The following is a 60,948-nucleotide window of genomic DNA, read 5'->3' as shown; positions in this document are numbered from 1 at the left end:
CCACTTACCTTGCACAAGGTACCCAGTTTATCTGTGCTTGTTCCCTTATCTGTAAAATGGAGGTAATAAAATTATTGACCTATAAGGTTTTGGTAAATGTAAACTAGTACAGAACCTGATGCATAGAAAACACTCATTGTTGATTATTCTCTTAAAGACCTAATCATAAATACAGACAAAGCTTTATGCACAAAGATGTTCACTGCAGCCTTGCTTATAATGAAAACTTGGGACAATCTAAAACCCAAAATTAGGTGAATAATAGGCTGAATTGAATAATCACTGAAAGCTGATGGGGCCACTGAAAATTCTGGTTATAATAAATAACATGAAGAGATGCTTATTATACAAGTGAGGAAAAGTAGTACATAAAATTACACATATGGTCTGTTTGCAACTGTCTAAAACAAAACCCTGATCTTAAAAATAGAAAAAAAAATATTTAAAAGAAATACACAAAAATGCTGAAGCATAATTCCCATTAGGAGGAGTAGAATCTGTATAATATTTACTCTTCTTTTCTCTATTTTCCAAAGTGTTTTATATAGCTACATTATTTTTAGAGTAAAAATAGATGAAATAATATTAAAAATTATTTTCGAGTTTTTGCTTTTTGAGTGTAGTCTGCCTAAAGGCCCAAGAGTTGCAGAACTGAGAGCTTTGTTTCCATTTAATGATTTTGTTCAGAAAAGGGCTCGAGTAAAGTAGGGCAGGCAAAATCATTTTCCAAGCTTGTAAATTTTGCTAGTTTGTTCTATCGAAGCATAAATAAAAAAGCTTGAATTTTTCTTTATTTAAGACATGCTGTCAAATACCAATTTCTTACTTTTCCTGTGGCTGTTACAGAAGTTCCAGTTGACCTTTGGCAGGGAAGCCAATGAGGACAAGAAAGGTGAAAGAGTCAGGTTCTAGCCAGTCAGTAAGAGCCCTCCTCAGTGCACACAACTGATCAGATGACCTTGTTAAAAACCAAAGTCTGTCACGAAACACGTTTTTTTCTCAGTTTCTTTCTTCCACACCACCACCTTCCAAACTAACCCTCTCTCTCTCTCTCCTTTCATTCAACAAACTCTGCCCTTGCCTCCTACTAAAAGCCCAGTACTATGCTAGACTCAAGGCCCTGCCTTGAAAGAGTTCAGTCCCACAGGGGAGCACACAAGTAAACACAATCATGGTGCAATACGACAAGAAATAAGAACGAAGGAATAAGAACAGTGCTATAGCGTCAAAGAAGACGAAACCACAGATGAGGCATGGAATCCTGGTTAACGTACCAGTGGAGATGGTACCTGAGGGAGGCCTGAAAAGAGCAAACAGTTTATGAGCAGAAGAGTGGTTGGGTAAGGGCATTCCAAGTTGAGGTCCAAAAGCAGAGCTAAGTAAGGTCACAGCGTTGTGGGGGAAGGCTGTGAAAGTCCCTGTGGCTAGTGTTTTGCAGAGTTCAAGAGGGGAGACGGAGGATCAGCAGTTAGTGTGAAGAGTCCATGCTAAGGCATTTGGCATTCGTCTTGTAGGCTAGTAGTCAACAGAAGTTTTGGAGCAGGGGAGAGAGATGCTCAGGTTTTACTTTTCGGAGGATAATCCTGGTAGCTAGCAGTGTGAAGGATGAGCTCCTTGGGAGAATAACCAGAGGCAGAGATACACATGATGAAGTGGCTGCAGTACTCGGAAGACTGCAAACTAGGGTTTAACTAGTAGTCAGAATGGAGGTGAGGAACCAGATCAGGGGAAGTTGTCACTGAGGCAGAGGTGACAGCCCTGCTTGACTAGTTGAATGTGGGGGTAAAAGAAAAATCATAGATGGTTGGATGGAAGGCCATGACTTTACCATTAACTAAGATAAGAAATTTAGGAGAAATGGGCTTGGGAGGGGAATGAGGAAAGATAATAACTAAGTTTGGGACTGGTTGGGTACAAGGGACAGTTGGTTAGACGTGTGGCTCTTGGGCAATAGCTCTAGGCTGGAGCTATTGATGGGGAGGGTGACAACACAGTGTGAAGTGGATGCTTTAGAAATAGATGTGGCCACACTGGTGGTCTAGAGGTCAGAATTCTTGGGAATAATACTTCATGACACTCAGTCTTCAAAACTAGAATTGACAGAGGGTTGCCTGAGTTTTTGAGGCTCTAAACTGTGTGAATAGTGTTTTCTTTTTTGTGTCCATGCCTGCTGAATTTTCAGTTTACGTTTTTTGGGTTTGTTTCTTCTGCTGACTCGGCAAAAACAGCAGACTGGAGAGTGGGAGGTTTTGGACTGGATAGAACTGTGTTCCCTTTCCAGCTCCCTTTCTTAGAATGAATCAGTTAAATTCTCTTGAGCCTCAGGGTCCTGTCCTGTAGAAGAGGGAGATTAACATCTAACACTCACAGAGTCGTTAGGATTAGGAGATGGTGTCCATCAGGGGATACTAGGCCCCCAGCAACTTGGGAATATGAAAGCCTGTAATTTCAGTTCTGCAGAATATCGTAGAAGCTAAACCAAAGGTTTCTCTTGGTGAAGACATACCTACAGAATTTACACTTGTTAGAACCCATTTCGCATATTTTAAACAAAAAATGTGTTAAGCGTTTGAGCTGGCTCTGGCATTTCAATTATTAAAAAGCGGACTGGAAAGTTCTAAATGACAGGGCATAATTGTTTTTCTTCCTACTCCTTTCCAAAAAAAAAAAAAAAACAACGAGAAAAAAGTCTGGTGTGTGAATTACAAATGCTAGATGAGCTTGAGCTGTCAAAAATGCATTATTTTCAGTCATCTAATTTATAGAGACAGTGGGACAAGTCCAAGTAACAACTTTATTCTAGTTTACAGCACAATTTTTACATACACTTTAGTGGTTTTGACAGTGTTATTTTGAGCAGACTTTAAATGAATCCACAGAAAGTTAATATATTAAAAATGAAATATGCACAGTGAAACAACAGGCATCCAGATGTTGAGAATCATGCATACAGGTATGGTGCGGTTGGTGCTATCACAGAGTACCTTGCCTACTTAAGAATTCACTAGTAAATACCAGTTCTTCTGTGCCTCATTCCTATATAGCTCACCAAAATCAGGAAGTTCTAAATATATACACACAAAATAAGTCCACTTTTAAAGCCACATCGGTACAAAAATTCAATTAGAAAACCTAAATGTCATCAAATTAATAGACAAATCCACTGATCAAGCCAATAACTAGGAAAGAGGCAGTATCTGGCATCTGATCTAAAGGCAAGATCGTTTAATTTATTAAAACACCAACAGGAGAGATTAATCAGCAAAGCAATTCATGTGTTAATCTTAATATAAGACACTAAGAGGAAACCAAAAATAATATTAAATATCACTCACTGAGCCAGAATATAACCCATGAACTACAGGTACATGAGTTTCTATCTGTCATACAATGCTTTAAATACTTTTCTATGAAGAAAAAGAAAAAAACAAAACATATATATATATATATATATATATATATATATATATATATATATATATATATATATGGAGATGCAGAGGAAAGGTAGAAAAGTGAATTTATGCATTTAATTCCACAATTTAAAATGAACATCAAACTGATCATGGAAAGCTAAGTGACAATGCCTTAACCACCAGACACCAAACAGGAAATATAACTTCACTGCAATTCATAACACTGTTCAGTTCTCAGCAGATGGCCAGCAATACTATTGTAATATGGACGTGAACACTCATCCAGTGTTGAAAGAGACCCTGAAGAACACACGGCAAAGGCATAGAGGAAAAGCTGGGTCTTCTGAAAAAGTTAGTGATATCAAAATACTTTTCCATCACTGGTAAACCCCACTAGATCAAGTATATGACCCAAAGCAGCACTGAATTCAGAGTCAGAGGTTGGCAAAAAAGTTTGGAAAACTTCAGTTTTTAAAAATTGGCTATTTATCCACACTTAATAAAACTATTAGTAGAGGTATAACATTTGTTCCTTTGTGGAATGTTGAGTGCTTGGTGCAAAAATTCACATGAATGAAGAACCGCAGAGGTGCGCTTCAATGGATATTTTTTAAAAATTTACAAAAAACTAAAGTTTTTAGTTAAAAAATAACCATGTTATGCCAAGATGAAACATGGTAAAAATCAGTGTAAGTTCTGTCCATGATTCTTTACACAGCTAATGGGAAAGTGATAGAAACAATTTTTTTCTTAAAAAGGTAGCTTTGTTATTGCACTGACTTTGACAACCTGACCTAGAATTTAGAAAAATAATGTAGTAAAGTCTGTAAAATGAAAATACAAAATCCTGGTTTGTAAACATCAGTTGGCCAAATCTATCCAAAGTCCTTCATGATAGTGGAATGGAATGAATAATTAGTTCACTATCTTATGTATTTGCTGTGAGGGGGGAAAATTCCAGAACACAGCTTTTATGTATTCACAGTAATTATATTCAAAAGATATAAAGAAAGTCAGTGCAGTTGTCTGTTTTTTTTCTGTGCAATTTTCAGCTCTACTCTACTCCCAAGTGCCCTAATTGAAATAATACTGGTTTGGAGACCTCGTATGGATTGATCACAAATGTCGCATAAAGTCTGTAGGACTTCGGTAAAGATATTTCCAAATGGCGTAGTAATGCACTGCAGCTGCCGTGGCCACAAAGAGGTGCCAGATGGCATGGGCGAATGGAATGATGCCATCACTCTTGAAGAACACAACTCCCAAGCAATAAATTAAGCCCCCATAGGCAAGTTCGTGAAGTCCATCGGTGTTATTCTGTCAACAGAGTAAAAAATGAAAAGGTTTGGATGTTACTCTGATGTGATAGTCTACAGAGATAACTATAATTCCATTTAACTTCCTGAGAGTCTACACAATGAAGAAGCTTGGTGTGAACAGAATTCTACCTGTAAAACATGAACCAAGCATAAAAGAAATCCATCATCCATCCACCAGGATTGTACTTTGCACTGACAGTCTTGATTTGACCAAGCACACATTACAAAGCCCCACACTAAACAGCAGCACATACTGCTCACCTATAGTGTGTTTTAACCAGGCAGTAATCATAGCTGAGCATGGTAGTTCATTTCAATGAACAGCAATCCTCAATTTTCCTTTTCCCTTTTGAAAGCTTTCTTCTCTACTTAGGCACACCCAGTGGCACTCCATCTATAACTTAAATTTCACCAGGATTTTCACTTCCCTTTGTCCTCCTCAAACAATGTTCTACACTGATTGTTTCTTTGAGGGTTCCCCTGATTGTCTGAAAGTAAAGCTTCCTTGTGGCTAACATGAAAATCATAGCAGAAGTGATCTCTTAGATCGTAGATCATCTAGTACAAGAGATCTCCTAACTTTCTAGAGAGGTAGCCAGGCCTTTTAGTTTTTGCAGCCCAGGTTGTTTCTTAGCTTAATGAGAAGTCAACAGTCTTTGTATGTTTTAGGGCAAAAAGGATATTTTAGGCAGCCCCTTGGTTTTCTTATTTTTTTAAATTTTATTTTGAAATAAATTCAAGCTTACAGGGACAGTTGCAAAAACAATGCAAACCCCATACACACAACTCCAGCATACCCCGACCCCCCTCCCCCGATACCCCGATCCACCAACTTTAACATCCTGTCACACCACCATTTCTTTCTTTCCCTCTCTCCCTCCCTCTCTATCATCCATCTTCTATTGCTCTGTCCTCTGAACATGAGAGAGCAAGCTGCACACATCCTTGAAGAAACAATATAATTCACATATACATTTCCCATGAACAAGAACGTTCTTTTATGCAATCCCATTAAGTGCAGCTAAGAAGTTCAAGAAATTCAACATTGATACAAAGCTTACATTCTATATTTCTTTTTTTTTTTTCTTATGCTCCATCTGCGTCCCTTTGAGCCTCCTTTCCTCCATCCTCAGATCCCATCCAGGATCATCCTTGGTGTTTAACTGTCATCTATTTAGACTGTCTTTTTTTTTTTTTTTTCCCAATCTTGGAAACATATATACAGCCTAAATCTTCCCATTCCAACCCCTCCCTAGCATTCCATTAGTGGGATTAATCACATTTAGAATGTTGCAATGCTATCACCTACCCACCATCCATTACTAGAAATTTCCCTTCACCCCAAACAGAGACCCTACACTCATTTCTTAACTCCTCATTGCCCCTTCCCCCACTTCTCATAACCCATACTCTACTTTTCATCTCTATGGTCATATTCTCTGATACTTTCTTTGTGTTTACCATGGGGCTTAAATTTAACCTCTTAAATCTATAACAATCTTGTTTTTCTTTGATACCAACTTAACTTCAATAGGACACATAAACTATGTTCCTATACTCCTCCATTCCCCCATCTTTATGTAGTTCTTGTCAAAAATTACATATTTTATGTTGAGTCCAAAACCACTGATTTATCATTACAGTTTATCTTAGATCCTGTAGGAAGTAAACAGTGGAGTTACAAATTAAAAATACAATAGTATTGGTATTTATATTTACCATGTGATCTTTACTGGAAATCTTTATTTCTTCATGTAGTTTCAGTCAATTGTTTAGTGTCCCTTCCTTTCAGCCTGCTCTATTTCCTTTAGCATTTCTTATAGGACTGCTCTACTGGTGATGAAGTCCCTCAGCTTCTGATTATCTGGGAATGTTTTCATCTCCCCCTCATTTTTATCCTCCAGGTGTTTGTGAATTCTCCAAGTATCTGATGGTTATTGACTTCTATTTGTATTCCTTTGTGGTCAGAGAATGTGCTTTGAACAAATTCATTTTTTTTTTTCAAATTTATTGAGGCTTGTTTTATGTCCCAGCATACGGTCCATTCTGGAGAAAGATCCGTGATCACTAAAGAAGAATGTGTGCCCTGGTGACCTGGGATGTAATGTTCTATATAAATGTCTGTTAAATTTCTCTATCTCTCTCTCTCCTTTCTTGGTTTCTCTGTCAGTAGGGCTCCCTTCAGTATCTGAAGTAGGGCAGGTCTTTTATTAACAAAATCTCTCAGCATTTGTTTGTCTGTGAAAAATTTAAGTTCTCCCTCAAATTTGAAGGAGAGTTTTGCTGGATAAAGTATTCTTGGTTGGAAATTTTTCTCTCTCAGAATTTTAAATATGTCATGCCACTGCCTTCTCGCCTCCATGGTGGCCGCTGAGTAATCACTACTTAGTCTTACGTTGTTTCCTTTGTATGTGATAAATTGCTTTTCTCTTGCTGCTTTCAGAACTTGCTCCTTCTCTTCAGTATTTGACAGTCTGATCAGAATATGTCTCAGAGTGGGTTTATTTGAATTTATTCTATTTGGAGTTTTCTAGGCATTCATGCTTTGTGTATTTATATTGTGTAGAAGGTTTGGGAAGTTTTCCCCAACAATTTTTTTGAATACTCTTTCTAGACCTTTACCCTTCTCTTCCCTTTCTGGGACACCGATGAGTCTTAAATTTGGATGTTTTATTTTATCTATCATATCCCTGAGATCCGTTTCGATTTTTTCGATTTTTTTCCCCATTCTTTCTTTTGTTCTTTCATTTCCCATTCTGTGGTCCCCGAGGACGCTGAGTCGTTGTTCAGCTTCCTCTAATCTTGTATTATGAGTATCCAGCGTCTTTTTAATTTGGCCAACAGTTTCATTTATTTCCATAAGATCTTCTTTTATTTACTCTTGCACGTTCTTCTTTATGTTCTTCCAGGGTCTTCTTTATGTCCTTCATATCCTGTGCCATGCTCTTCTTCATGTCCTTTATATCCTGTGCCATGCTCTCGTTGTTTGTCTTTAGTGCTTTGATTAATTGAGCCAAGTACTGTGTCTCTTCTGATCTTTTGATTTGGGTGTTTGGGTTTGGGTTCTCTATATCATCTGGTTTTATCATATGCTTTAAGATTTTCTGTTGTTTTTGGCCTCTTGGCATTTGCTTTGCTTGACAGGGTTCTTTCAGGTTATAAAATATACCAATCTCTAATTTGTCAGATCCTACAGCTTGGTGGCGTACACTTTCTCCAACTAACCAGCAGATGGCGTCCACGAGTCACCTCTTCCCCTCAAGTCAGTTCTCCCCAACTTTGTCTTTGTGGTGTGTGGGGATCTGATTCTTGTGGGGTTCAATTGGTGCACTAAGTTTGGGTGTGTTGCTGGTGCTGTCTGCCCTGAATGCGGGGCGTGTGTCTGAGTGGTTAGGGAGGTAGGGCAGCTTTAATAATCAAACCTCCCAGGTGTTCCAGGAGATTTAAGGCTGTTGCAAGATTCTAAGCCTTCATTTCAGTCTTGCTGCAGATTGTCTCTGCCACGGACCCACAAGTCCTTGGCGTAGGGTCCCTGGGACTTCCAAGTGGGTCCCCCTTCTCAGCCGTGCTCTTCCAGGACCTCTGCTGAGGGAAGGTTGTGCCACGTCACAAGTGTGCGCTGGCCCTCCAGGGAAGCCCTGGGCTGCCGGGCCATGCAGGGACTCTCCCAGCTTGATGTAAAGATGGTTGAATGGGGCGTGTTAATTTCCCCCTTTTCGCACAGCTCCGCCTTCCCAGCTCCGGGACAATTAGCTGTGGGTGCACTAAAGACCACTGTCCACGGCCAATATTGTGGCGTGTGTGCGGTGCTGGAGGAAACAGTCCCCATCACAGTGGGTTTCTTGGCGCAGCTCTGGGCTATGGGTCCAGCCCCAGGCAGGAGTATCCCCAGCCTGCCGGGGAGATGGCTACAAGGGGCACGGTTTCTTTCTCCTTTTAGCTCCCCTTTGCCCCCCCTGGCCCCAAGACAATCAGCAACAGGTGTGGGAAGGGCTATCCTCCATGCCAGACACCGAAGCGTTGGTACAGCCCGCTCCTGCCGTGCTTCACTGCATGGTTCTCCCCGTTGTATCCGCAGCCGCTCTGGGTTTTTTTTTTTTTAAAAAAAGAACTAGTCCATCTCCAAATGCCAACCCACAGTTTCCCCACACCGCAGCATGGCTGCTGGACTTTCAGAATGCAGACTCCCGGTTTCACCAAATGCACGGTCCCTATGGATTTAGCAGACCTTGTCCAGCTGGTGCATTGCTGGAACTGGTGTTCTGGGTCACTTCCTGGTTTTTATCTAGTATTTTTCATGGAGTTTTTTTTTTTGCCCTGTCTCACCTAGCCGCCATCTTAGGTTCCTGTCAGTCCCTTGGTTTTCAAAGACCTAAGTCCATCTACAAGATTACACTGGCTTGTATGAATGAAAGGGGAAGAGAATAGAGGCAGCACTTAGGAAGCTGAGAAAGAAACAAGACCCCTATGAACTTGCTGGATTTGGGGGACTAGAAATAGAAAGGTTGCAGTTTTTGCAGGTTGGGTGGAGACCTCGCCAGATCACGGCAGGGCCTTGGAAAGGGAAGGGGTGTGTGGGTGTCCCAGAGGCCTAGGCAATGATGGCTGCAGCTTTGTGACCCTTGGAGCAGGTCTTTGTGGCCAAGTCCAGCAAAGAGCAAACGAAGGCTCTGATGCAGCCACTACTTCAAATGCATCACATGGGCCTAGGTTAAAAGCAACAGCAGCAGAAGACTACCATAAGGTGTGGAACAGATGTTAAGAATTGACCCTATTTTCCCAAGTTTGCATATGTTCCAGGGATCATATGTTCCAGGGATCTTGTATGAAAAGACAAGCAAGGAATTTGTCTTTTGACAGTTGACTACTGTTGGGCTTCTCATTAACCTCGGTAAGGTGGGACTTTAGCCAGCTTTATTCTAATTTTAAAAGTTAAAAAAAAAATACATTTATTACTTCCTAAAGGTTATAGAGCACTTGATTGATATCTGTTATAAAAAATTTTCTTTGTATGTGCATTAGGAGCATTTTCTAGGAGAGGGTTAAGGCTTTCATCAGATTCTCAAAGGGGCTTATAATTCCCAACAGTTAGTCACTCATCTAATACAACCTCTAATTTTTAAAATGAGGAGACTAAGGCCAGAGAAGTGACTTAGTAAGTTGCATGAGGTCACATGAAGGTCACTGCTGCAAAAGATACCGCTCTTCTTGATTTCTGTTCACTCAAGGATCACAGTCTGTATTGCCTATGTCCAGTGTCAAAAAAGCAGTTGCTTCATGTACTTTTTCCAGTTTTATGGAGAAGTAGGGTAAATCAGATACCCATTATTCTGTTATAAATGGAACCAAAGGTCTGACTCTTCATTCATACTGTTACCTTGTTAGTTCAGACAGTTAGTTAGAGGTACTTTTCTCTCTGTCTAGTTGTGCAGCTTTATCACATGAGATCTGTACTACCTGTACAACTATTCCCACCACGCATCTGTGCATATCCGCAGGTACACACATTCCATGTTCCAAACAATTAACTATTTTCAGTTCTTCAAAGATGCTAGAGCTTTCTCCCCTCCAGGGCCTCCTTCATGTTATCTTCTCCAAAACCCTTGCCTTACCCCCACCATTTCTGGGCTCTTACTTGTCTTTCAGCATTAGTTTAAATAAAATTTTTTCTGGTATATCCCACAGCAGTCTGTACTTTCCCCAAAGACATTATAAAACTTTATGATAGTTTCCTATTTAGTGTACACTGCATTTTCCTGCTTGACTCTAAATTCTATGAGAGCAAACTTAAGAATTATCTTTGTAGATTACCATAAACATCAGTCACTTGTTACTGTACTGTTGGTGAAAATGCCAATTATAGATATAGTTTAGTAAAATATTTCTTATTTCTTATGAAACCCAGAGGGTATCTTGGAGTTCTACTATAATGATTATAACCTATCTATATAGACTTTGCATATATTGTCCTAAATTGCCCTCTAATTGTATGGCCTTCAGGGCAGATTTTCTCCTATCAGTCATTCTCCCCTTCCCACTTCTTCCTCTGCCTTTAACAACCAAACTATGCATATTTTGATACTAAGTAATTATTAAAGCCATTATAAGTCTCATTTTTCCAAGAAAAGCATTTTGTTAGATTCTGGTAAAATGTATCTTCTAAAAAAAGCAATAAATCCATGAACTCCCAGACCTTTTACAAGTTTTTTTCATGACCAGATAAGAACCATGTATGGTGGAATTACATTCTTATAATATGCCTATGAGGTCAGGAATGAAATTATAAGTACAGTGCTTCTGACCATTGCAGGGTGGAAAGAGAGTTCAAACTAAACATTTGTGACCTCTTTAATCAATACAGTGGCAAGTGCCAAAAAAAAAAACGCAGTGTGTAAGGCACAAGAAACCAGTTGGATGGGACCCTGATGTTGTAATGGTATGTTTTTGTTTCTAACTGACAGATACACACAGACTTCTCAACAGTAATTCAGTTTGGAAGGAGTACAAAATATATACACGCAACTGCCTATTGGCAGTAATATTACACTTCCACCCATGAAACTCCCCAAAAGAAATTTTCAAGCCAATTAAAAAAAAATCACTTTCCTGGCAAAGAAAAATAATTTAAAGCAAGTGAAACAAAATGTTAAGAGTGAAGGGGTTTGAGAAATATCAGAGAGGAAGTTCCTTCCACCTCTTGACATTAGAATTCTATAATTTATATTTTTTGTCATAAGAAACTTCAAAATTTACCCTCATCCATGGATTCAGGGTTAAGACAGTAAGTGATTTAATCAGAAACGCCTACTCCTACCTTTATACTCACATATCTCTGGGAGAAGGATGGGGATGGGGGTGGAATGAACAGAAAAGGTCATCAAAGAGAGACAAATAAATACAGAAGATTACAATAAGGAAGGAAACATATCTAAATTATAGTTTTTCCAAACTGTAGACAGTACCTAGTACAAGTTGCTGGCACTTTGTTCTTTACATATTTTTTCTTTTGAGACACAAGTTAGGAAATGCTATAACTTCAGAAAGAGGGGCTATATATCTTATCTAAAGTTACATTAAGGGATTTAAAAAAATAAAGTAAATTGGCTAAATATTTCTTACCATTGATGTCACCACCAAAGCTGGAGAAAATCCCATTGTGAGATAGAAAAAGAGCTCAACCACCTTATACCTATAGGAATAAAAATGCAGTTCACTTAATTTATATATTTCTATAACAGAGACCATTTCCATATAAGTTTTTCCTTTCTTTTGGAAAAGAAATGTAAACTCTTAATTCAAATGAACCATATTTTCCCAGTAAGAGACCATTAGGCCTCTAACTAAAATATTGTAGATGAGTAACAATAGACTGGCATTTCTTTCAAGAATTGGAAAGCCATCAAACTCAACAGGAAAACGTTTTCAGCCCAAAATTGTTATTGCTGAATCCCACCCACCTTGCATTTTCCCCCTTTGAATCCTAGAGTCTTTGCCTTCATTACCATTCCAAATCAGACATTCAAGAAACTGAAGGTATAAAGATGGACCAGAATATAACTTGGGACCTAGTTTATCAATGGCAAAGAAATAACAGCTCTAGTGAACGAGGGGCATGTACTTTTGTTTGTCTCTTTTTTCCGTACCTGCACAAACTCCAATTTGAAAGGCTCATTACATTTAGGCTACAGAATGACTGATTGTATTGAAAGTCAACTTACATTTCCGCCTAATCAAACTAGATTATAAGCTCCTTAAAGGCAGAGACCAATTTTTATTTTTGAATGAATCTGCAGAGCTTAGAACAGTACCAGGCACATTTTAAGTATCCCCTAATGTCTGCAAACCAAGTGGTCAAGGGTGACTCCATGTTCCAAACAATTAACTGTTTTCAATTCTTCAAAGATGCTAGAGCTTTCTCCTCTCCAGGGCCTCCTTCATGTTATATTCTCCAAAACCCTTGCCTCACTCCCACCATTTCTGGGCTCCTACTTGTCTTCCAAACATGCCCTTTCTCAGGGAATTCTAGTTTGGAACACCTTCTAAGTTCCTGTCTAGGCAACTGTTATGCTCACATAGCTCTTTCTTGTGTTTTATATTCAAAGCCTACTGTTTAGTAATCAAACCAGGGAAATGGAGAAGAATGGGCTTACATGTTCAGTTTACACTAGAAGGCCTGAAATAGGAGAAAAGACAGCTGCCTTACTTTACTTTCTATTTTATCCAAGGATATAAATCAGGGGTTTGTGCCCCAAGATGGAAACTGTTCTCTTGGATTTATATAATACTGTACAGCACTACTCAAAATTGCTAATTATGGTCAAAAAGGTACCAAAGAAATTTGAAAGTCAGAGAGAAGTTAGTCCAAACTACCACTCTTCTGAAATGGGAACACAGTTTTAATATTTTGCAATAAACACAAATTTGGTTCAATTCTGAGAGCCATTTTGCCAACCACAATACATTGGATATCCAATAACAATGATTTCAGGAGTGTGAGTTTCTCAAATTCAGACATATGAGATAATGGAAAGAGCCATAGTATAGGAATTATGACACTTGGGTCCTAATTTCAGATGAGCCGCTAATTTGATGCATGCCCTGAATGTCATCATCAAACACAAAGGTCTTTTAAACTCCTCTAGGGTTAAAATGCTAAATTTTAGTAAGTTTTTCTTTTTATATTGCTCAATATGACTATGAGCTGTGATTAACGGGTTCAAATTGCACCTTAAAGTTAGGAAATTCAGAGTTTAAATGCTCTTCCAAACATGCCCTTTCTCAGGGAATTCTAGTTTGGAATACCTTCTAAGTTCCTGTCTAGGCAATTGTCATGCTGGGCACTTAATATCTATTATCTTCAGTCCTCACAGCAACCTTGAAAAATAGTTATTTTGCATGCAATAACTAACTCTCAGAGGTTAAAGCTAGTCAGTCAGAAATGAGGTCCAACTGGCCACACTGCCTCTCAACTACATCATAACACATGTGCCATTCATTTCCTTCCATAAGCAATCTGTCCACCAATAATAAATACCAAGTGTTTCTGAGGATTTACTAAAAATAATATATATTCTATTTATGTATTTCTACTATTTTGAACTCCAAGTAAAACGTAAATTGTGTTATAACACAGATAAAATTTAGGGAGTTAATTTTAAAAATAGCAAGAATAAAGTATTTTTTCTTACTTTTCATGGTAGAGAAATACATAAATGGTTCCTCCAGCTGCCATGAGCCAGATAAACCAACGCATATGGGATGCCAGGGGTCCAAGTTCACGGAGATTTAACCTAAAAATGTAAACATGACAACAAAGAATAGAAGTGATAAATGAAGGGAATGCACAGAACATGTACTTTCCTCTAGTCTTTGAAAACTGGGAGAGCAAGTACTAGGATAAGACTAGCAGGAAAAGGCACTCCATATGCAAGGCAGTATTTGGGCAATTTGCGTAAAATTAATAACTCAAATATAAAATTGTCAGCCGAACTTTAACTTTTAGAATTAGTTCCAACATGGTTTAAAAATAGAACCAGCTAAAAGCAGACATGTAGAAGTGAGTACCAGCACACCTGTGACACCAGCCTTTCCTTAGCAGGCAAACTGCCTTAAAGGCCACTTGTCTTATTTCCGACAATCTATCTGGGAGCAGATCGCTTAGAGAGCTTCAAGAGAATCCCGAGCAAAATCCTGAACTGGGATCACATACCAGCAGTAGACACCTAATACACCAGCCAAGTGTCTTCATTTTCAATCTCTCTGCCAAGAGAGAACTTAAGAATTATCCCAAACATGTGCTGGAAGACATTTTGTTCAAATTTACCCATCGACTGTTATGAAGCCTGAATCTGAAAATGCTGCAAAGTCATCAGTACTAATTATGGCATTTAAAATCTTTTAAATTTATTTACTTACTTTAAAATGAGGTGGGCTTCCCCACCTCGATGGTTGCTGATGTGCTCACAGACATAGGGGACTGGTGGTTTGATGGGCTGAGCCCTCTACCACAGGACTTGCCCTTGGGAAGATGGTTGCTGCAAAGGAGAGACTAGGCCTGCCTATAATTGTGCCTAAGAGCCTCCTCCCGAATGCCTCTTTGTTGCTCAGATGTGGCCCCCCCTCTCTAGCTAAGCCAACTTGGCAGGTGAAATCACTGCCCTCCCCTCTGTGTGGGATTTGACACCCAGGGGACTGAATACCCCTGGCAACGTGGAATATGACTCCCCGGGAGGAATCCAGACCTGGCATCATGGGATGGAGAACATCTTCTTGACAAAAGAGAGACGTGAAAGGAAATAAGTTTCAGTGGCTGAGAGATTCCAAAAGGAGCCGAGAGGTCATTCAGGTGGGCACTCTAACGCACAATATAGACAACCTTTTTTAGGTTCTAATGAATTGGGGTAGCTGGCGGTAGATACCTGAAACTATCAACTACAACCCTGAACTCATGAATCCTGAAGACAATTGTATAAAAATGTAGCTTATGAGGGGTGACAATGTGATTGGGAAAGCCATATGGACCACACTCCCCTTTGTCAGTGTATGGATCAATGAGTAGAAAAATGGGGGAAAAAAAAAAAAGGCACCCAGTGTTCTTTTACACTTTAATTTTTATTCTTATTATTTTTGTGTGTGTGGTAATGAAAATGTCCAAAAATTAATTTTGGTGATGAATGCACAATTATATAATGGTACTGTGAACAACTGAATGTACGCTTTGTATGACTGCATGGTATGTGAATGTATCTCAATAAAAATGAATTAAAAACAAAAACTTAAAAACAAATAAATTGAGGTATACGTCACAACAGTCTTTAACTGGTCTTGCTCCTGTATGAGGCAGACCTATAATTTAGTAACAGGTGTTAGGGTGATAGCTCTTATTTTTATTCCAACAGATAATTAGATTTCTTTTGAATGATTGATGCAGCGTTAGCCAGAATCTGGGAGCCTAAGGTTTCTAAAGATGGCATAATACGAACTTCTGAGTGTTTAAAACTGGACCATGTCCTAAAGGAGGAAAGCTAACAAAAGCAACAAAAGATTTTTTTTTAATATATCTCTACCAAAAGGGCAGCTGGATCAAGAAAATTTAGCAGAACACTAGGTATTTTAAATAGCTAAATAATTTGGCTAGTTCTCTTATTCATATAGTTAAAGAAATGAGAAATGCAATTGGTATATAGCAGTTTTTATGTCATGAAATGAATTGAAGGCAAACAGTATAAATTCCAATAGTGAGCTTGCTTTCCTCATACACATTTATAGCATTTCCACTGGAACAATTCAATGACCAAGTATTCCAAACAACAGCAAGATACGTAGACAAGAGTATGGAAGGCAAATGGTACATATTTCAAAAGTCAGTGTGCTACCTACACCCAAGTTCACAGTACTCCCTCTTGAACAATGTGATGTCCGGATATGCATTATGAACAGCAACAATATTCTCCCCTTCAAATCTGCAATTTGACCGAAGTAAATCAAATTGGGGGGAAAAATGCATGCATGAGTGTGTCTGTGTAGCATGCATGGGAGCTGGAGGGAGGGACAGGATGCGGAGAGAAAAGGAGGACTGAAGAATTCTAAACATGATAAAAACACTTCCAAAATATAAAGATTGTATCTTACCACGGAGCATAAGAAGCAGCAATGAAGAAATAGATAACGATTCTATCACACATGTGAAACCAATGCTCCACTGTCCTAGTGGAAAAATAAACAAAACAACTTAGATGAATTTTTCAGAAGATTTTCAGTCTAGAAGTATGGGCTATCACTCTACAATGTTGCAATTTCCATTCTTGTTCTAGTTTCTTGTGGCATTTATATCTTGGCCTTGGCCTTCAAAGTCACGCAGCTTTTTTGAATACACTGTCAGACAAATATGAGGTCACAAACAGAAACTTTATATATTTTTAAGATTTCAGATATAATAGGTACTCTCACCATGTAGGAGACACATGGACCGAACTCCACAATGGTCAGCAACTCTGAAGTAGTTACAAAAAAAACCAATCCTGTCTTTTCTGATGCTTTCCATTTTGTTTGGATACTATCAATGTAACAGAAAAAAAAATTCCTTGAAGGCAAAAAACCACCCCTCAATCTCGTAATAGTGCAGGGCACAAAGTTGCAATGCTCAGTCAACACTCCCTGAACTGAAGGTGCATTTTTCAAGTCCATCTCACTTAGAAGGCCTTTAAAGAAGATTTTACTTTAAATACCCTAGTATAGACAGTAAGTTGTAACAAAGGAAATTCAGAAACTAATTTAGGAACAGCAATAGCAAAAACAATAAAAAAATGGTGTGCTTGCTACAAGAGGGCAGCCACCTGGATTTCTAATCAAGTTCCTCCTTTCATAATTGAAAAGTCAGGAAGTGTACAAAGATCTTGGCTCACTGAGGTCTAGTCATGAAATGCACTAGACAGAATTTGCTCTTTACTGAAGTAACTTAAAAGTTTGAGTACATAGCAAGATGTGAGAATAACTAACAGCGCCGAATGGTGTGTGAATGAGGTGGAAAGGGGAAGCTCAGAGTCATATATGTCACCAGAAGGAAAGTTGGAGGTCAAAAGATGGGAATGTATAAAACTGAATCCTATGGTGGGCAATGTCCATGATCAACTGTACAAATACTAGAAATTGCTTCCATGAACCAGAACAGATGTATAACGATACAATTAGAAGTTAATAATAGAGGGGCATATAGGGAAGAACTATATACCTATTACAAAATATATACTACAGTTAGTAGTATTTCAACATTTTTTCATAAACAGTAACAAATGTACCATATCAATACTACGAGTCAACAATTGAGGGGGGTTGGTTAGGGATGGGGAGGATTAGAGTTTCCTTTTCTTTTTTTCTTTTTTCATCTTTCACTTTATTTCTTGTCTGGAGTAATGAAAAGTTTCTAAAAATTGAACAAAAATTAAGTGTGATGGATGCACAGCTGTATGAGGTTACCCAGGGGCAAGTGATTGTACACTTTGGATCTTTGGATAATTGTATGGTATCTGAACAATCTCAATAAAAATGAAAAAAAAAAAAAAGTTGAGTACATAGCATCACTTTGAATTCATTCTCGGCACCCAGGGGGTAATAGTTATGATTTGGTGGAGCACTAGCATTAGACCTTGCCTCACCACACACAGTGTCAACCAAAGTGGAAATGATGATGACTCAAGTTAGTCAAGAAGTGAAAAATGTATCTGTGAGGAAGAATGGTTTTTAAGTCTACTAGTCAGAAGCTATAGCTTAAGCCCAGGTAATAATTTAGGTTACAGGTCTAAAAAAAGCAAACATGAGATCAATGCTTTTCAAACTTGACTGACTGTTAGAATCACCCAGGGAGCTTAGAATACATATTCCTGGACACCAATCCAGAAAATTCTAATTTAGAAGGGCTAGAAGATGGAGTGGAGAGAAGAGGAGAATCTTTTTTTTTTCCAAATCTTTGGGTGATTCTGATTCCTAGCCAGGTTTGGGGGGCTTGCCTTTCTAAGTCTGCTTTCTAGATTGTTACGTGCTATGTTACAGCAAGTAAAGTCAGGCCTGTAATTTTATCCAAGATCTGCCACGCACCTCTCTGACCCTCACTTTCCTCACAGGTAAAATAGAAATAATATCTTTATCATAGAATATATATGAGCATTGAATGAGATAATGTAAGCCATGTGTTTAGCACAGAACCAAGCACAGAGTAGGTATTCAATAAATTGCTATTCCCCTCCTCTTCTTTATTTAAATTAGGGCTATTCTTGGATATTAAAAAAAAGTAATACGAGCCAAAAAAAAAAAAAACCTACATGTGGCTTATGATTCTAGTAGTGCTATTCCAAGGTTCAAGAGAGTCTAGTTTATCACACTGTCCTCTCTAATCCCTGGCAGGAAGGCCTTGAATACTGAAGTCGGCATCTACAATTCTTTATTGATTCAGAAATCTAGATGTCAAAGCCAAGTCAGTCAAGGTAACCACAAACGTCTGATTGTGCCAAGAAGATAATGAAGTGCTCTGCTTCCAGACTAGCTCTAGGCATCCTGAGGAGCCCGACAGGTACTTTTATGGCTCTTGTGTGAGTGTGTCCCAAAGTGCCCTCACGAGTGGTTTTATTTTAAGCCCAGGGAACTGTCACCTTATAGGAGAAAGCAACAGACTGAAAACTTTATGGAATATTAGGAGGGGTGTGATGAAAGGAACACAGGACTGGGAGCCAGAGGTCCTGGGATCAGCTTCTAATAGTATCACTGACTAGGGCGAGTCAGGCCACTTCTCTGAGCCTCAACTTCCTCAAGTGGAAATTAAGGGGTGTGATCTCTAATGATACTTCCAGCTCTAAATTTCTATGATTCTACTTGTAAGGAAATCAGTAATCATCTCATAAATCCCAAGCCCTGCTCTAAATGCAGCATATCTTTTTAATAGATTGAACAGTATGAGACATTTTTGGACATTCTGTAAAACCAAAAGGTATAGTCTAATGTTATTTTAAATCGCTTAGTCTACTGTGAATCTTCCTTTTCTGAGAAGAAATTTTGCCCTTTTGAGTTGTACAGAATCTATTTCATAAGCCACACATTCCCACCTAAACGAGGTGCTGCTCTGTTCCCTTTGTATTCTTCCAAATTAATCCTTCACTCAGAGGAGGAATGCTTTTACATCCTTTTATGCCCTTATGGGTAGGCTGAAGGCCACAGTATTGTTTAGACTGTGCCTGACAGCAAATAGTAGCAAAATGCTAATACTGAAAGCTGACCTTTGCAAAATAATAAACCTAAGCTGTACTATACTCCCTAGATCACAGAGTACGATAGTCCTTTGTAATTTTGAAAGTGTTTTTACCTGAATTATCTTATTCAGTTCTCATAACAACCTTGCAAGACAGGCATTATTATTCTCATTTTACTGATGAAGAAACTGAGGCTCCAATAAGGTCAAGTGACTTATCCAAGGTCCCAGCTCCAAGTTCAATGAACTTTTTCACTACCCCACAGCGTGCATGCACACACGTGCAGTCTCTCTTTCTCTCTCTCTGGCACCCTTAGTGTGCTTAATAGCATTAGCAAATAGCTCTCAGGATTTTAAGCTGTAATTCCTGGGAAACCAGTGAAGTTTTATTTGTGGTTACTGAGTAAAGGAGTAAAGACCTGCCTTCTTAGATGCATACAGAGGTCTTCAAACTCTGCTTAATCCAAAGAATATATCCTGAATAATGGGAGAGCATTATTGTCTACAAGACAGGAAGATGTCACCTCTGCTTCACTTGACCAAACAACCTGGCATGGGAGACTAGGAAACATATTGAGTCAGTTATTCTGATCTGCTGAAATAGCAATGCCATATTCTGTACCTTAAGTGGCTCTTTTTCCATGATACAATGTGAAATATGGTGGATATGATGAAGAGGGCACAGAGGCCCATTCCATAAATCCATGCTGTTATCTTTTCCCAGCAGTCATCAGACAGCCGATGGAGGAGGGCACTGCCCACAATGGCTGGAACAATGAGGAACTGAGAGAAGGTAGAGAAAATTAAATATCCTGGGTATTACTGAATTGATACCTTGGCTAAAAATACATAGGTTTAAGGGTCAATTTTAGAAACAGAATTTAAAACGAACATTTGTCTTTCCTGGGTAATCACAATGAGAACCAGATGAGGTTGTCAGTTGCTGCACTGGAAACAGGTACTGCTACTCAGTGCCCAGGAATTGTGCCAACCAATGGGGACACAAAGAAGTAGTAAAAGATGCAACATTACTCATCTATTGCAAAACAGATGCTCTTTATCCTAATTTCATCCTATTCTCTAATCTGATTTAAAGTAATTACTTAAAATATTCAAACGACAAGCATGTACCCAGATTTCCCAGGGAGGTTCTGAATTTTAAATATTATGTCCCATTGCCCCCATGAGCTACTGAAATTCAAGTATATCAGCAAAGGGCAACTGAATGAATCAAGTCAGTCAGTATTATGATATATACACCACAACAACAAATCAATTACCCTGGCATTGAGGGACTGAGAATGCCTTTTTGACCAAAAGGGGAAAAAGAAAGGCAACAAAATAAGGTTTCAATGGCTAAGAGATTTCAAATAGAGTCAAGAGTCTGTCCTGGAGGTTACTCCTATGCAAGCTTCAGCTAGATGTGCCAAAGGGCCACGTATGACAAGCCCAAATCAATAGTAGTTTCAAAAACCCTAAAGAATAACCTGCTTCCTATCTGAGGCTCTATAAAAAAGTTTCACTCACTAAGTTTATTTTTCAGAAACTTAAATCCTCCAGAGTGTTCCTATGCCAGATAAGTCCTAAAACCCAGAGGCAGCAGCCTCTTCAAAAACATCAACCAGTGACATCCCCTTTCCCATAATGTTGACACACCTTTCATCATGAACAAGTTAGGGTGGTCACTGCCTAGACATCCCTGGAGATCTGGAAAGTGACTAAACTAGAGGAAGGGGTAACAACAGACAAAACAGACTTTAACAAAGGATTAAGAATACTGAATCTTTATATAATCTTTTTTTTTTTTTTTTTTGGTTGCTAGGGTATTAGAATAGCTAGAAGGAAAGAACTAATTTTACTTTTAGTTCTATTAAATTCATTGAAAGTTTAGTTAAGAATAAAAAATGGATGCCCAGGCAGGCATAGCAGAAAATCAACTCAGGCAATGCTTTTGTAAAAATGAAGCCTGGGCTCTAAACATTTTGAGACTCTGGTACTGTGAAGTTCACTTTACATGAGCATGCCATTGAGACACAGACAGAGGTCTGTGCAAATCTTAAGAATTCCACTAAATCATTCCTATACCCAGAATCTAAGCCATGGGTTCCTGTGACACTGTCCACCACAAGAGATTACTGGGAATTTCATTGTTTAAAGCCTTCTATGGAATCCAGGGCAGGCCTGTCAGGTACGGATTTTTTCCCAAACAAAAAAAAAAAAAAAAAGTTTTTGCAAGGCTCAAGCATATTAATTACTTAAATAAAAATCTTTTTAGCACCTGAGGAAAAAGGACATTCATGATAATATTAGCAAAATATTTCAGTATATTATACCAAATAATATCTGAATTTTGTTATTGCAATACACAAAACAAATGCTTCATAAAGTCTGATTTGTGCTAAGTAATGAACAAATGACATCTGATTAGATTATAAGTAGTCCACCAAAAACTAGTTTATTTAGTTTATTTGGCTTCATGGTTCCTTTATAGAAAACACTGTGCCCCTTATGCTTTGAGGGAGGGGTTTAAAGAAATGAAAAGGCACAACTTGAATTCAAGCAAATTTTTATTCTAACAACATATGTATTTAACCTACAAACTGTACTAACACTGTCTAAAATAATTAAACTAGCCTCTCTAACACTCTTCACTAAAGGAGTAAATTGATCTCCTCCATTTCTTGTTTCCACACCATATAAATGCAAGTTGCAAGGGAATAATGAAACCACAGATAAAAGGAAATTTATAATGATGTAAGAAAATGCTTATAATATATTGACAGGAAAACTATGAAAATACATATATATTCACATACACCATGCTCACAAAAAAAGGAACGCACCAAAGTGTTGATAATTTATTTCTGGGTAGATTGTTTTTAATATATCTTTTGGTATTTCTAAATTTCTTATAATGAGCATGCTTTGCTTTTATAAACAAGAAAAAAATGAACTAAGAATTTAGGGACCAATTCAGCTTTTCTTCAACACTATGGAATAATATATGCTCTAAGAAGCAATGGCTACTGGGGCAGAGGAGCTATCTGTTTCAGGGGAATCACTTAGCTAAAAAATAACAAAAAACACCTCCTTCAACAAATTGGGAACTCTTCTTGCTGGGTGAACACAGTTGATTGTTTTGAAAAGGTGATTCATTTCACGGTTTTCATTAATAAGTTTCTTTAGTTTTCCTATAACTATGATACTTACTATTATTTTCTTTTAAAGAAGATATTGTCAGAGAAAGCAAGTCCAGAACAAGGCTGCCTGGAGGTTAGAGCACTCAAAGTGCTCTACTTGCGCACAGTTTCTGATGACAAGACCCAGCATTAACAGCCTGGTAGGTAAGGTCAGAAAGATGGGTAAATCCAACTAATCGTGTTAAGGTTACTAAAGATAATTATCCCTTCCTCCTACCAAAAACCCTTTGGGAGAGATGAAAATGGCAGAAAACTCGTACTCACTGCATGTGTGTAACAGTTAGCAGCATGTTCATAGCAAGTTGGTTTGTAGCGGCCATTGGCTGGGGCCCGATGGTTCATGAACCTGTAAAAACAAAAAAGGCATCATGTGAAAAGAGCTCAAAGAGTGTACAGAACAATGGGGAATCCTGCCAACGGCTGCTTGGTCTATTGTAGATGAAGAGGTGCTTGCTAGAAATGCCTAGCTACAGGAACAAAACCAAAACCACTAAAACAGGTGTAAACCAAGCCCATAGCAATGGTCCTAAAGCAAATGCCCTAGTTAATGGGATTAAGTATTCTTTCAGTCTATTCAAAAGAAAAACCTACCAACCAACCAAAAAACCCAGGAACTGTATCTACCTCCCTCAACTGGCACCCTCCACACTCAAAAACAAAACAAAACAAACAAACAAAAAAAGAAACAAGGAGGGAGGGCACAACTAAATCTTAACAGTAATCAAGGGGATGTCTAAACTTTACAAATGCTGGTCATTGTCATTGAGTGCAAAGAGCTCTAATACAACTGAAAGATGTCTATTTCATTTCTCAAAATGTATAAAGCTTTATCCATATAGATCTTTGAAACCTTTATCCCACCATTAACAGGCTTGTCCAGCCAGCTTCCCTATATTGCATTATCTATCCCGGCACCAGACAGCTTTAATAAATGATACCTGGCTACCTCTAGGCCACCTGAAACAGAAGATACATTTCCACTTGCATTCTTTCTGAATTAGAATGACTTCACTTAAAAAACCAAACACATGACTAATATCTGATACTTTAGCTATAAAATTCAGATATATATATACACGAATACATATGTAACTAAATATCCAAATCTGTTACACACATAGACACATAGTCATATTCCATACTTCCCTTTGGGCCGACTTGACAATCAGCAACACAGTGAAAAGCAAGAGTACCATAGAACCTGAAGAGAGGTATAGCATTCTTCCACTGAACTATGTGGGTGGCCATGCACCCACAACCCACTTCCTACACATTCAAGGTTTCATGAGGGTTTCTGGTTTGCTCTGGCTGTTGTCTGGAAGAAGGGAGATGCAAACTCAGGAGGAGAAAGAAACAGATGTCTGAAAATAAGAGGAGAGAAGCAGATGCAGAGAAACAAACAAAAGAGAAAGAGCCCTGACACATCCGAATGTTAGGGCCCAGGTGCCTTTAGGTGCTAGGAGTCTACGAGGTGTCAAGAGGCTCTTTCCAATAAACTGTCCTATTGCTCAAGCTTGTTTAAGGTGGGTTTTTGTTATTTGCCTCTAAGGAGCTCTGACTCATCACATCTTATTAATTCACACTAATGAAAAATGATAACAGGCTAAACCAAATGGCAGAGCTAGGTTGCCAAAAACTGGCTAATATCCACAGTTAAGCCACTCTAAACGGTGGCAAGTTTGTGAGCAAAAGACTAGCCTACAGTCTTTCTGAATTAAGAAGGGCCAGTCTTCCTTAGGTCATATAAGTAAAAATAAAATGGCAGTCCATGTTAAACCAATTCAGATAGTTCATGTGGAAAATCCACTGGGAAATGGATTTGGAAAAGTGAAGGCATTTCACTGGAACCACCAGTGGGTTAGCTTTCTAACTGGTGTGCAAAATATACACTTATTGAGTTAGAATTCACAGACGGTTTGGAAACTAAGGAAAATGTACAGTTAGCAGCTGCAGAATTTATCCCATCTAGTCTCTCGTGTAGATGAATAATTTGAAGCCTCATCTCTTATCCCGTGACAATCCTTTAAATAATTTTACTAATTTCCTAAGGGACAAGTGTTACTATACAGCTCTTATTAGTAAAAAGGAAAATAATTACACTCTTGGGAAGAATGCTTCAAAAGCATTCCAAGCATTCAAAGTTCTACAACATCATTACCCTGAGACATAACAACAAAACTACAAGCGGCATATTCTATTAAGAATTTTAAGGGTAAAGAGTAAGGTGCCAAGATGGTTGGCATTAGATTAAACTGACAGCGCTCTGTGTAGGTAGCAGTAAAAAGGGTTTGTCTATCCACCACCAGACTGCAGACTAAAATAGCAATTTATATCTGACAGCACAATCTAAAAATAGGCCATTACCCAGCAACAGTAGATTTTCACATTTTTCTCCTAACAGCAAAGAAGCTAGGTGGCCATGTACGTGACAGCTTAGTTCTAGCTCACCTGGAATAACTCTGGTTAAAAATAAAGTCAGAAATTGTATAGAAAATTATCTCATTCGTGGTGGGCCTTAAGGTAATCTCTCATAATGGACAGGGCAAGATTCGGGCAGTGAGGAAAGGTAAGAGTAACTATCATAGGAGTAATTCACTGTCTGAGTTTCAGTGGGATAGACAACACAAGCATTCTGCAGGAAAATTTATAATACAAATTTGCCACTCCTCTCTGACCTGGCAGGGTGCAATCAAGCCTCCTCTAAAGCCTCCTGAAGAAATCACTCCTTGACCTAAATGGAAAAGCAGATGTAAAATGCAAATGAACTCCCACACACCGAGTCTATTATTTTCCCCCAAGAAAGAAAGAAGAGAGAAGTTGTCAAGTGTTACAGAAAACAGCACCATTTATGGAAAACATCCCCATTTAATGCAGAGTAAGTAACCCTAATGGTTACCCAATGCTCCAGCAGAATATTCCAGCCTGCTTTAGGAGGTTGGCGGGTAGGGAAGGCAATTTAGTCCTGGGAAAAGGGACCACACTTAAAACGGCTATTAGTTAAGTTCACTCATCCTCTCACTTTCTCTTTCAGCCTCTCTTGCCTCCTCTTTGCTCAGTATTTTTGTGCTGCCCCTTTTCTCCCATGACAGAACCTCATAAACTATGGAGCAAGTGGAAAAATGGGAAGGGACCAGGGTAAACTCTTTAGCGTACTTTAAATGTGGCCCAAAGTACTGTACCCTCTGAAAGTCAATCTGCAACCCACCAGCTGATTTCAGATCAAATCCCAGAAGGTGTCCTCGATTCCTGTGAGTTCCTCACTCTCCAAAACAGGTACTATCAAAGCTACCTGCAAAATGTATTCCAAATTGGTCCACCGCTGTACAGTTCCACAGTTGCTACCTTTAATCAAGACATCGACATTTCTGATCTGCAAAAATGCAGTGTCTTAATTGGTCTCTCTGCTTGCCCTCATATAGACTCTCTTCTTTATACAGCAGTCACAGTTATCTATTAAAACCTGATCGTATCACCCACTCCTTACCAGGTTTAAAAACCTGCCTCGGGTTTCCCAAATTACTTGGGATACCACCCTGATTCCTGCATGGTGCACAAGCCCCGTGTGGTCTGGCCCTCAGGACTTCTCCAACCTCAAGGTGCCACCTTCCTCTCCCTACTGCTCCAGCCACACCACCTCTTTTCTGCTCTTCAAGCATACTGAGGTCTTGACTACCTCCCGGTGTCTTTATTTTCTGTTTATTTCCACCTAGAACATTCTTTTCCAGAATGCTCAGCTCTTCTCAGCCTTCAGGCTCAGCTCAAATGACACCTCCTTGGAGAGGTTTTCCTGGCCACCCCACCTAAAGTATCACTTCAGCCCTCAGTACCCCACTGGGCCCTTATCAAAATCAGTAATAATTTGTTTTTTTAAAAACTTTATTTTTTTCATCTTCTCCCACTAATGTGCATTCCAGGAGGGATCTCTTGTTCACCTCTCCATTTGTAATCCCAAGCATAGTACTTAGCTTATTGCTGGCACTTAATAAGTAATTGTTGAATGAATGATGAATAGAAAGCTAGACATTCCAGCTGCTGGGGAACCATTTTATCTTAACAGAGCAATATCTCATAGTCAATTAGTTTCACTTGGGATTCAGTGGGTTCTGAATGTAACAAAGAGAAACAGGTAGTCTGAGAGCCAAAAGAATCCTAAGCCTCATGAAAAGAAAATTCTTATGGGCCAAGACACTGGACATTCAAAGGGCCCCTTCAACATGACTTCATGATACAACTTAAACTGGCACCTGCCCACAGCATCCTACTGCCAGCATATTAGCTCCTTAGCATGATTATTTGTTCATGAAAAGTGCTGAGTGCCAGAAGTGGTGATAGTGGTGGTGGAGGTCCTGACTTAATCATTAAATAAGGGAGAAGGCATATATAAGATTGACGACCCCATGACAATGAGTCAGTGCTTTGAAAGCATGCAAAAAAGACAACAGGCAGGCCCTGAAAGAGATCCTAATGATTGAGAATAAGAGGCTTTCCCATATATTTAATTTTGAAGCTGACTGGTGGTCCCGAGATAGAGACTAACGAAAAGGGCATCGTTTTCCTTGGATTTTCTATTGCGAGACTGGAGAAATGAATAAGTACCAAGAAGAAGAAAAAGTAGACGCTCTGTAGATCTCGAACCTCTACCTTGTACACACAGATGCTATGGTGGGGACAGGGAGACAAGGAGAAAGGGGTGAGCTGGCAGCATGGATGGTGGAAAGAGAGACCTTTGGCCTGCCCCTTCTTAGCTGTGTAACTATGGACCAGTTCTCTTTAGTCTCTAACCCTGTCTGCTCTCCTATAAAATGGGTATAAAATGTGTCTCTCCTAGGATTACGTTTGAAGATGTGATGAGTAATATACAAGCACCCAGACAGTGCCTGGCACAGACAGGCACTCAATAAATGTTGGCAGCTACTATCACCAGCTGGAGATGGATGCTAAGAAGGGGGGACAATGACTGAGTGAGTTAATGTGTGTGTGTGAATGCTATGGGGAGACTCAAGTATGGAAGGAATAATGTAAGAAAGCTAAAATATGCTCTCTGTGTTTCAGTGGAAATTTTTGTATCCTAATCTTTAAGAAGGCATGCATGCGTAAACATCCCCACTTAGGAGGGCACGCTGTTTCTTTAATGTTCTTCTCCTCCTCAGCAGAAACGGTACAACTCTGGAAGTTAATCTAAAGCCGCAAGAATCACCAAGACTCCGTTATGCACAAACCAGCAAGGTGTTCAGAGCTTTCTTGTAGCTTAGGCATAGCTACAAACTATGGCCTGCTTTAATGTTTTTACTGCAAACACTCCTTAAGCCGAATACTGATAATTTGTCAAGGGAAGGAGCACATTCATTTAAAGAAAATGTGTTCCTCCCTCCAGTTTCTTTGTAATTTACCCATCTGTAACTATCCTGAGTACTCTGAAGGAGTATAATGAACACAGCTATGAAAGGTGCAGAATAATATTCTCAACGTTTTAAGGTGTGGAACACAAAAATCAGGAATTTGTTGGTACTTTTATTTGCAGTCTTTCTTCCCAAGTTCAAATTGATCCTTAGAAAAAAATCTTTCCAGTCTAGTTTATAATAGAGAAACAGGAAGTTTTGGGATCATGCAGTCTTCAAAGAAAATCAAGATAGGTCTAGATCAACAAGAAAAGAACTGTTAAACACCCATTGGATGGAATTTGTGGAGACATGAAGAAAATTACAAAGTCTGTGCCAAACCATAAGAAAATGCCTGCCTGTATCTGCGATTTTTAAGTGAATAAAGCTGTAAAGCTAAATTACATTACAACTGTGCTAATAAGCACTGGATAGATCAGCGTCCAATAAAAAGAAGATACTTCAATTAGCTGAGATGGTGGGATCAGAAACAAAGGTTTGTTTTTTTCCATTTCTTTTAACCCTGTTTTAATGATTGTGCATAAATAAAACAGGCTCTTTTTTTTTTCTTTCCCTTTTTAGAGAAGTCAAAGGGATAGAAAAAAAAAATACAAACAATCAAATAGGGAAGGGTAATTTCACAGAATATTGTCACTGTTCTCTGAAAACAGGAAGAGTACAGATGTGCAGAGAAGTAAAACCAGATCAAACAAACCACTTACAGGGCTGCATCGATCATGCCTGAATGAACCTCAAATTCTCCCCTAAAGCCCCTCCAGTTTTCATTAGGGCATCATGTTCTGAAGCAAAAACACCAAGGTTCTTTTTTGGCCTTAGAAGCACTGATAACAAAATTCCCCCTGGGGGAACAGTGCCAGGTATGCAACTCCCTGAGTGATGATCAATATTCAGAAGTCAATCTAAGTTTTCAAACCGATCTCCCTCTTGAAGACAGTCTACAGAACTCTTCCTATGCATTTTTTTTCTTTTTTTTTTTTTTAGCTCCTTCACACTTAGGGACTGGGAGAAATGAGAAGTATATTAGGTGAGCAGACAGGTAGAGAAGAATGGGGACTGGGAGTGAAAAAAAAGTGCAATTAAAAATTTTGAAATAAAAAGCAGTGCCTAAAACTCAACAATACTTTCTTGAAAGATTTAATGCATTTCTTTTCTTCTTTCAAATTCCCCTGTCACTTCACACTGAGCTAGCCTGCTGGTGAAGGTCTGGGAATGGGGATGGCTGCCTATTCAGACAAAGGGATGGCGATTTACCACAAACCCAGGAGAGGTGAACTTTCACCCACTTAAACGATTGGAAGAAACGGTCAGAGCTTCCTCCCGGGGCTATGGACCAGCCTACGTCCACTGCTAGGCAGCAGAGCCCGGAGGTCCCCGGGAGCAAGGCCTCCCGGTGCCTCCCAGGCTCGCGTTCCCACCAGCCCTCCAGTGAATGAGCAGCTGGCCAGCCTTCCGGTGGCGCTTCCTCGGTTCCTCCTCGTTTCCTAACACACAGGCGCCTCAACAGCAGGTCTCACCAGCCTAATGCTAGCTGGCTGCCCCTTCACAATGCTCAAAATAGCAAGGACCTGGGACCTGAAGCCTGCGAACCAACAAGGCCCGGCCGCAGCCAGCCAAGGCTAAGCAGGAGGAATGTGCCTCAGTTTCCCTGTTGCTAGGGCCATTCACAGGAAGCACCTAAAACGCCCAGCCCCCCTCCGCTTTACCGCAGCAGCTGCCCAGCCCTGGTTCCGCGCGCTCAGGGAGCCCCTCACCCTGGGGGAAAGAGGGTAGAGGCCAAAGCCCGGGTCGAAAAACCTGCGGGCGGAGCCTGCGGCCGAGGTTCCCATCCTCAGAGGGAGCAACAGCCCCATCTGGATGGGGGTCAGGAGGGCGAAGCCGGGTGAGCAATGGCATCCCAGAGAAGGAGGGCAGGGTGACGTCCACGGTCTGGAAATCCATCCGAGGTCTCCAGATTGCGAGGGGGCGCCCGGGTCAGGCACGAGACCTCGGTCCTCAAAGGAAGGAGATCGCCCAGGGAGAGCAGCGCGGAGAATCCCGCGGGATCTGGCCTCAGGCCAAGGCGTGGGATCAACCGGTGGATGGATCCACGTGAGGAGTCGGGACCCACGCGAGGGGAAGCAGGCTTTAGGGACCCACTCCCGGAACGGGTTGCGGGGCGGAAAGGGCATGCCATCCCTCTCACCGCTGGAATCGATTCTTGAACCGCATTGATCCTCCGCTCCTCCTCGGGGGCCGGGGAGCTCCGTCTCGTCAGCACCGGCGGCCGGGCGCGCGGCCCTCATGGGCTTGAGTTGCTACAGGGGCCGCCCGCGTGCCCAGCGGGGCCGCTCGGCGGGGCAGAGTGGGAATGGGCCAGACTGGGGGTCGGGACAGGTCCGGAGTCAGAACCGGCGGCTAGGGGCGGGAGGGGAGGCCGCTTAAACGGCCCCAGCGCCTCCCGCCTCCCCGGCTCCTCCGCCCCCGGGCGCCCGCGCCCCGCCCCGGAGCCGGCTCCACCCCCGCGCGCTCCGCCCGCCTGCGTGCTCCTGCGGCCGCCAGCGCGTCACCGCGCCGGGCAGCCAATCAGCGCCCCGAGCGGCGCGGCGGCCGCTCTGCCATTCATTCCTGCAGGGCTCGGACGGCGGGGCGGGGCCTCGCGGCGGAGGGCGCGGAATGAGGGCAGGGGGCGGGGAGGAGGGGCGTGCGCTTCAAGAAATGGTGGAGTTGGGACGTGGAAAGAGGAGATGGGGGAGAGGAAGAGAAATCGAAAAGGAATACATGGGCCAACGACCTTAAAAGCAGTTGTGAAGGAAATGGCAAACGAAGACCCCTGTCTTCTAGTTCTAGTCCTGACTCTGTGTCATTCATTCCTTCTTCATCATTTATTTCCCCATTCATTTATTCCTTCGTCCTTTTGAAAGCCACCTCTGGCTAGGGTATTGTGCGAGGATCCAGAGCAGATTAAAAAACCTTTCCCTGTCTGGTTTATAAGGAGATTGAGCTCACTAAGTCCTCGTTTATCTATGAGATTCAATGAGAACCAACAAGAGGGGAATCCTCCACGAGGATCCTTTTATGTTATCCTCTTAATTATTTTTTATTCAAACTGTGGAAAGCCTCCAAATAAACCAAACAGACTGAAGTCAGAGTCCTAAACTCAGGCGGCTTGCTGTTCAGAGGGCAGCGAATGAATGAGTGATTTAGTGAAGCTTTCCCTCACCATTCCTGGAATTTTCGCGTGCTACCCTCTAAGTATCCTGCCCACATTTATCCCCCCCCCCCATACCACAAACGTGATACTTTCAAGGGGACATTAGCATTTGAAAGATGGGGACTGCTTTCACCCAAAATTCTAGTTTTCTTTAACACCTTCCAAGTGCCAGGAACTAGGGTTATTGAATTAATCTTTCCAAGAACCATGTCACAAAGGCATTATCTTGCTCCTTTTACTCTAAGGGAGCTGAGGGATCTAGAAAATAAGTAGTTTGCCAAAGGCAAAACCATGATTCAAACCCAGATTCATCTAATTCTAAATCCCTAGCTCCTTTCAGTACAATAGACTGCCCTACTATGTTTTAAAGAGGTGCATTTATCTTAGAAAACTTTTTTTCCCCGCGGAAAGTCAGGAAACTGAGCATGGATTGAAAGTCTACTAATCTGCTATATCAAGATCCTGGGCTAAGTGAAGGGGTGTAAGAGGGGGATAGTTACTAAGGGAATAGTTAATAAAGACATGAAAAATAGCTATATGAAATAACATAAGAGTTTAAAAACAGTGAACCAAATCACATCCTATCAATGACTTAGGAATGCACAAAGTGGGGCTAATTAGGGGCTAATTAGAGGGTGTGAGAGAGAAGGAAGTCCGGAGATGGGCATGACTTGATACAGCCTTTCATAAGGGAGAATGTCTTGAACAGAGAAGAGAAATGGCTGGTAGGAGGGAAACTTGTGAGGGGTCACCTAGGTTTAGAAACAACCAAAGTGGATGATATTTACCCAAGGGAAAAAAAATTAGTGAAAATCATATTAGATCGGCTAGAATAAAACACTGTGACCTACAGTGGTCTCTTTCACAGAAAAATAGGAAGATTAATTGAGAGTGGCTTGTTTAAACAGTATGATCACAAATTTAAATCAGCCTCATTGTTGGTGAACTGTCCCCCCTTCAAAGTGAAAGCAAGCCTAAAAAAAATAAAAGCAAAACACAAGAAGCCACTTCGTATGAAACATGACAAGCACCTGCACATTTGAGTCTGTTTCTGAGGAGGCATCCCTAGTATATTTGCAGAAAACAGGTACTTGATTCAACTCAGTGATTAGTGTTGGGGGAAAAGAAGAAAGATTTTTTGCATTAGTAGGATATGACATTTTTGTTGAGTTCAGAGATACAGTTCTTTTTTCTGCAAAATTGCAGAAGTATGTTTGCATGGGCCCTGCCTGTGCCTAGAAGAAAGAATTTCCCAGAGAGAAGACAACAGTTGCACAGCAAACTCCTGGGGGAACACCTGCTCTGCTTGCTGAGGGAGACAGAGCTCCTGGATAGGATGCTGACCACGCGAGGAAGCACCTGGGACCTGTTCCTTGGGACTGTAATCATCCAGTCAGAAAGTAAGGGCAGCTCTCTCCAAGCTTTGCTTCCAGACTCTCAGGGAAGGTTGACTGAACCTCTGATCTCAGGCTGTTACTGGCTTACAATCTGTCTCTTTGTAAATATGAAAGGGTAAAGCAATTATTAAAATGTAAATGAACTCTACTAAAAGAAATAGAAGGGGATCTTAAAAGATGGAAAAATATTCCATGTTCATGGATAGGAAGGCTAAATGTCATTAAGATGTCAATTCTACCCAAACTCATCTACAGATTCAATGCAATCCCAATCAAAATTCCAACAGCCTACTTTGCAGACTTGGAAAAGCTAGTTATCAAATTTATTTGGAAAGGGAAGATGCCTCGAATTGCTAAAGACACTCTAAAAAAGAAAAATGAAGTGGGAGGACTTACACTCCCTGACTTTGAAGCTTATTATAAAGCCACAGTTGTCAAAACAGCATGGTACTGGCACAAAGATAGACATATAGATCAGTGGAATCGAATTGAAAATTCGGAGATAGACCCTCAGATCTATGGCCGACTGATCTTTGATAAGGCCCCCAAAGTCACTGAACTGAGTCATAATGGTCTTTTCAACAAATGGGGCTGGGAGAGTTGGATATCCATATCCAAAAGAATGAAAGAGGACCCCTACCTCACCCCCTACACAAAAATTAACTCAAAATGGACCAAAGATCTCAATATAAAAGAAAGTACCATAAAACTCCTAGAAGATAATGTAGGAAAACATCTTCAAGACCTTGTATTAGGCGGCCGCTTCCTAGACTTTACACCCAAAGCACAAGCAACAAAAGAAAAAATAGATAAATGGGAACTCCTCAAGCTTAGAAGTTTCTGCACCTCAAAGGAATTTCTCAAAAAGGTAAAGAGGCAGCCAACTCAATGGGAAAAAATTTTTGGAAACCATGTATCTGACAAAAGACTGATATCTTGCATATATAAAGAAATCCTACAACTCAATGACAATAGTACAGACAGGCCAATTATAAAATGGGCAAAAGATATGAAAAGACAGTTCTCTGAAGAGGAAATACAAATGGCCAAGAAACACATGAAAAAATGTTCAGCTTCACTAGCTATTAGAGAGATGCAAATTAAGACCACAATGAGATACCATCTAACACCGATTAGAATGGCTGCCATTAAACAAACAGGAAACTACAAATGCTGGAGGGGATGTGGAGAAATTGGAACTCTTATTCATTGTTGGTGGGACTGTATAATGGTTCAGCCACTCTGGAAGTCAGTCTGGCAGTTCCTTAGAAAACTAGATATAGAGCTTACCATTCGATCCAGCGATTGCACTTCTCGGTATATACCCGGAAGATCGGAAAGCAGTGACACGAACAGATATCTGCACGCCAATGTTCATAGCAGCATTATTCACAATTGCCAAGAGATGGAAACAACCCAAATGTCCTTCAACAGATGAGTGGATAAATAAAATGTGGTATATACACACGATGGAATACTACGCGGCAGTAAGAAGGAACGATCTCGTGAAACATATGACAACATGGATGAACCTTGAAGACATAATGCTGAGCGAAATAAGCCAGGCACAAAAAGAGAAATATTATATGCTACCACTAATGTGAACTTTGAAAAATGTAAAATAAATGGTTTATAATGTAGAATGTAGGGGAACTAGCAATAGAGAGCAATTAAGGAAGGGGGAACAATAATCCAAGAAGAACAGATAAGCTATTTAACGTTCTGGGGATGCCCAGGAATGACTATGGTCTGTTAATTTCTGATGGATATAGTAGGAGCAAGTTCACAGAAATGTTGCTATATTAGGTAACTTTCTTGGGGTAAAGTAGGAACAGGTTGGAAGTAAAGCAGTTATCTTAGGTTAGTTGTCTTTTTCTTACTCCCTTGTTGTGGTCTCTTTGAAATGTTCTTTTATTGTATGTTTTTTTTTTTTTTTTTTAATTTTTTTTCATACAGTTGATTTAAAAAAGAAAGGAAAGTTAAAAAAAAAAAAAAAGAAAAACAAGGAGAAAAATATGTAGTGCCCCCTTGAGGAGCCTGTGGAGAATGCAGAGGTATTGGCCTACCCCACCTCAATGGTTGCTAGCATGACCACAGACATAGGGGACTGGTGGTTTGATGGGTTGAGCCCTCTACCATAGGTTTTACCCTTGGGAAGATGGTTGCTGCAAAGAAGAGGCTAGGCCTCCCTATAATTGTGCCTAAGAGCCTCCTCCCGAATGCCTCTTTGTTGCTCAGATGTGGCCCTCTCTCTCTACCTAAGCCAACTTGAAAGGTGAAATCACTGCCCTCCCCCCTACGTGGGATCAGACACCCAGGGGAGTGAATCTCCCTGGCAACGTGGAATATGACTCCTGGGGAGGAATGTAGACCTGGCATCGTGGGACGGAGAACATCTTCTTGACCAAAAGGGGGATGTGAAAGGAAATGAAATAAGCTTCAGTGGCAGAGAGATTCCAAAATGAGCCGAGAGGTCACTCTGGTGGGCACTCTTACGCACACTTTAGACAACCCTTTTTAGGTTCTAAAGAATTGGGGTAGCTGGTGGTGGATACCTGAAACTATCAAACTACAACCCAGAACCCATGAATCTCGAAGACAGTTGTATAAAAATGTAGCTTATGAGGGGTGACAATGGGATTGGGAAAGCCATAAGGACCACACTCCACTTTGTCTAGTTTATGGATGGATGAGTAGAAAAATAGGGGAAGGAAACAAACAGAGAAAGGTACCCAGTGTTCTTTTTTACTTCAATTGCTCTTTTTCACTCTAATTATTATTCTTGTTATTTTTGTGTGTGTGCTAATGAAGGTGTCAGGGATTGATTTAGGTGATGAATGTACAACTATGTAATGGTATTGTAAACAATCGAAAGTACGATTTGTTTTGTATGACTGTGGTATGTGAATATATCTCAATAAAATGAAGATAAAAAAAAAAAACTAAAGGACAAATGGGGTGGGATGGGGGGATGATTTGGGTGTTCTTTTTTCACTTTTATTTTTTATTCTTGTTCTGGTTCTTTCTGATGTAAGGAAGATGTTCAGAGATAGATTGTGGTGATGAACGCCTAACTATGTTATCATACTATGGACAGTAGATTGTATATCATGGATGATTGTATGGTGTGTGAATGTATTTCAATAAAACTCAATTTAATTAAAAAAAAAAAAAAAAGAAGTGCTAGCAAAAATGAAGCCTAACACCACTTGAAGAAAGAAAGCAGAATAAGTTGGAGTGAATGCTCAGGAAAGCCCAGTAACTTCCACACACTGAAATTTGCTGCTGCAAAACCTTGCCTACTTTTTTAGAGGGTCAGTGCAAATCATAATTAATTTATTTGTAATTCAAATGCAACTGGGCCTTCTTGGACCAGCCCTTGTACCTGCCTTATAGCTTTCTTATACTTGGAAAAAACATAAACCTATGTGATTCTCTAAAAGCACAGAAGAGTAATGCCAATTATTACTAGTTTCTCATGGGCTTGGAAAACAGAATTACATTGCACATCACTATTAAAACAACTTTGTTTCTCTGAAGTTCCTATTCCCTATGGCAAATACTATATCTCTTTCTCCAAAACAACCCCATTTCCTCACCTAACATTTCTTTTCCACACCAATGGGGAAACCCCTTCACTCCCCAGAGAATTACATCTATATATTTTCCCAGGCAAAGAAACTTTACCTTTCTTTTTTGGTTTCTGCCATTTGTATCCCCAATAATCACTCTGCTGGGTCAAAGGGTTTTCTTAGGGATTTACTTTCTTTAGAAGATACAAGAAAGGAAGGGTTTAAAAATAGCTAATAATTTATTATTTTTCTGTATCACACATTTATTCAATGAACATGTATTAAAAGCCTAATGAGCATGTCGGTGCTATACACAAAGTTGAATAAGATGTCCTGTCCTCAAGGAACTTCCAGGCAGTGGGAGAGAAAAACAATTGGCCATAAATCAGTCTTCAGTGTATTAAGTGCTTTGATAGAATATTGCTCAGGGTGCTCTAGAAGCACATAATTGGGGTCTCTTAATGATATGGGGGAGGGACCTTTTGAGAGAAGATGACAATGGGACTTGGTACCCCGTAATTACAGGGGAGAGAGTAAGGTAGGCAAGGAAGGTAAAGAAATTGAAATTCAAAGCAGAGAGAGCGCAGCGTATGCAAAGGCACAGTGTATTTGAGGACCCACAATTCCACATGATGCAACTGAAAGACATTTGTGGAGAAGTGTAGTAGATGAGGATGGAGAGATTGAAGGAGTTGAATTAAAGAAAGGACTGATGTGTTAAAGTGATTTCAAGTTTATATTGAAAGCAGCAAAGAGCCATTGGGTAATTGAGGTGAACACTCCATGTATTTGGAAAGTTCTCTTTGGCAGTTGTATGGAGAATATGTTAGAGAGGTGTGGACAAGATTGTTGATTGCCTGTATCAGCTCTGTCCAGTAGAACTTTCAATGATGATAGAAATGGTCTGTTCCTATGCTGTCTAATATGGTAGCCGCTAGCCACTTATGGCAACTGAGCAATTGAAATGTAGCTAATTCATCTAAGGAAATGAATTTTAAATTTTATTTAATTTTAATAAATTTAAATTTAAACAGCCATATGTGACTAGTGGCTACCATATTGGATAGCAGAGTTCTATATTCTTCTCCCCTTTATCTGTACTAACAGAAACCCCACTTTATTTGCTGGGCACATGGCTGCCCAAAATAAAGAGTACATTTTCTAGCCTGCTTTACAGGTGTGGTCATTTGATTAAGTTCAGGGCAAGAGAATGTGAGCTGAATTGCAATTTCTGGGTCATGCCTTTAAAGAAAAAGGTATTCTGTCTCCATACTCTTTTCCTTTTCTCCGCTGGCTGAAGTGTTGACCTGGAAAAGAGGTACTTGAAGCACACACAGAAGAACAACTCTCAGGCATGGCAGAGCAGTGAGGGAGAAGGAAACTGAGCCCCAGGTGACTTTGTGGTCCAGAGTGGTCTGCCAGCTTGAACTTTTAAACAAGAAAGAAATAAATTTCTACCTCATTGTGCTGGTTTGGATGTATTATGTCCCCCAAAACACCATGTTCTTTGATGCAGTCCTGTGGGGGCAGACGTATTAGTGTTGATTAGGTTGGAATCCTTTGAGTGTTTCCATGGAGATGTGACTCAATCAACTGTGGGAGAGACCTTTGATTGGATAATTTCCATGGAGTGTTACCCCACCCATTCAGGGTGGGTCTTAATTGAATCGTTGGAGTCCTATAAAAGTGTTCACAGACAGAAGGAGGTGCTGCAGTTTACAGAGACATTTTGGAGAACACAGCCTAGGAGCAAGCAGACACCTAGAGAGGAATGTCCTGGGAGAAAGCTGTTTTGAAAACAGAACTCTGAAGCAGATGCCAGCCATGTGCCTTTCCAGCTAGACAGAGTTTTTCTGGACACCATTGGCCATCTTTTAGTGAAAGTACCCTATTGTTGATGCCTTACCTTGGACACTTTATGGCCTTAAGACTGTAACTTTGTAACCAAATAAACCCTCTTGATAAAAGCCAATCCATTTCTGGTATTTTGCATAACAGGCGGCATTAGCAAACTGGAACATTCATTGATACCACTCTTATTTTGGGTTCTTGTCACATAAGCTTACCCTGACAAATGCTGTGAGTGAAGCTGGAAGTAGAATGAGCAGTTAAAATTGATTGCATTCTCAACATGGATGAACCTTGACATAAGACATCATGTTAAGTGAAATAAACCAAACAAAAAGAACAAATATTGTATGATCTCATTATATGATATGTATTGTATGATACTTTCATGAAATAATTAGAATATGCAAATTATACTCAGAAATTAGAATACAGGTTACCAAGGGCTGGGACTGGGGAATGGGAAGTTAATGCTTAGTTGGTACAGAGTTTCTTTTTGGGGTGATGGAAGAGTTTTGGTAATGATGGTGGTGATGTAGCACAACATCGTGAATATAATTTACACCACTGAATTGTATATTTGAAAGTGATTAAAATGGGAAATTTTAGGTTGTATATATGTTTCCAGAATAAATATAAAAAAAAAAAACCATAGACTTGTACAACACAAAGAGTAAACCCTAATGTAAATTATGTTCTATAGTTAATAGGATGATTTAAATAATGTTTCATCAGTTGTAAGAAAGGTACAACACTATTGCAAAATATTAATAATAGGGAAAACTGTGCATTTGGGGGGGTATATGGGAAACTCTGTACTTTCTACACGATTTTTTTGTAAACCTACCACTGCTCTAATAAAAGAAAAAAAGAAAGTAAAAACCTGATTGCATACATAATCCTGGTTGAGAACGAATAATGGAGGAGAAAATACCCAAAAGGACATTATCAGGAAATATGAAAAAAATGTAATGTATACTGTGAGGTTTATATCAATGTTAAATTTCTTAAGCCTGATAACTGTACTTAAGGTGGTTACATAAGTGACTATCATTGTTCTTAGGAAATGTACATGGAGTATTAAGTGTTCTCAAATGTTTAGATTAGATTAGATAGATAGATAGATAAAGAGAATGATATGGTGAAATGCGGCAAAATGTTAAAAGTTGGTGGGTCTAAACATCTGAATGAGGGGTATGTTGGAGTTCTCTGTATGGGTTTTGATTTATTTTTGCAACTGTCCTGTAAGTTTGAAATCATTTCAAAATAAAAAGTTTAAAAAAATTGATTGCAATAATCTGGGCAAGAAGTGATGACAGCCAGAATTAAGGCAGTATCAATGGTAGTTGGCCAACATGACAAGATGAAGCCGTTCTTTATACGAAGTGTGAATCTGTGAAAATTCTTTAGAGCAAGGAGTAGTACAGTTCCAGTTCCATCCATGACTGCTTCTGTGGGCATTACATTTAACTCACAAAGGAGTACCATTTTAAAGAGAGAAATCAAATGAGTGAAGAGAACCCAAAATAGAACACACGCTCTCCTCCATATGTGCTCAGATCTGCTGCAATTTAGGTATAAGTAATTCCATGCAGTACCCTGACCTATTCAGAAACTGAGAAATCTTTTTTATATTGGAATAAGTGAAGGGAAGGGCTAACATAAAAATGCTAGAATAATTTAAATATGTATTTCATGCCTGTAGATCACCAATTCCATGTCAACAAAAACCTTTACAAGAACAAGCTTAAAAGATGTCTTAATGAAAAAATAAGATTCATTTTTATCTGTAGTGTGTCCATTGCTTGCCAACAATTTGCTAAGACTCAGTGATATTTTAAGCAAGTTAAGTAAGTTTCTTTTCCTTTTTTCATACTTAAAATTTGCTCCCAAAGCCCTTCCTTCACACACAATTCTAAAAAGTCACCAAAAAAAAGTCACCCAAAATTCTAACTGGAAACAGACTATAGGGGATTTTACAGTATTTTGAATGAATAAACACATGATTATTTATTAAGCATAAGTTACTATGCTAGGCACTTTTGAAGGCATAAACCAGGTCCATTCATCTAACAATTCTGTGATGTAGACTTTACCATCCTTGTCTTGAAGATGAGGAAATTGATCCTCCAAGAGATTGAATAAATCACCCAATATCACATTTGCAGTTCATGAGAATTTGAGTCACAGAATTACATAACTGTTGAGCTGTAGGAAACTTTAGGGCTCATCTTGTTCGGCTTTCTCGCTTTACAGAGGATTCTGGGAACTGGAGATTTTAAATGCTATTTTTTGGTAAGAGCCAGAACTAGCCCCCAGATTTAGCAAATAAAAATAAACCATGCCCAGATAAATTCGAATTTCAGATGAACAATAAATAATTTTTTAGTGTATGTCCCATGTGATAGTCATTGTTTATTCATATCTATCTAAAATTCAAACTTAACTGAACATCAGTTTTTTTGTCTGTCAACCCTAACCTAGGGCTTCTATCTCCCAGGATCCTTCCCACTTCATAATATAATAAAGTAAGCAAGCAACTATTCATAATTTATTTATAAGAAATTTTGATCATGTCTGCATCAGGTTAACTCCTACAGCTACAAGACACGAAAACTATGATTTAGTGAGTTTTGTGGGTTTTGATGAGACAGTAAACCTTTCTGAATTGGGAGAAAACCCCACAATAAGTAATGTTGATGAGGCAGGCATGGTTCATTTACAAAACAAACCCATTTCAAAAAAATAAAATAAAATTTAAAAACCCTCTGTGTCCTATAAAATTAACTGTATCAGCAACTCACACAGTTGGTATCTATCCAATCCATCTCTTCATTGCCGGGTAAAATTGTCCCCCCCAAATCAATTAAGTGCCTGCTGGGCCTGGATTACTGCAACCCTTGTTGGGGGCCCATCTGTATTGAGAAGGTAATGTCTGGCAAAGCAGAGAAACACAAGAAGACTGAGGGCCAGCACCACAGAGAACCAACCCAGGGGAGTGTTTTTGCTGATAAGTAAACAGAGCCATGGGAAAACATCCATCCTACCAATAAAAGAGACCGGGGCTTCCCGAGTTGACTCAGTAGTGTGAACAAAGGAATGTGGGTATTTTCTGAAAATACCGGTGACTTTGTAAACAGAGACACGATGTTGTGGTCATAACATTACCTTTTTCTTCACTGACTGACTTGGTACCACAGATAAAAGCTGTGGTCACACACAAGCCCTAAGGGATCCCAAGTTTACAAAAATTGCTCCAGATTTGCATAACATTTTGACACACTCTTTCTTAGTTGAGCTGCAGCCCCAGCTCTTTGCTGGAGGCAGGAGGCAAGGCACATGCTTTTGTGATTGGCTGCCTTCTCCCACTGCCCATTTTATAGATGAAATATTGAGGTTCAGACAGATCAAGAACAATTTCAATGTTGCACCATTAATAACATGGTAGGGCTAGAATTTCCAGTAAGATCTTCTGACTCTGAGTTAGGAATACTTTCCAGAGTGTGACAGTCTTCAGAGTTGGAGGTGACCTGAGTTGAGGACCTGGCCAAGAATGTGATATCTGTGTCCACAGGCTAAACTTTAGATGTGGAGACGAAGGCTTTAACAAGTTCACACAGGGTTCTTTCATTGAAAGGAAGCCCAGTAGATTTAACACAAGCAAGGGGCAGTTTATCATAAGCAAAGGGGTCTCCAAAACCTAAGGCAGGAAACACAATATTGCCAAGCCCCAGGGAATTTTATAGCTGCCAGGAAATGAGGCTGTTCTCACTTTCAGTAGCTGTGTAATCTCTGCTTCTCCCTTTGCTACCCCTCACCCCACCCCCAGTGGTGGTGTTGTTTTCCCCTCCATGTATTGACTTCCTTTGCTTACTCACTGGCTTGTCCATGGCCCTCAAATGGGTGCCCCATTTTTGAGCCTTCGGGACATTTCACCTTGACCGCAGTGGTTAAGAACATAGGTGCTGGAAACAGATTGCTTGAGTTTCATTCCTGATTTAATACTTAACCTCTCTGTGTTCCAGTTTCCTCACCTGTAGATAGGGGCCAGTAACAGCCCAATCTCATAGGGTGTCTTGAGGAATAAATGAGATATATCCTTCAATACTCAGCACAATGACTGGCATGTAGTACCTGCTCAAAAAATTCCACTGTTGTTGTTATTATAGAAGCTCTGGTGTTTGGAGCTCCTGGTTGAGTATTTCCATGTCCCAACTCCAACTTCTCAGGTATGAGAGTTGTTGGCTGAGCTTGTTGCATCTCACTAGGCCATAGGTAACTACATTCATGCCGATTGGTTGCCTTGGCCCAATCAACTCCTGTTGGAAGGTGGAGTGTGGTGGAACAAACACGCTGACTCTTCCATTGCTTCAATAGAGACTGTGAGTGGGGGCAGCTCTTTTAGAAGTGGTTTGGGTGTGACTAGCACCGGAAAGGTGTCTAAAACTCAGTGTGTACAAGAATTTGTTCTCAGACATTAAATATCTAATATTAATAAACGCTTGCAGCCACTGGGTTAAAGCTATCTGCTGTTTCTTGGTAGACCGAATCATGTCCCCCGACAAAGACAAGTTCAAGTCCTAACCAGTCCTGTAGGTGTGAACTCATTTGTAAATGGGATCTTCAAAAATCCTGTTAAAATGAGGCCAAACTGAATCAGGGTGGGCCTTAATCCAGTATGACTGGAGTTCTTATAAGCAATGGAAATTTGTACATGGAAGTACAAGCTACAGGAGGAGTCAGAAAGAGACAGATTGCTATGTGATGGAGGCAGAGAATGATGGCCAGCAAGCCACCACCAGAATGCTACAGACTTTGTAGAAGGCAAGACATGCCAATTCCTCAAACTTGGACTTGTAGCCTCCAAACTGTGAGACAATAAATTCCTGTTGTCTTAACCAGTTTGTGGTATTTTGTTATAGCAACCTGGCAAATTAAGACACCCACTTGGGCTACATTGGGAGACCTTCTAAATGTCCATTCCAATAATATTGCCTACATCCCAGAGATTCACATACCCAGCCCACATTTATCAAATGCTTACTGTGTATAAGGCACCATGGCTTGCTCTGTGTATCTTTTGTAGGTGGTAACGGTGGAGTGGGGTCAGAGGATGGGGACATAAAGATGAATAAGGAACAATCCCTGTCTTCCAAGGCACTGACAATTAGGTGGGATTTCAAAAAATAACTCTAAACCAAGGGAGCATGTAATCAAGGCATAAAATGTTAAGGCAGCACAAAGAGGATACATAAATTGTATCTGCTGAGGTTTTAAAGACTCATGGAGAAGGTCATTTGGCCTGAACTGTAAAGATGGGAAAGAAATTGACCAGCAAAGATGAGTGAAGATTGTATTGCAGGTTGAGTAAATATTATGAGTAGGTTTGGGACATGAGAAGATATGGAGCCTATTTACCAGTGAGTGGTCTGGTTTGGTTAGAGTATAGGTTATTGACTTGATGGGGAAGAGTGTGTTACGAGTATAGAAACACTGGCATAAGATTATGATAGATATTGATACCCAGTTAAAGAGTTGATACTTAATTTTATAAATAAGTGGAACCTATAAAAAAGAGAGGTAATAAAATACCCACTGTTTAATTTTGGTTTTGTGTTATGTTCTTATCTTGTTGGCTGCATATTGTAAAGGTATGTCAATCTAAGTGTAACTTTCTCCCAGCGTCTAGAAGGCAGGAATTATACAATAATAACTAGCATGGCCTGAGCATTCATCTTTGTACCTTCCAGCTGCCATTCTAAGTACACAACACATACAATTTCCTCACAATAACTCTACGAGGTACACACCATCATCCTCATTTTGCCAGTGATGAGACTAGCCATGAGTGGAAAGCAAACTATTTAAGGTCACCTCCTAGAAAGTGGCAAAGCATACATTTGAACTCAAGCATGCTGCTGTGCCACATTGCTTCCCTCTAGCCATGAAATCCTTTTGCAACAACATCTAATCCAATTCAAAGAATAACTCGAGGATTTAAGGATAATAGTTTATTGCAAGCTATGCAGGAGATGATGCTTTCGATCATCATAATGATAGGACGTGGGGTAGGCTTAGCATCTGGATATGAGTGATAAAAAATGGCAGCCTTGCCCCAGAGTCAGGATGTGAAAGAAGATCCTCCCTCTCTCCAAGAGCAGAGAGCAATTCTCTGAGGGGCCTCAAGTCCTGAATAACTTATGTGGTGACTCATTCCTTTCTTACATGAAGCTTATACTTTCAAACTAAAATAATATCTAGAGCACAGGTGTTTTCTTAGAATCACAGAACATCAGAGTTGGAAGGATTTTTAACTGTTGTTCAATTCAACAACCCCCCCACCCCGCATCCAAGTCTGGGACCCCTCACTACCTCATTGTCATCTGTCTCAGCAGTTCTCAGCCCATTTTTCCACCACCCCACACTGGATGGATAGTGTTCATGTGAGATCTGTTACCTCTGCTGATGAGATAAGAGCTTGTGGGTTAAGTGCAGTTCCTGGCAGACCAGCTTTGCACCACTCCTTTTTCTTCCACTCAGAGTAAATCGATAATGTAAGTAATTAAAAGGGATATTATTTCAGAGGCAACCTTGACTATATTCTAAAGTGTGTTTAAAAAAAAATCATTCATTTGCAAAGGTTGGTAGTTTAGCTATTAGCAAATATTAGTAACGTCATGCACAGCTGTTCTTGATAAATAGACTTGTAGATGAAAAGTGCTGGTCTCACCTGTGATTGAAACCATCCTAGTCACTGGGAGTTCACCATTTCTAATGAAAGCCCATTACAGCTTTGGACAGTTTTAACTGTAAGCAAATTTTTTCTTTTATTCAGGTAACAATGTCTCCAATCACAGCTGGCAAGCTAGAGCACTGGAACATCCATTTGTCCCCACCAAGTTCCCTCTCTTGGAGTAGATAGAAGTTACTCAAGATGTTCGCAAGTATCGTCAAGTCTTTAACTCCACTTTCATTTCCCTCACTCAGCTGATGACCTTCCCTGGCACATGCTAAGTGCTCAAGAAGTGTTTGCCGGATGAATACCTATCCCAATATCAAAAAGAGCTGACATGATGCCCCAACTTCTAGAATCTACCCTGACAAAATCTTGTGTTCCCCTTCTTGTCCCAGTCTTAGAAGAAGGGGCTCATCTCTTATTCCTCTTGGGTAGAACTCTTTCCTCAAAGGATAACTTCACTCTTAGCAAATGTTCCATTTTAGGAATTTGAAGAGTGATTGTTCCAGTTTGCTAATGCTGCCTGTTATGCAAGATACCAGAAATGGATTGGCTTTTATAAAGGAGGTTTATTTGGTTACAAAGTTACAGTCTTAAGGCCATAAAGTGTCCAAGCCTAAGGTGTCAACAATGGGGTACCTTCACCGAAGGATGGCCATCGGCGTCTGGAAAACCTCTGTTAGCTTGGAAGGCGCATGGCTGGCATCTGTTTGTTCCTAGGTTGCGTTTCAAAATGGTGATCTCCAAAATGTTGCTCTTGTGGCGTTTGTCCTCTCTTAGCTTCTCTGGAGCAAAAGTCTGCTTTCGAAGGCCATCTCCAAAATGTCTCTCTAAGCTGCAGTTCCTCTCTCAGCTCCTGTGCGTTCTTCAATGTGTCCCTCTTGGCTGTAGCAAGCTCGCTCCTTCTGTCTGAGCTTATATAGTGCTCTAGTAAACTAATCAAGGCCCACACTGAATGGGCAGGGCCACACCTCCATGGAAATTATCTAATCAGAGTTATCACCTACAGTCGGGTGGGTCTCATCTCTATGGAAACACTCAAAGAACTACAGTCTAATCAACAATAATACATCTGCCCACACAAGATTTCATCAAAAATAATAGTGTTTTGGGGGACATAATACATTCGAACTGGCACAGTGATTTTAATCCTTATCAAAGAAATTTTGAAGTCTTTCATTCATCTACTGTGCAGTATTCTCAACTTCAGCTGTGCATCACAATCACCTGGGAAGTTTTTAAAAATCCTGATGCTGGATTATATGATGTATGAATATATCTCAATAAAATTGCATTTTAAAAAATACTGATGCTCCAGTCCCACCCCAGATGAATTTAATCAGAATCTCTGGCATGTGGAGCCCAGGATCTAGTATTCCTAAAGCTCTCCAGATGATTCCAGGTCGCATCCAAGTTCAAGAACTGCTGATTTATACTCTAAATCCTTGCTGCAAATGGACCAGCAGCAACAGCTTCATGTGAGAGCTTATTAAAATGTAGAATCTCAGGTCTTACCCAGAATTACTGAATCAGAATCTGCATTTTAACAAGATACCTTGTTGATTCCTATGCATATTAAAGTTTGAGTAGTGCTTTAGACCAGGCTCCAAAGCAGGAGTCAGCAAACTAAAGCCCATAGGCCAAATCCAAACCCCTGCCTGTTATTTTTATAAATAAAGTTTTATTGACTACAACCATGTCCATTTGTTCCATATTGTCTATGGCTGTTTTTGCACTACAATGGCAGAGATGAGTAGTGGCAGCAGAGAGCTATGGCCAACAAACTGTAAACTGTTTGGTGTTTGGCCCTTTACAAATGAAGTTTGCTGACCACTGCTTTAGAGGATAAAATGTTAGATCCAGCTAAGAGAGTACCTTTGGGCTTTTTTCAGGCCACAAGCCAAGTGGAGAATAAGATGCATCTGCTCTTTAAGCTGATGGTGTCCCTCAGGAAGATGATTCTTCTGGCACACAGGCCTTTTATATCCACTTTCCAGAGTCATCCTGCCAAAGCGAGCCTGTTGTTTTTGAGTTTCTAATAGAATTAATTCTGGATAGATTCTCCAGAGGAACAGATGGGCTGGTACAAGTCCTCCCTCAGATCATGCTCAGACACAAGCACACTCCTTATGTCATTTAAATGATGTTGCAGAATCATTTGGCTAATGTAGTATTGCAAAGTCGTTACTGGAAAAATAGGACAGCATGAATTCAGAGAGAAGGGCTTTAGTGCCTGGCAACCCAAATGATCTCTTCCACCCTACTTCCTCTCAAAGATTAAAAGATTTCTTCTTTTCTTTTTTTCTCTCCCTCTATGGCAGCTTGATTGTATCTTTTTCAAAATGTGTGTCCTTAATATTAATTAACCACTGCCCCCCAATTAGGAGGTCAGAATTTACTTGGTTTGCTCAGCAGAGGGTTGTGTGGAACCAATCTGCTCCAAATGCCATACTTTTGCAAAATAGCTGACTCAGCCTCTGTTCAAGTCTTTACTGTGTAATCTTGGAAAAGAAAGAAGCTCATGGCAATATTATTCTGTGACTGTGTCCCAACTGTCACTAAATACTATTGCTTCTCAAACTCAACCATACATACAAACCACCTGAGGATCTTGTTAAATTGCAGATTCTGATTCAGTATGCCTGAGATTCTGCATTTCTAACAGGCTCCCAGATGATCTAGCAATATCCAGATGATATTGATGATCCTGGAAGCATGCCTTGAGTAGACAGGGTCTAGAGCAGGCATTGGCAAATGATGACCTATGTCCAAATCCAGCCCATTGCCTGTTTTTATGAATACAGTTTTATTGGAACACAAATACTCTTATTAATTTATTTCCTTTGGCTGCTTTTGTGCTCCGAAGGTAGAATTGAGTGGTTTCTACAGAGATGATATGGCCTGCAAAGCCTAAAATATTTGCAGCCTAGCACTTTATGGAAAGTTTTCTGCACTGATTCTCCAAGGTGGTCCAAGAATGGCCTGCATCAACATCAGTTGAAGGGATTGTTAAAAATGTCAATCCCTGGTATCATACTGGACCTACTCAATAAGGCAGTCCAAGGAGGGGCCTGGAAGCCCTCGTTGTTTAAAAGCTCCTCAGGTAATGCTGATAGACCATACCTTGGGGAGAAGACCATACCCATCTTACATAGGGAAACAGACACAGTCACTGATAGGGAGAATACTTTCCTTGCATGTGATGCATTTCTTTAAGCAACTCATACTTATTTACATGCATAACCCTCTGTCTTGCTGAGGCCCTTTGAGTGGTGCATTTCTCTCTTTCCTGCTATTTAAAGTCCTGGAACTTCTGCCAGGGCAGCAAATGTGACTGAGTATAACAGCAGCATCTTATCTAGGTGAAAGGTGGGCTATTAGCATTAAGGAGGTGTGGCCTGGGTTCCCCAGAAGCCAACTTTGAGGTGGAAATTAGTGTGCAAGAGGTTTATTAGGGAGTGCTCTCTGGATTGACACCTGCAGAAGAAAGGAGGGCATGGGAGGGGAGGGGAAGGAAAGAACTTATCCTTAAATAGAGTGAGAAGGCCAGACTTTGTAAACACTGCTCCCTCCTTGGGCTGCTCCAAGGAGGGGGTGTGCCCTTGGGCAAGGCTGCTCTCTTCTGCCAAGGCAATTCCTGAAGAGCTCTGAGAATTGAGGGCTGTTTTCTGGCAGCAATCACAGCAGTTGGGGAAACGAGTCCTTCCTTTTTTCCTGAAGGGGGATCTGGGAAGAGCCTCATAACCTCCACTCCACAAGGTGTCATTTTTTGATTGTAATTAGCACTTATCGGGCTCCAACAAGATGCCAAGCAATATGCTTGCTTATTTATCCTCACAGTATCCTTATGAGGTGGGAATTATCAGCTTAATTTTAAAGATGATAATATGAAGACTCAGAGAGGTTAAGTAAATTTCCCCAGAGCCCCACAGCACGTAAGTGATCAGGTAGCGATTGGAACCTACGTTTGCTGACACCAAAGCTCATGATTTTCCACTGTACCAGCATTTCTCAATGTGGACTCCTTAGAAGAGATGTTAATAGGTGTTACAAAAAAGAACAAAGATTGTATACTCAAATAGCTTTTGGAAATCCTGTATTAAAGGCTAACTGGTTTCTTTACAGTAGACTTTTCCAGAACCTTGGCCGTGCTAATGTGCACCATGAATCCCCAGAAGGGGCATTAGAATGTGTTACTCTCCCAACATTTAAAAATAGAATCATTTTGTAGCAGAAAACAAGGACCACATTTTGGGATATGTTATATTACCCTAAATTCATTTGTCTTCTTTTCAGGTTTTAGCTCCTGTCTCTTAGCTTTGCCAGATGTGTTGGTGAGAGCCATTACCTGAAATCTTAAGTTTGACTTGTCTACATTTCAGCTGATCTCCTGCCTTTATATTGTGAACTGAATTGCTGAGTAGATCCTTTTCTCTTCCAGGTGTTTATAGGTTTGGAGGTTTTATATATAAGTCCAGCACATATCCACAGGGTCCCTCTTGTGTAGACGCAGAATGAAGAAGGAGAAACGAGTGTTTTCTCTCTTAGCTGGGAGTGTTCCTAAGGCGCAGGAAGACAGGTGGTAAGAACAGAACCTGCCACTGGGATGGATAGTTGTCATTTGGAGAGGTGGTGCCAGGTTCTGTGCTCACATTTTATATATATTCACCTTTTTAAACTCTTTAACCTCATGAATTCAGAACCACTATTCCCATTCCAAAACAGGGAAAGGAGGCTTGCTGCTTCTCTCCTCTTACCCTGCCACCCCTCTTTCTTAACAGGGACACCAACTTCTAAATAGCCACTTCTTGACTCACATGTAATTTCTCTTTGCTTTTGCTTTTCCTTTTACTGTTTTTTTTTTTTTTTTTTTTTTTTTTTTATTCTTCAGAGGGAAGAACTGTCTGTCTACAATACCATCTGGAACTTGGAATTCACTGAGATTCTTAGATATTCAAAAATCCAAGGCAAAATGGACCAATATAAGCCTCAAAGGAGACAAGCAGAAGGTATGGGGGAAGCACACGTTCTTAGCTCCTGATTTTAGCATGTGTGTGTACATTCTTTCCTTCTCTCAAGCCTGGAGTAAAAGGTGTCTACATCATGGCAATAGTTGCTTTGCTGTCCATCAGGAGACAGATCCCATCTCTGGAGAGCATAGAAGGGAAGGCAACACTCTGAGTGGCAATGCTGGCTCTGAATCAAACTCAAACCCCACCAATCATCAGGAAAATCTCAGCCAAAATAATTCAGAGAGAGAAAGCCACAGGAAGAAGGAAGCTGAAGCAGAACCCAGAAGAGAAGTAAGAGACCAGAAGCTGCCATTATGTGCCTTGCCATGTGACAGAAGAGCCAAGGATCACTGGCAGCCAGCCCCAGAACACCACAGTCTTTGGGAAGAAAGCATCACCTTGCTGATGCCTTGATTTGGACATTTTCCTGGTCTCAAAACCATGAGCAAATAAATTCCCATTGTTTAAGCTGAACCGTTTCATGGAATTTGCTTGAGCAGCCTAGGAAACTGAAACACCCCCCAAATTTACATGACATTTCCAAATGAGTTGTGATACTAAAATAAATTTCTAGGTAATCCATAACTTAAAAAAAATAAATTTTCATCAATATATTCTCTCTAAAAATATATTTACAGGCCTTGCAGATGCCGCCGCCCACTGCCTCAGTCCCTTGCATGCAGCCATGGTCACCCCCACCGTGTTCTTTGACATCGCCATTGACAGTGATCCCCTGGGCTGCATCTCCTTCAAGCTGTTTGCAGACAAAGTTCCAAAGACAGCAGAAAATTTTCATGCTCTGAGCACTGGGGAGAAAGGATTTGGTTATAAGGGTTTCTGCTTTCACAGAATTATTCCTGGGTTTATGTGCCAGGGTGGTGACTTCACACACCATAACGGCACTGGTGGCAAGTCCACCTATGGGGAGAAGTTTGATGATGAGAACTTCATCCTGAAGCACACAGGTCCTGGTATGTTGTCCATGGCCAATGCTGGACCCAACACAAATGGTTCCCAGGTTTTCATCTGCACTGCTAAGACTGAGTGGTTGGATGGCAAGCATATGGGCTTTGGCAAGGTGAAAGGGGGCACGAATACTGTGGAAGCCATGGAGTGCTTTGGATCTAGGAATGGCAAGACCACAAGAAGATCACCATTGCCGACTGTGGACAAGTCTAATAAATTTGATTTGTGTTTGTTTTAACCACTAGACCATTCCTTCTGTAGCTCAGAAGGGCGTCCCACCTCCCCTGGTCTGCTCTCAGGATCCTATCATCTTTGTACTCTTGCTGAATGCAGTTCTGTGGCTTCTATATTATCCTCCCCTTTCCAAGTCTAGGTGGATTGCAGAATTAAGTTTATGAGTATAAAATAGAAGCTTAAGCAACCAAGAAAATATGTACAAAATTGTAGCAATAAAAAAATGTAGTAGGAAAAAATGCAGTAAAAAAAAAGTGTGTCAGACAGGCAATTAGTAAAGATGCTGTTTTTTTTGTTTTTTTTTTTTAAAATATTCATTTTATTGAGATATATTCACATACCACGCAGTCATACAAAACAAATCGTACATTCGATTGTTCACAGTACCATTACATAGTTGTACATTCATCACCAAAATCAATCCCCGACACCCTCATTACCACACATACAAAAACAACCAGAATAATAATTAAAATGAAAAAGAGCAACTAAAGTAAAAAAGAACACTGGGCACCCTTGTCTGTTTGTTTGTTTGTTTCCTTCCCCCACCTTTCACTCATCCATCCACAAACTAGACAAAGGGGAGTGTGATCCCCATGGTCCCCCCAATCCCACTGTCCCCCCTCATAAGCCACATTTTTATACAATTGTCTTCAAGATTCATGGGTTCTGGGTTGTAGTTTGATAGTTTCAGGTATCCACCACCAGCTACCCCAATTCATTAGAACCTAAAAAGGGTTGTCTAAAGTGTGCGTAAGAGTGCCCACCAGAGTGACCTCTCGGCTCGTTTTGGAATCTCTCTGCCACTGAAGCTTATTTCATTTCCTTTCACATCCCCCTTTTGGTCAAGAAGATGTTCTCCATCCCACGATGCCGGGTCTGCATTCCTCCCCAGGAGTCATATTCCACGTTGCCAGGGAGATTCACTCCCCTGGTTGTCTGATCCCACGTAGGGGGGAGGGCAGTGATTCCACCTTTCAGGTTGGCTTAGCTAGAGAGAGAAGGCCATATAAAGATGCTGTTTTATTTTTCTGATTTGTGTGGTATTTAAAATATGTATCAGCTTAAAACACTTTAAAATTCTTGTGATTTCCTTTCTGATTCTAAATATATTTTCAGTTTCACACAAATTTCATATTTGTAATTTTGTATTTTTTTTTCCTTAAATAGGGTTCCCCAAATGAATAAGCTTCAGGCCCCTGTGAGAAACTGCAGGCAGAGCGGTTACAAGCTGCAGCCTTGGAGTCAGGCCAGAGCCAGACTTGAATTCTAGCTCTGTTCCTTATTAGGCCTTACAGAAGTCATTTACATCTTTCATTTAAAAAATGGGAATAAATGCCTTCCATGCAGAGGTTCATTTGAATTAAATTAGTTAATACATGTTCAACATCCACCCATAGTCCACACTTTTTATACCTGGAGGTTTCTGCTATAATAGCATAGATGCCAGCAGGCTGTTTTTGTTTCTCTCTTAGAGTCCTTTTGGTCAAAAGAAAGGAGTTTTCATGCCCACCTGCCCACATTAAATGTTTCTTTTCATCTGAAAAAGAGGTCTTTCCAATCAAAGATAAGGAAAATTTGCCTTTAAAGCATGCAGTTCCACATTCCCCTCCACCTTCTGCCTTGCCAAGGGGTGCTCTTTCACAGGACTTGCTCGCTTAAGGAATGGAATGTAGTGTTTATGCTTTGTTGACTTTGGTCCAGATTTAGAAATACCCGCTCAGGGTGTCCTGGGCAGAGGACGTCAGCCTCTGAGCAAGGCTCTCACTGTCAAACTGGAACAGGGAGGCCTTTTGACATCCCCACAGGAGCTTGGCAATGAGCTGGGCCTCAATTTCCCACAGCTGTTGTTCTGGTGGCTCAGATGCTGCAGGTGTCTTTGGGTTTAGGGCTACATCCTAAAGTTGATATATATACACCGTGTGTATTTTTAAACCAACAATGACAATAAACAACACTGGCAACTTTAAATCCCTTCTCAGTAGCCTTCCAAATGAAAGGAGTTCAATCCATTAAATTTTATTTGTAGTGTTTCTGTATAATAAGGGGGCAAAAGCAATCACAATCCAAAGTTACTTTTGCTCAAAACCTTTTCATAAGTAAGAAAATGCTGGGAAATCAGTTCCTGGGGGGGTCTGAGGCTGGGTGGCAGCAAGTGGGTCAGGTCCACGGCTGACCATCCAGACAGAGGATGGGCACATATGTGGCGGTGGGGTCTCCTGTCCTGCATTGACCCTTTTCATTGTCCAGTGCCATCAAAGTCATCTGCATGGCAGATCGCCTCAAGGTTTTCACCTGAAATATAGAGATAATCACAAGCCTGCATGTAACTTGCAGAAACTAAAGCGAGGGCCAATTACCAATTACCATGATTCACAGCTAGAGGTTAAAATCAATGTCATCTCTAACCACTCACAAGCGTTTGCCTTGGTTGCTTGTTGACTTTGCAATGGAAAGACTCTTGGGGCTGATTTTGGAGGCTGAGTTGATTTTAGCAGAATTCTTGTGACCTCCACTTATCAATCTGACCACTCCTGACCTGTAGGTAGTTTAGGGTCTAAGGGAAGTGAAGAAGCTTGAGACTTGAGCCTAGTATGCCAGTCCTGGCCATCTCTGGTCATCCCAATATCCCACGTTTGGGTCTTCTGTTTCAGATCGTAAGGGGTTTCTGCACATGGTTCCCAGATGGACAGACCCACAGGGTGAAAGAAGGTCAAGGAGCAGTCATGGAGGACACTTTTAAAATAGAATTAGAAAACCTTAAAAGGAAAGTGATTTGCCCAGCTGTGAGAAACTTTCTTTTAAAACTTCCATAATTGAACTAAGTAGAACAGATCGGTTGTGAAGCTGATCATTCTAAGTGCTTGTTCCAGCAAGTTTAAGTTGGGAAGGATCTTAATGGTTTTTATGGCAAAACTCTTCATTTCACAAGTGAAGGAGCCAGGGCCCAGAAAGGTAAAATTATCCCCACCCCACCCCACCCTACCCCGACTCTGGTCCCTCAGCTGTTACCTACAGAGAGGGAACAAATGTCCAAGTATGCTGAGCCCACCTGACTCTTCCTCTTCTAGCTATACTTGGGTGATAACTATTTTATCTGAAATTGAACTATTTGACCCTTAAATTAAGAACAGAACAATATTCTGGCCAGACTGAGGTCTTGTTACACAACTTTCTATGATACAGAGTTTTAGCAACGGAGATAGTTGCATTAATGAATTTTTAAGGGGTATAAAGGGAAGGTTTGACTTCCCAGGGCTGGGAAAGCGCTAAATAATTTGGAATTCAGGTGGGGATTTTCATTCCATACTTGCATCATATCTGGTTTTTGGCATTTTTAAAAAAGTGAAATCCTTTCCTTCTGACCTGTCAAGAATTGGCCTTGAAATGGTCCCACATTCTCCCCTTAAAAGATTTGTCCTGTATAATTGAATATTTCAAGTAGAAAGAAAAAGTGGCCACAAATGGCAGCTTTCTTCAACCACTATGTGATCCAAGGCAAGTTTTTCACTTTCCTAATCACTAAATCAGGGCATAACAGCACCTACAATTTAAGGTTGTTGTGAAGATTAAATGAGCTCTTTAGAACACCCTGGCACCCAGCAAATACTCAGTAAACATTAGCTATTCTTATTACCATGAAATAATACAATACTTATACTTTCCTAAGTGGTCCTTTGATTAACATGCCAGCAACATGGTACCAAAATGGAGAGTTAATATCTGTATGCAATGGTGGTAAGTCAATCTTAGATCACCCATTTCCATTAGAGACTTTGGATAGATTCAGTATTTACTATGGTCACATAGTGCTTCTCCTGAGCCAGGTTTGGGGCTAAAGTTTCAAAATTTAATTCAATTCATTAGCGGTTTTCTAAATATTGCTATTGACCAGGTATTATGCCAAGTACCTGGATGGGAGACAAAGATAAACTAAAGACACAATCTAGTGACTTGTCAAGAATTCTATGACACTGGCTAAAGGAAGTCACAATATTTACTCTTCATTATTGTCCTTATTTGCAGGCATTAGGAGCCATATTTATTTTTCTTTTGGTTAATTATTCTCAAAGTTCAAATACAGGAGTAACCAGAGGATGAAACAGTAGATGAAGCCATCTAGAAAAGGGACTTATGAGGATGTGGTTAGATAATATTCAATGAGTGATGTGTTAAAATTCTTTCAACCCACCAAATCTTCTTCTGAAAAACAACCTCAGATCAGGAAATTAGCTTGGGGGTAGACATGAAAAGCTACTTTTTGTTCCATTGCAGCTTCTGCTTTGTCTGGAGATCAGTATTATCACTCTCTACCTACTGACTTCATTCTTCATATAATAATACTTCATCACATGTCAGAGAGATGGCCTCAGATACTGGCTTCATCTCTTAATGGAGCTGTGTGGTATTGGACAAGCAACCTCCCAGTTTCTCTATGATTTCACGGGATTGTTGTGAGGATAAGATAACCAGGAAAGGCTCCAATGCATAGTAGGTGCTCAGCTAATGTTATTTCTTTCTGTCTTTCTCGCTGGTGCGAAAGTTCATACATTTCCTTTAGAGCTGTAGTAAGGCCCAGGTGGGAGTATGGTGAAGAGGACAGGATACTTCTTTTCCTCTTCCTGTAACTCTTCTGATTCCTCTGTCATAATTCCTCTAATTAATATCTTGGCTCTTCTATTTATTGGTGGGAGTAAGTGCTCCTGAGAGTATGCTGGAGGAAGACAATGGGCTGGACGACAGGAAAGAGCATCCAGTTGGGTTTATGTTGCCAGTCATAAGAACATTGTTAGCTGATGGCTCTCTCAGCTTTTTCCAAAACAGCAAAAGGGCTGAATGCAGAGAACACAGTCTTTCAACATGACCCTCCTTATTGTAAAAGCCTCAAGCCTTCAGTTTGGGCCATCAGGACTGGGAAATGAAGATTTTTATCTTACTTCAGTCCTTTTCTTCTTTTTAGCCAGATGCTTCTCCCCAGATTGCAGTAGGACAGGACAAAAGTCTCTTTTTTTCCTCATAACTTAGAAGAATCATGTGTCTCAAAAGACCCTGAGCAAGAAGAACATATTTAATCTTGACTTCTTCTTGGGGAATGGAAGTGCATAAGGGCTCCTAAATGCTGGTTACACTAGACCCTTCTCTTTAGGCAGCCAATGCTCAGATAGATAGATCTGTCTAGCCAGGATCACTCAACAGATTGGACTAAAACCCTGATCCATCGCTGACTAGCTGTGTTCTTTTGTTATTTTACAAATCAGCTGGTGTCCAGCTAATTTGCCAGATTTTGAGTTTTAGGGGAAAGGGGCCAACATACACTTACTAGAGGATTTCTGGAAGTTTCTGTCTGGAAGTAGCACTTGTTGAATAATTACCAACCCTGTGCAAAGTCCTTTACTGGGTATTGTGAAGGACAAATGAAAAAAACAAAAGTCATGGTGGAATAGGGACCCTGGAGAGAAAGAATGAATACCCGAAAGTAGCATGCAGGGTTATTTGGGGTGGGGTTGGTAACTGATATCTAATCTCAGACTATTTATATCTTCTCCCTGCTATCTCTCAAGGGACCTGGGGCAAATCCCTAATTCCCACCTCTCTAGATACGTTTGCCTTGAGGGACAGAGAAGTGGAGAATTCAGAATAATAGAAGACCATGAAGTCCTTTGGTTTCACTTTATAGATGAGTTGACTGAGACCCTCAGGTGAAGTCACTTGTGCACACTCACAGCCGGGTAGTGTGAGCCTAGACTTTAAACCCAAGTCTTCTTATACCCAGGTATTGCACTTTGCTTTCTGCTTATAGCCTAGAGTGAGGGAACTTGCCCCTGAGTAAGGAGGGTCTCAAAAGAACAACAAGAGAATGCCACTGTAGCACAGACCAGGTGCCTAGGCCCCATAGGGTCCAGAGACAGCTGTCCTGGAGTGTCTTGTCAGTTCTAACCTACGAGATGCATCTCTAATCTGCCCACATTTCTCCATCTCTCTTGCCAGCACCTCAATGCTTAAAGCCCTGCAGTGGGTTTTCATCACCCTTTACTGAGATTCAAATTCCTGATCTTGGCCTACCAGGCCCTAGGGATCTGATACCTGCACATCCCCCAACCTCATTTCCCACCACCGTCTCTGCTCATCACTGTCCTCCAGCCCAGGTGGATCTTGTCTGGGTCCTGGAGCAGGCCTAGGTCTTTCTGGCTTTTGGACCCTGGCACTTCCTGTTTGGTATTCTTGGAGCTTCCCCCCCTGGCTCTTCCTGTCATTGACTCCTGTGTGACCCTCAAGTTTTAGCTCAAATACCTCCCGGAGAGGCTTTCAAGTGGACCTCTATTTCCTCCATATGGTACTTAACACACTCAGAAGCTATCTTGTTTATCTGTTTACTGTTTCTCTTGCAACTAGAATAAAAGTGCTTTGAAGACAAGGACCTTGAGAAAGCCCCATCTTCTCTGTCCCTGGAACAGTGCTTGACACAAAGTAGGCACTTAAATGTTTGTTGATTGAACGCATTTGCCAGTTGTCCTACAGTAGATTGCCTTAGAAAAAAAGACTTAAGACTTTTTGTGTCTTCCTCTTGAACATTCACAATGCATATCAAAGGCTCTGAGAAGTTCCAGAGTAAAAGAAACACTTTAATGAACCCAGCATTCCCAAGCATATTTGACCACCCATCCTTTGGTCAAGGAATATGCCTGAATATCGCTTTCTGCTAGTGTTGCAGTTTGGGAACTGCCGGTGTAAAGTTTTGTAACAGCTGCATTCAGTTAAACTACCAGTTTGCTTGTCCATAGCCAGCTGAATCCAGGCTGTACACATGCACACCCACACATTCATGTGTGTACACACACATTTGTGTATAGCAGAGCAAAGTTGCAAATAGAGATGGGTCAGCAAGGGTAATGCTGGAAGCAAAACTCATAAGGATGGAGAAGTAGGAGACTCTGACTGTGGCCTCTGGCTCGCACACTGTCTGGAGGGGAAAAGGGGTGGAACAAGTTCTCAGTTTCTTAAAGGGACTTGATCATGAGCCCGGACAAACCAAGAACGTGCTGTGAGCACAGACCACAGAAGGCTCCAGCTTTGCTGACTGTAAGCGCTCAGCTGACACAGTGACCATCTAGTTCTGTTCCGGAAAAAATGAACTTTATCACTGCTCAGCTTATATCCTGTCTCTGGGTGCCTTGAGAGTGACTTATAAACATTTGACTTTGCTTTCTAATAAGAAAAATGACTACATCATTGCTATATGTCTTCAGTACTTTCCCCTCCAAATTTTGCCTTCCTTGAACCTTATGGTCCAGTGATTATATGTTAGGTCAAATACCCTGTTTTTAGTTGGTCAAATTGTTGTGCTTAATGGCCCAAGTCTCCATGCATAAGGCTGGGAATGGACATCTGGGTTCTGACACTCTGGCCTGATTCTTTTCTCTGAAGTACACCACCTGGGAAATTCCTTGGCATATGAGACCACGTGACTATGTTTTCAGATCATTAGGTCACTTCCAACTAAGATAACCAGCACTTTGCTCCGAGGGTGGCTGTAGCGTTCTCTAGGTTTGTTTTCTTTCTTGTTTGTTTTTAAAATTTTTATTGAAGCTTATCATACTTACACAAAAGTACATACATATCATTAGTGTGCTCAATGGATTTTTGAACTCAATGGATTTTTAGAAGCTGAACCCACTCTTATAATCAGCACCCAGAACAAGAAACAGAACCTTACCAGCTCTCCAGAATTCTCCTATCTATCCTCCCGTCCTTCCACGGGGCTATCACCATCCAAAGTATGAATATACTAAGATTTATTTATTCACACTACTGCCAATGGGAGATCCCCAGGTTTTAACAGTAAACACAGATGCCCAGATAGCTTGGTCAAGACTATTTTTGCATGACAGCGGGATGGATCTTCATTGGGCAATATCTGGAATAACTGGCAGATTTTCCCCCTTTTGGTGTAACTAGCATAACCCAGGTCTCTAGGAAGTATCTACTGGAGTGACAGCATGGAATTTGCAGTTGGGAGTGAACTGGTCAGTTGCCTGTATGAAGAGAAGTCAGGCTGGAAGGAGATCAGGGCAAGTAAGAGCCAAGCCTACTTCCTCTTCTCTCTCCATTTACCAGTGGAAGGGTCGCTAGCAGCTGATCACTGGTGTCATTTGATCAGTGGTGCCACTGTTAATAATATAACCGGAAGTGACTTTCCTAGGGAGCCAGCTTTGAATATGTGTTTGGTGGGAGTCTTTGGAGATACTCAGTATTTAAACATGGGATTATAGAGGTGATCACTAAGGGGGGGGGGGGGGAAGTAGGTGAATGAAGCCCAAATTATCCCAGACAAAACGAGTTTTCAAAATGAGATAAGAAGAACTGAGAAAGGGAAGTGTCATGTGGCATTTTGATATTCATTACAAGGGAGAAAAAAATTGCTGAGGTCAGAAATAACACTGGCTAGACTAACCTCACTGAAAAAGTAAACAACTTTCAGGGATTACTCTGTTTTTAAAAATAGCACCTGTTCTTGTTCTGCTTTTAAAAGTATCACACGTCATTTTTTAAAACTTAGAAAACAGAAACAGTAAAATTCTTTAAATACTAATTTCACAGAGATGACCACTATTAACTTTCTGATGTATAGCCTTTTAGCTTATCAACATGTTTTTATATATTTTTACACTAATGAAATGTATGCTTAAACTTGCCCTATTTCACTAAAAATGTATCATGGGCTTTCTGTACAAATAAGGCACACAGGCAAATTAAAAAACTTAGCCTTCTCATTTGAGAAAAACATAATAGGGAAGGTAAATTAATCAAAACAAATTAAAACATCTTCACAATTTATCATGAACATTTTCCTATGGCATTAACTCTCTTCTACAATATGATATTTTGACCATATTTTCTTGTCATAATTTATTAAATTTTTCCTCTATGTGAAAAAATAGGTGGTTTTTAATTATTTGTCACTAGAACTCACACTGCAATGATTGTGTTTTAATTTAACTTTTTAAATTTTTAATTTTTAAAAAATTTTTTTACATAACTTTTAAATGATTGTTTTTAAAAGAGATTTTTGCAAACATTCATTATATGAATTCCTAGAAGAGGAATTGCTCAGTAAAAAGCTATGTACCTTTCAAAGCATTTTGATACTGATTCTCAAATTGCCCTCTAGCAAGGTTTACTGATTTACAATCCCACTAGCAGTCCTTATGAGCGTTGGCCCATGCTCAGTAAGTATGAGCACTTAAAGAAGTCTTTGGAAATTTGATAGTGGATGCATGGTACTTTCTTGATTCTATAACTTGGGTTGTGTATACAGTGTTCAGTCCTCCAATGCCTTCCACAATTGGCTCACCACCTATCTTTCCAGCCTTACTTATCTTTCTCTATTTCTCTATACATACACACACACACACACACACACATACATGCTCATACACACAAATACACACACAGAGTGAGAGTGACTGATGTTAAAATACGATTCATACTTCCTAAGGAAGCCTTATTTTTCTTTCCTCTCCACAGATGACATCTACTCCACCCACCCTCATCTTGGTCATCCCAATAATATGCCTCAAAATTGATCATCTAAGACTTTCAATGGCCACATCCTTCATCGGGTCTTTTCTGACGCCTTCAAGCAAACATAATCTTCCCTTCTTCTCCCCATAATTCTTTTGTGGTATGATCTTACCCTATCCTAGTCACATCCATAGGCTTCCACAATGAGGACTGTGGCCCATTTCAAATTTCCAAATGGTACTATGGCCAAGTCATTTTCCTTGACATATCTCAGTTTTCTTATTTGTAAACTGAGGGAGGCTGGTCCAATCTAGATGATTTTCAAGTTTCATATAATTTTTAACGATTTATTACTCAATATTTACATGTGACTTATTCCTAAACCAGAAAAGTGATCCTA

The 60,948-nt window shown here is 40.3% G+C and overlaps 1 protein-coding gene and 1 pseudogene across 1 annotated transcript; one reads left to right on the top strand and one right to left on the bottom strand.

Annotated features, from left to right (window-relative positions):
• Positions 1 to 2,775: 2,775 nt before the first annotated feature.
• MMD (monocyte to macrophage differentiation associated) lies at positions 2,776 to 30,545 on the bottom strand. Its single transcript, XM_037809818.1, has 7 exons — positions 30,254 to 30,545; positions 22,937 to 23,018; positions 20,095 to 20,255; positions 16,367 to 16,441; positions 13,924 to 14,025; positions 11,855 to 11,924; positions 2,776 to 4,733 (listed from the first exon to the last, which is right to left on the bottom strand). The coding sequence occupies exons 1-7, from the start codon at positions 30,277 to 30,279 to the stop codon at positions 4,533 to 4,535; spliced, it is 717 nt and encodes a 238-aa protein (XP_037665746.1). The 5' UTR covers positions 30,280 to 30,545; the 3' UTR covers positions 2,776 to 4,532.
• A 19,933-nt stretch (positions 30,546 to 50,478) lies between these two features.
• Positions 50,479 to 51,122, top strand: LOC119514181 (annotated as a pseudogene).
• The last annotated feature ends 9,826 nt before the right edge of the window (positions 51,123 to 60,948 follow it).

The sequence above is a fragment of the Choloepus didactylus genome, chromosome 18 (genome assembly GCF_015220235.1).
Source record: "Choloepus didactylus isolate mChoDid1 chromosome 18, mChoDid1.pri, whole genome shotgun sequence".
Taxonomy (NCBI): Eukaryota; Metazoa; Chordata; class Mammalia; order Pilosa; family Megalonychidae; genus Choloepus; species Choloepus didactylus.
This window is presented reverse-complemented; position numbering and strand designations above follow the sequence as displayed.

Bases quoted from the DNA above. Each gene is read 5' to 3' on its own strand.
- MMD (XM_037809818.1), bottom strand. From the start codon at position 30,279: ATGCGGTTCAAGAATCGATTCCAGCG. The intron at 14,026-16,366 runs GTAAGATACAAT...TTACATTTTTAG, and splicing joins GCTGCTTCTTATGCTCCGTG to GTTAAATCTCCGTGAACTTG. The intron at 4,734-11,854 runs GTAAGAAATATT...CTCTGTTGACAG, and splicing joins CTTTGGTGGTGACATCAATG to AATAACACCGATGGACTTCA.